The following is a 72,089-nucleotide window of genomic DNA, read 5'->3' as shown; positions in this document are numbered from 1 at the left end:
ATCCCACATCAAACATCAAACAGGGATCTATAAAGCACAATGCATCTCAAGCAAAGAGATAAATAAGTAAATGATCACACTGCATATACCTCACATCAAGGATTTATCTGAAGAAGAGGATGATAAACTGCTAGATCTGGCTGCATCATCAATCTCGTGACGTCAAATCTCATGGAAATGATTGCTCACACATTGAATGCTAACCCCTGCACTCCACTTTTAAAAGTGGCCGAAAATTGGAATGATCAAATGGAAAATCTGATTGCACCATCAGATTTGTGGCATCGAATAGTGTAAAATCGACTGCCAAATTTCTGATTTCTGACAAAGTGAAAATCTGGGGCTATAGGAATCTTTTAGATTCCCCCTAGATTCCTCAAAGATTCCCTCCTCCAGGTCATCTGAAGATTTGTTGCTCAGATCAAAATTATGTCTGTGCCATCAGGTTTGTCTCACTGAGAGGTGTAGGATAGACATAAAGTTTGTCCAATTTGGACATTGCAAAATTTTTCCCCCCTGGAAATTTGGCTCAATCATGGTTCCCCCTGCGCTTTTCCAGGATCATGATTCCCCCTGCAAAAATTAATTAAAAAGTCACCTCGAACTTTGTGTCACGTTCTGCCTTCTAGAACTACGTCATGGTTTCGTTCTTCGTTCCACACCTCCGTTTTCAAATCTGCCTTTGTTCTATCCCTCGTCGTGTTATTTAAGAGGGTTTATATATTTTGTTTTCAGCGGATAAAACAAAGACTAAGCCCGTGGCTCATTGGTGGCAGAGATTACTTAGCCAACGGAGATCTGGGTTCGAATCCATGAAATGGATCACAGACGCATCATGTTGTTTTTAAATAGAGCACATTATTATTTTGGGCGCATTTGGTTTAACCCGTTTCATAAGTTGGGAACCTTACATTTATTGTGTTGTATTTATATTGATGTGTTTGGCATATTAAGTGGGATGGTTGGGCCGCCCATGGAGCAGGCGGGCCATGTGGCCGGGCAGTTTCAATTCTCGTCGGCCCAAATATATATATGGTCGTTGTATGTTGTAGGCAGAGGTTGGGTGGCGGGTCTGGGGGGCGACACACCCTGTTTACTTTTTAATACATGTGGTCATTGGTATTTAATACATGTGGTCATTAGGAGGGTGGTTGTCAGGGGGGTCGTGACTTGTCAGTCCATAAAAATATAAAAATTCGGTTTTATTTGATATGGTTTTTGGTAGGAAGGGTGGTGGGGGTCATGGCCCGCCACCCATTTATAATTTTTTTTCTATTTTTTTATAACAATAAGATTTTTTTGATTTTGTCTAATCTAGGGGATATTAGACAAATTAACGACCCAACAAATTCACCTGCTTTTGGGACGTAGGTTTCATGCCCCGGGGTCGATCAAATTGTAGGATACTTAAACCTGGCCCACAACCCAACTTTGACCAAAACTTTGACTGGCTCTTTCTCTCTCATACGAGCTTGGATTTGAGTGCCATTCACACCGTTGGAATCAGGGTGACGAGCACTTCGATCTAGTGTTGGTTTGGGAACAATCCGACCACTTTGAATTTTGACCCTTTCTGAGTCCTCTAGGATTTCTGCCTATGTTTGGAGCCACCTGGATCAATCCTCCCCACTGAGGAGATTTTGGTCCTCCAAAAGCATGAAAAATAATCTGAAACTTCTTTGTACCCTGTCCGAACTTACAAGTATCTGATATGTCACCCTTCCTTCTCCTTCACCTTTGTCCTTTGGAGCCATAAGCGATGAGCCGACACCTGCCACCTCTACAAACCTGTAGTACATTGTTTTGAAAATTATATGCTTGAATTACATGACCAACTAATGAACCAAGCATCCCATACCTGCCACGAGTTTATAACACATACTCGGCGGTCAAGTTTACATCAAAATGGAAACAATACCCCAGCTACGAAAACAAGGCCAACATATCATTGCTACTTCAACAAGTGATGGAAAACACATCATCACTGCAACACATGATTTACAAAGATAAGGCAAAACACTATTTTTTATTTGACAAGTGATGGAAACACAACATCACTTTCAAAGTGTAAAATGCAACACAAAAATAAAACCAGACATCATTGTTGCTTAACAAGTGATGGAAAACACATCATCACTTTTACATCTTAAAATGCAACAAATGATTTACAAAAGCACGACCATAACAAGCTAACATATCTAGAAACCATTTTTCACTTATCAATGTGAATGGGTCATCTCTCTGTGGTGGTTTTTCTTGTCGAATAACTGTTTCACCTGGTTCATGCACCAACAATTTGTTTGTAAGGCGTTGCTCTAGATGGAGCCTCCAACGAGTGGCTCTTTGATGGCCACCTCTATTGCAATGACTGCAATACATCTTCTTCCTCCAGATCTTCTTAACATGTTTCTTTACATGTTGTTGAGAGGGTCTTTCATGCCTCCTCCTTTTGTGTGCTACTATTGTTTTCCAGCACTCAACAAATGTATGGTTATGTAATCCACAAAAGGTACATGTTTTTTTATTCCATGATTTAAGTTTATCTTTAACAACATGATTATAATCAAAATGAACATTCACATATCGAGACTAGTTATACCTTTCCTTGTTGTCTCTAGTGTCATTATGGTGATGAGATATTGCCTCAGCTCTTTACCTGCAATTGGAACTGCCATGGGATGATGGTGATGTGTTCCCATCATTCTCTTTCCTCAACAATTTCGATGATGTCTCAGACGAATCTGACACCTTTGAGCATTCTCCTTTAGTGTATCCCAAGCTTGCAAATCGAGTTTTATGCACAACCTCCAATGGTTGAGTTATGCCTTGGTTATTAACACCAAGCTCTTTTTCCTCCTTGTGCTTCATCCTGGTAAGGAGCCTCATGTTTGTCCCTGTAATTAGGATCTCCAAATCTCGAACAGAAATCATACTATGTGAAGGTGAAACTGAAAGGAAATCAACATCTCTTACCTCCACTGTCGAGTTGGAAAGAACTGATGAGGGCTTCTCATCATCTGTTGTTGGTAGTTCACTTGTTGTCGTGGCGCACTCCCCAACTTCCTTTCTGACATACCCAAGTCCTACCTGACAGGGTAATTCCTCTACTTTGATGGGGTTGACAAATGCCTTGGCCATTAATGCCCAAGACTTTTCCTTCATACCCCATTTTCTTCAAAAGTTTGGAGCCAATTCCTATGGTATGATTTTCAAAAATATTGAAATCATCATCAAGAAACATACATGAATTTGGAGAATTACTTTTTACCTCACATGGGTCACGTTGCAGCTTTTCCAAGGCCTCGCCCTTAGCTTGCATCTGTTGTAGCAAAATTTAGTTTTCCTCTTTCTCTTCATGTAGAAGCATATTCAATTCAACGTTCTCTGTTTGAAGATTCTGGTTGTTATGCTTCAGTCCTTCTAGGGCCTCTTCTATGGCTCGTAACTGAAGCTGCAATTGCTCCTTTTCCTCTGTCACTTTTTGTAGAGCTTCATACATTATTTCCACCTTTTGGGAAATTCTGAGCATGGTCTCGTACATCGCTTTGTCATCCTCCATCGTTTCACATTCCATTGTTCACACTTGTAATTCACATCCACGCAATGACTGCTCTGATACCAAACTTGATCCGAGTTGACTCAACTCCTAGATTTAACTAAGATCTTTTGCTTTCGTGATGTGATTAGAATTTCATTTAAAATAGCATAGAGGAACATATATGTATGTTGTAAAGAAGAAGGAACATGACAGGAATCAACAACATATAACACAAGACGTTGATAACGGAGTTCGTCTAGGAGGGACTACATCTCCGGGTCCCGGTGTCAAGATGGTGTAGGCCGTTGCATTAAGTGTTGGAAAGAGTGATGATGTACCTACATGTGTTTTCTCTATCATACAAGGAATATTCCCTCACGCGGGAGTGGATCCAAGAGATGTTCCGCTGCAGGAACTCTCATTTAAAAAAAGGACTCTTATCAGCATGACATAATTTCACGTATGTTAATAATGAGCATCCTGCCAACATGGCATCAAAGGGATCTCAATTCAAACATACATGGCGACACATGAGTATCCCGTCAACATGACGACAAAGGGATCTCAATCAAAACATGACAATAAGTACATCTCACATCAAGAACAAAACAAGATCCCACATCAAACATCAAACAGGGATCTATACAACACAATGCATCTCAAGCAAAGAGATAAAGAAGTACATGATCACACTGCATATACCTCACATCAAGGAGTTATCTGAAGAAGAGGATGATAAACTGTTGGATCTGGCTGCACCATCAATCTCGTGGCGTCGAATCTCATGGAAATGACTACTCACACATTGAATGCTAACACCTGCACTCCACTTTGAAAAGTGGCCGAAAAATGGAATGATCAAATGGAAAATCTGATTACACCATCAGATTTGTGGTGTCGAATAGTGTAAAATCAACTATCAAATTTCTAAATTCTGACAAAGTGAAAATCTGGGGCTACAGGAATCTTTTAGATTCCCCCTAGATTCCTCAAAGATTCCCTCCTCCAGGTCATCTGAAGATCTGCTACTCAAATCAAAATTATGTCTGCACCATCAGGTTCGTGTAGCTGAGAGGTGTAGGACAGACATAAAGTTTCTCCAATTTGGACACTGGCAAAATTTTTCCCTCTTGGAAATTTGGCTCAGTCATGGTTATGCCTGCTCTTTTCCAGGATCATGGTTCCACCTGCAAAAATTAATTAAAAAGTTGCCTCGAACTCCATGCCGCATTCTGCCTTCTGGAACTACGTCATGTTTCATTCTCCATTCCACACCTCCGTTTTCAAATCCGCCTTCGTTCTCTCCCCCATTGCACTATGTAAGAGGGTTTATATATTTTGTTTTCGACGGATAAAACAAAAACTGAGCCCATGGCTCATTGATGGCGGAGATTACTTAGCTGGCGGAGATTTGGTTCGAATCCCTGAAATGGAATAAAGGCACATAACATTGTTTTTAAATAGAGCATGCTATTGTTTTTGGCGCATTTGGTTTAACTCGTTTCATAAGTTGGGCACGTTACATTTATTGCGTTGTATTTATATTGATGTGGCTGGCTTATTAAGTGGGATGGTTGGGCCGCCCGTGGAGTGGGCCGACCACATGACTGGGTGGGTTCAATTCCCTCTGGCCCAAATATATATATATATATATATATATATATATATATATGGTCGTTGTATGTTGCAGGCAGAGGTTGGGTAGCGGGTTCGCCGGGGGTGGCCCGCACCCCATTTACTATTTAATACATGTGGTCGTTGGGAGGGGGTCCAGTGGGGGTCATGGCCCATCGGTCCATAACAATATAAAAATTTGGTTTTATTTGATATGGTTTTTGGGAGGAGTGGCGGGGGTCATGGCCCGCCACCCATATATATATGTGTGTGTATAACAATAAGATTTTTTCGATTTTGTCTAATATAGGGGATATTAGACAAATTAACAACCCAACAAATTCACCCTCTTTCGAGAGCTAGGTTTCATGCCTCGGGGTCGGTCAAATTGTAGGATACTTAAACTTGGCTCACAACCCAACTTTGACCAAAACCTTGACTAGCTCTTTCTCCCTCATACGAGCACGGATTTGAGTGTCGTTCACACCGTTGGAATCAGGAAGATGAGCACTTCGATCTGGTGCTAGTTTGGGAACAATTTGACCACTTTGAATTTTGACCCTTTCTGAGTCCTCTGCGACTTCTGCCTGTGTTTGGAGCCACCTGGATCAGAGATACACCTTTATGATAGTTACAAGTCAACTTGATGGAACTCTACCTGGTCCAATAACTATTTTTTCAATTGCTAACCAACATAATTTTTCTTTCTTTATTATGTTTTAATTTCAATATCGTATGGATTAAGACTCAGTGTTAAGATATAAAATTTACACTTGCCATTTAATCACATTATGTTATGTTTACTTTCCCATTTTTAAAGCAGTTTCTATTTATAAGTGCACATAAATTTTCTTTATCACAATGATATAAAAAAATAAACTACATTGCAATAAATGTACTAGTTATTCACTTATAATATCATATCATATAATTATGAATATCTTCCCTTTATCTTAGTTATATCATTAAACCATATCTAATATTTCCTCTTCTTCTCCTTTTATATATCTAATATTTCATCTTCTTCTCCTTTCATATGATAATTGTCTTACACTTAAAAATCTACCACTTGATATTTTATGCACTTATTTACCCAAATATACTAAAAAAATAAGTAAAAATAAGTACCATAGATAAGAAACATTTAACCCTTACTTTCACAATCCAAGTCATACACCCAAAATATCCCTCTACTTCTAAAATTAAGGATTTCTATAGTAACCCTTTACACCTACTCAACATTGTTGCTACTAACCACTATACCAATATGTCATTAAAATAAATATAATATCTAATTTTAAAACTATTGTATTAATATGCCATTAAAATATAATTTTCAAAGTTCATGGATAATGAATACAACGCTAATTTTGTGAAAGCAATTTCTAAACAATAATTTAAATAATTGACATTATAAAATAAATTTCATTATAAGAAAATTTCCCTTTGGGAATATATGGTCCATATATTTCTAAATTGGACTATATGAGACACTAAAAAGGGGATTACTTCATGGGGAAGAATGTAGATAAGAAGTTCCATTCAACCTTTTTTGTGATGGACTTTTACTAAATATTTCATTGAATGTAATAGCTTTTTCGTGTAATTGCATTTTTAATGATATTAGTATAGGATTAAATTCTAGTGTCTAAATATATATGGTAATTATTTATGGTTTAAATTGTGATTTTAAATGTTATATAGAGCCTATAATTTAAATTTGCAAGTCTAAAAGAATGTTGGATTTTATTTAAAATTGATATATATATAAATAATATGATCAAAATGTAAAACATGATTTAACTGTAAAAATTTATTTTTTCCAATAAATTTTTTAAACAATATATAATATATAGTTTACATTAAAATAGTTTATATAGTGCACCATATTTTACATAATATGTGCATTGAGACATTTTATCTATGGACTACATTATCTACATCAAAATAGTTTTTCATTATTAATATATTTAAAGTATTAAAATATTTTATTGATGACGCACATTTGTTTTTTAATTATTATGAATATTTTTTAATTTCACATATTTATTTTATATTAAGAATTGAATGAATTACATATCTCTCTTATTAGTCCTTGGTAAGGCAAGACTCTAGAAATTTGTAATGACCACTATTAGTTTAGGATTGATTGTTTTGACCAATATTAGTTTAGGATTGATTGTTGCAATTTATAATGTTTAACTTTGAAAAAAACATTTGTTTTTTAATATTAAAAAAAAATCCAAACATTTGATTGGACTATAACATGAAGGTCTTATTATAGACTTTACAAAATACAATGCCATGTGGATAATGCTTTAGATTTTTTTCTACCATATTTTTTTGATATAGTTGCAATATTCATGTTATGTTTTTAGATATTAGTATAGTGATTTTTTATTGTGAAGTTTTATAGGAAAACCACCCAAAATTAAAATCTTTGGAATAGCTATATTAATATCAATTATTTCCCACCATAATTTAAGAAAATATTTGCATACAAAATTGAATAAAACATAAATAAATATACTTACCACGAGTTACTGCCCACAATTTTTTATGTGTTCTTTAACAATTTAATAAGTCGGAGTACAAATGTAAATGTGCAGAGTAATTTATGCAAGTCCTTGTCTCTTAGTAGGGAAATAACTGGCAATTACACCCAATGTTGCAAAGGAAATGTCGTAAAGCAATAACATATAGCACTAATTGATACTTCTTTGACCAATGTAGAAAACAAAAGAAAATGACCATGCTACAATAAAATATTACTACAATACTACTTCGTAGAGCCTTACAAATCATGAGGCTTGTGTTCAAGTAAAGACCTTGTCTGATTATGCCAACATGAATGCCTCATAAATAAAGAAATAAATCATTTCTTTTAGTACAATTTCTCTATATTTCTTCTTGATCACTTCATCCTTCTATAGAGAACCTTAATGAGTACAAAGCAAATTTTTTTATAGTTTGAAACATGTGTCTACAACAGACTATAACAATTTTGTAAATAAATTTTGAATTTCCATGTGAATTAAGATCCACCCTTATAGAACTACACATATCTCCTATTTGGAAATTGAACCCAAGAATAGCATCAACTACACCTCTTCTTGAGAAAATTGCATGTGTTTCTTATCTGACTGTTGACTTACCTCTATATTATTTCCTTCATGATCCTTAAAACTATTCAAATGATCACATTTCTCTTTACCACTAATCTCCTTGTTGTATGTCATGTTCTTGTTTTAATCCAATAAATTATGCTCAAGAAAATATAACTCATGTCATGTACTTGAAAATAATGTAGAGATAGCTCAACAACATTTAAACTATTTTATCGTGAAAATCAAGCAAGTGAGATCCATAAGCACCATACTGAAAATACTACTTCGTCTTTACATCAAAAGACCACAGCTCACCTTCGTTTTAAAATAATGGCCCCAAAATTTATATCACCTACTCGTCTATTTGACTCTTAAAAGCATGAAAAAGTTATTATATGTGTTCCAAATAGATTGAAAAGTGATCTAGTAAATCGTAGGTGACAAAAAAAAATGTTAAACCATGAAATTGGTTCCGCTTTCTTAATCTATATTTACCATCTAAGGACAAAAGAAATGAAAGAGGAAAGTTGAGAATGAAAAAAAAAAAAAATACTAAGGTGTTAAATTCAAAACAATAGTAGATGAAAGGTAAATTAGCCCACATGAATTTTTTCTCAAATGAATTGGTGCATTCCTTTATAATATCAATTATATTAATAGTACAACTACAAAGTTTAGAAAAATTAGAGACATGAAAACAAAATAGATACTCAACATTTTATATATCTAGCATAAAACAGATAGGGCCCCTAATATGGGCCATTCAAGAGAGCATGCTTCATCCAATCTACAAAGCCATCATAATTTAATTACTCGAAGGCATTTTGTTGTGTTTCTTTGTTCCAACCAATCTGCGATAATTACTCCTTAGGGTGAGTATAGGTGTTGAAAATGTTGGAAATGAAGTTGTTGTGCAACAGGTCGTTGACATCATCCTTGTTCATGAACTACTAGGAAATCAGTTTAGGAGTTATAGGCCTCTTGTATCCCAAATCTTCGAGCAAATGATCAAAGCTAGAGTAACCACTTAGGTCATCATACAATTCATCGAGCAGATTTTCGATGTAGAGTAATTATTTAGGCACTTGCCAATGTTAGTGCTATTGCCCGCAACACCATAATATTAAAAAAAAATCCGAGATATTGGTTGTTTCATTTGAACATAAATCGAAAATGTACCAAAGATCTAAGTTGCCATATGGTAAAGCACAAAAACCTTCACAGAAACATAAGAACCAGCGAAAATTATATAATGAAATCTACCGCCATCACCTGGTCCCTTTATCATTCTCACACATGCACACTTTTCCTCAACTTATAATCACCCATCGTAGCTTTTGAAAATATCTCAACTCAGACTTTGAATACAGTTGCAGAGGACAACAATTGCCCCATTTAAGAGATTCAAACCAAAATCCAAAGATTCTATAATGGTGGCACAATGAATGGCTTGGAAACAACGTAATGGAAAGGAATAATGTTCTACATTCCATGCTCCATACATACATTATATAAGTTCAAAAAATATTATAATAATGAAATTAACATAGTTCAAATGCATAAGATATTTACAAATGTGATAAAACCTGTAAAAGAATATTTTCCAAAGAGTTATTAGTTGTCCAAAGCCGCATGTGCGATATGAACATAAATCTAAAATGTACCATAGATCTAAGTTTCCATATGGTAAAACCAAAAAACCTTCAGGGCAACATAAGAACCAGCAAAAATGATATAATGAAATCCAGCGCCAATGCATCGACTCTATATCATTCTCCCACATGTACAATTTTCCTCAACTTATAATCACCCATCATAGTTTTTTATAATAGCTCAACTTAGACTTTGAATAGAGTTGGAGAGGACAACAATTGCCCCATTTGAGAGACTCAAAGCAAATCCAATGATTCTATAATGGTGGCACAACGAGTGACTTCGCAACAACATAATGGAAAAGAAATCAATTTACAATTGTGTTGTGGGATCCAACGACCGAAGAGTTTTCAGTTGTCTAACATTTGATCTGATGTTATAGACCAATGTACAGTGGCAATTGGGGGAGTTGTTATCCAAGAGGTACTCCTTAAGGTGTAATTATTGTATAGGAGTATAACCAATTACCTATTTTTTAACAAAATCCTAAATTTTAATTTCACGCTTTCTCAAAAGCGGGTAATTTTTTTTTATTGAAATTGAGTTAGCTAACTAGAAAGTTAAATCAACATCAAATATTTCCAAAAGTGAAAAATGTGAGAAGCCTTGATACAAAATGAATAAATAATAAATACAAATCCCATTAAACTTGGATAATTATGTCAAGTTTAAATGTTGGTCATTAATATGGCAACATACCATTTGAACCCCATATCAAAGTACAAAAAACCTTGACTTAAAATGTTAAATAAAACTCACATTCTCCTATCTCACAAACTTATTATTGAATTTAATATATATTATTGTATATACTTCCTCACTTCAAACTACTCTCTATTTTATTTTAAGCTAAATATTGATATGCTTCCATAGTTTTAAACCTTATATTTATGCTTCCTTTATTTTACATGTCTTCTTAATGATTTTTATTAAATATTATTTAATAAACATTTTAGATTAACACAAATAAATTACCAATATTTATAAAATAAATATTATAATGAATAAAAGCATCTAGCGATTGTTCAAAAAAGAAACCATAATACAAGAAAAATATGAGAAACTTGCACTTACCCCATCAAATTACAAGACCAATGTGATCAATAGAATTATCCTACGGTCAAATAGATGAAAGCCTCGTCAATAAAAAGTGTAACCAAACTTCACTAACCAATCATCTACAATTTATTACAACTTATTAACCTATTGACAACCTTTTAGCCATCAATCAACTAAATGAACTTAATAATCATTTCAATACTATGGATTCTCAAAACCATGGGTCATTTTTATTTTTATTATTAATTTATTTTATAGCCTGTTATTTTATTTTATTATTTTTATTTTATTTTGACCTACATTACATTATATTAATATTTTTTATTTTAAATATGTAATTTGAGTTAGTTAAAATGTTAAATATTATATTACAACTTCTCTACCATATTGGGCCACAGAGCACCTCTGGGCACAATAAATTTTATTATATACATAGCTTGTATATTTTAGAGCTAAATCTAGTATTCACTTTTTGGTTAGGTATTGTGATTCTTGATATGACTAGCAAGCCTAACCTCTAGTTGTATTTGCCACAATCAAGAGGTATCTAACCCGCCATCAAAATTACCTGGGGATCACACCTAACCCGAGCCACACCATCCCTTAGCATGGCTAGATTTTGCCTATAAAGTTTGAAATCAATGACCTTTTCACCATGGAGTGTCTCAATAGAATACCCTCTCATCGTCTATTCTACACCTAATCTAATCTATAATAATATTCTCTTGAAATAATGATAAAAAAATGAAAAGGAAAACTTTAATTATTTGTCTTATAGTATAAAATACTTATTAAAATAAGCTTAGCATTTCCTAACTCCTTGCAACTTTATAGTTAGTTAAGTTATTTTTTAAATAAATAGAATATGAAGAGCAACATTTTTCAGTATTTAAACAAATATATTTAAAATTGGTTCATATATCTTCTCATTGAATTTGATACAACTATGATAATATTTTTAATTAAATTTATAAATTATGAAAAATTATAGAAACGCAAGATATATGGCCCAGGATTGATCCACAACCTCCACCTTGTTGAATCGAGGGGGAGGAGTCACCATCCAACCCTAAGTTTGATTAATATTTCTTTGTCATGATTATCCAGATAATGATAGTTCTCATGTGGCATTCATTACAAAAACATGTCAAACATAGAACTTCTTGAAGGATCCATAGTAATGTCTGAGGCAAGCTATGTTTTTTCCATCCATAAAGTGTTCAATTTAATCCCCCCTCTACCATAGTGATGTCTGAGGCAAGCTATGTTGTTTACATCCATAAAGTGTTGAGTTTAATCCCCTCTCTCTATGCTTCCTACATCCAAGTAGCTATTATCGTTTCCATTTTCCATAAGGGGCAAGGCCAGGTATTACTGCCCTGGCTTCCCCTAATAAGCCTATCCTTTGGTACTCTATGATTTCACTGGATGAAGACCAAGAATGCTTTTGTGGGATGGAACTGAATAAATATGGGTGATTTCATTATGGGTGGTGGATCACACCTATAGTGAGCTCCTACAGTGTCAACTTGGACAGAGCAAAAGTGTGGATTCAATGCTCCTCTTTTGATGGTATTTCTCCAAGTACCCTCATACGGAGACTAAGGAAAATTCCTCCCATTGTAACATTTTTTCTTAGTCCTATGGTTGGCTTGGTTCACACATCCCTACCCATCTTCATAGTTTCAAAGAACGCAAATATTTTTAACTGCCCTATGGCAACAAATTAATTCCATTCCTGGAACTTACATTCATTGTATGCAATCTATATGTATCACGAGACAATAGCTAATTCATATGTCAAAATTGTTTCTAATGTACTTCCCTCACATAATCGTTAAAGCATTAAACTACAATGATGTTATTATTTTAATTGAATGCACTCATATCTCCAAGAGGCAGACATTTAATAATTATTTGAGATTCAATTAGATCCATCTAGACATTGAGAGTCCAAAGTTCCAAACCATTGATCATACCTAACCTTCCTACGACAGTGGCGGCCCGCCATGTTCCCTCTCCTAACTCACCAACCCTATCCTTACCTACTCCATGTCTTCTAAATTTCCCAACCAATCACAAATATTAATAACAATATAAATATGACGAAGACTTAAATACAACTATATTTCTCCAGCCTCTAGAGTTTTGGTGTTTGGAATCGATTTATAGGTAGTCCCACCCGTGTTGTTCTAATGGAACCAAAATGGCAATGGAGTAATATATATTTCTTACATGATCTTATAATTTGATGGTTGTAGTCATTCGATATCTCAAGTGTGATGGATTGTTTTCATGATGTGTTGTGGATGTGGCCATGGAAACAAGAGGAACCCTTATTTCTCTTAGACTCTATAGCATAGAAATAATAAAATCAATCAAATTTATAGGGTTGTTGACCACCACTAGTATATTTTCCATTTCATCAGAAGAAGCGGTACCAGTACTACCTCCAATATTTAATAATTCAAATATCACCAAGCTATCATCGCCCTCACTACCTATGGAGCCCTGTTGTTAGAGGCTTGTGCTAGTGGTTGCACCCTCTTGAGATTCGTGCAGGGTTGTGTTGGTGGTTTTACCCTCCTGAGATTGAGCACGTGGGAGCTTATTCAATTCCGATTCCAACTATTTATTCCTCTCTTCAAGTTCTTCCACCCGTGATTTGAGACTAGTTAAATAGTCTCTTGTATACCCCAATATGGAAGCATTGTCTTTCTAAAAATATATTAATAATAACAAATAATTTTTTTGTAACTACTTCTAACTTAAATATAAGAGAAGAATGATTGGCTATTATATATATTTTCAATAGCTATAGAGATTAAATCCAAAGGTCAATGGATGGCCATAAAACTTCATTTCATTACAACAACAACAACAACAACAAAAATCATGGAACATACCCTTGTGCCATGAGGGATGAATGGACACAATGCATCAAATCTCTACTTCAATTTCTCCCTCCTATGCTCAGAAATCAGATGATGAAACTGACCGCTAGAAACCATTCCCCCTGGTGGTCTTTTGCTCCCAGACATTGAGATTTTTCCCAATCTTTCTACAAGAATATTCCTCAAGAATTCTAGGATTCTCTTTAATATGTACTGATCCTCAGCCACGAGTTGGCTCGACGTTTTTCTTGGCAGTCTCCATATGTCAAATGTGTTGTCCTTGATGGAAACCTACTTTATGAGTTGTCCTTGATGACAAACTACTTGATGATTTGTCCTTTGATGGATACCTACTTCATGAAGATGTAAACAAGATGTGTCTATAGATGTGACAAAGGCATAATAGTTCAGAGGTAGAGGAATGATAAAGTTAAACTTGCAAGAAGTATACACAGGTTTTGTTAATCAAAGACGTGTACACACGTGAGTATGAAGAAGCAAAAGTGCTACAGTTTTCGTACCATGGTATTCTAAATAACAAGGGTACTTACCATGGTATTTCCCTATGGTATTGACCCAGTAGTAGATGTTTTGATCCCGTCTAAGAAAACCATCAGCTGGAGTATGATTTTGAAATGTGCTATTGGATAAGGGCTAAGCTATATATGGAGATGAAGATCAAAGTGACAATCGTTGTGCAAGTGATGAATATCTTATGAATAGTTAGATATGAAGAAAATATGCATGTAAGGGGTTGTTAATGTTTTGCAAGATATAAAATAAAGTATGCACTCAAGAATTTGATGATGGATAAGATCCAATAGATTTGAGATGAAAATCATGTTCATGATTTGATTTGATTAGTGTCGATAGTGTCTTGACGCATGATTTTTTTTGTGTATGTTGAGATCTAGGTATATCTGAAGTTTTGTGTTGCATCGAAGGTCTCAATAAAAAATCACAGATCTATATGCAGGTTTTGTAGCCTGCAAGGCGCATACACACGTGAGTGTGATACTGGTAAATTGGGTACATGCGGGTTTGTCTCCTGAAAATCATGTATACACGTGGATATGCTTTAAGGAAAGTGCGTACATAAATTAGGGATTTGATGAAAAGAATGTCTGATCAATTTAATCAGTCTTGTTGTCTTTCTCTTGTCCATTAATGAAGTTTTCTTGATAACTTGGGCTTAAATAGTGATGTTTTGATTATGAATTAACTGATTGAAGAATGATGATGATACTTGTTGTTTTTGAATGGAGATCAGTGAAGGTTCTGTGGTTGTTTCAAAGTGATGCAGTGAATCTATATATGATTTAGTATTTATTTCAAAGTGACAGTGGTTCAGATTTCATGATTCATTGGTTCAAGATATGTACATGGGTATGCTTCATGAAAAGCGCGTAAACACGCGGGTTTTCTATTATAAATTAGCTAGCGTATATATTTTGACATATTGCTGATCAGGGTTTATAGTAACAAAATCTGGTTTATGTGATGTGCAGTATGTTGAATTGTATTCTGGTTACAGTGATCCGACTGTTCAAGTCGTTTAAGTTGATTGATTTTGGTTTCAATTGATTATGTTGATTCATCGATTAATTGGTTCTGTTGGTTCAGTGATTGGTTGGTTCAATGGTTGAGTTATAGTGATAAGGTTCAGTTTTGATATTTGGTTTTGAGCTTAAATATTGGTAGTGGGTCTAGTATGAAAATTTGATGAAACGTGGCCTACAAGTTTTGATGTGTTGAAGTAGGTGGATCCAGTATGCAAATTTCTGAAACGTGGTCCCCAAAGGTGTTGAAGGTTGGAACCTTCAATGAGGGAGTTTAAGCTTCCTTCTAGTGGTAGCTGGTAAACGAGATCAAGGGGTTGGAGCTCCCTTCCAGTAGGAGATGGAAAATGAGCGAAGGTTGTAGCCCTCTTTAGGTGGGTGCATGTGTACTGGTATGAGTTTATGCCAGTACAAGATTCAGGTGGTTGGAGCTCCCTTCCAGTACGAGCTGGAGAATGAGCAAAGGTTGTAGGATTCTATAGGTGGGGTCTACGTACTCGTTCGAGTCTACATCCGTACAATAGTGTAAAATATTTTATTTATATTAAAAAGAATATAGAGACGACAACAACAGGTGGTTGTTTTCCCACATTGAGTTTCCACCTTAAATCTTGGTGTTCATGTGTGTGTATTATGTGTGATAGTTTATTTTGTTCTTAGTGCACATGGTTACTGTCTATTTAATGTTCAATGAAGTATTGAAGCATTGGCTCAAGATAAACATAATATGAATTAACTGAAAAGTAATTTTACTGGATATACGCTAGTTGTATTAATAACAATCGTCTACACATTCAGGTTCCCTTTAGTAAAGTCGCGTACAGAAATCAAGATATGGATTTTAAAGTTTTAATGATTTGAAAATATTGATTCAACCCCCCTCTCAGTATTTATTCCAGCAATTGGTATGAGAGCAGGTCCTTTGGTAGAAGCTTGATCGCTTGAAGGAGATCTGTCAAGATGAGTAGTCACGAAGGAGTATTTTCTATCAGACCTCTTATATTTAATGGAACTAACTTTGGCTTTTGGAAAGTTAGGATGATAGCATACTTGTAGGCACTAGGAGCTTATGTATGGGAAATCATTGAAAGTGGATATCAGTATCCAACCTCTATTCCTTCAAATAATGCAGGAAGGAAACATATGAAACTAATGCAAAAGTTCTAAATGCCATCTTGGGAAGTCTGGTCAAGTCAGATTTTGTGAAGGTAATGCAGCTGAACATAGCAAAAGGAATGTAGGATAAGATTATCGAAAGTTATGAGGGCGACACCAAGGTAAAAAGTGCTAAACTTCAAACATTCAGAATACAGTATGAGACATTGAAAATGCATTATGATGAAAGCATTGCAAATTTTTTTCTTAGAGTAGATGAAATTGTTAATTTCATGAGAATTTTTGGTGAAGAAATAAAATATGCTACTATTATTGAAAATATTTTGAGATCTCTAACTCTGAAGTTCGACTCCAAAGTCTCTGCTATTGAAGAAATTTAGGATCTAAAAAGTCTCGCATTTGATCCACTCCATGGAATACTAACAACATTTGTGATGAGGAAAGGTGGTCCTTCAAACATGAGAGAAGTAGCCTTCAAATCTACTGCAAAAGGAAAATAAAAGGAGGGATCAAGTTATGTATCCGAAGAAGAAGAGGCAAACTTCGTAAAGAAACTCCAAGTGGGTATAGGAAGATTCAGAGATAAGATTCCTTTCAAATGTTTTACTTGTGGTAGATTTGGTCATTATGCTGCTAAGTGTCCCTATAAATAAAATCAGGAGAAAGGAAAAGAAGATGCAAAAATAAATAGGAAGAGGTTTGAAAACAAGAGAAGTTTTTATACACATGAAGACAGTGATGGTCTTTCAAATGGTGAAGAAGGTGAGTCCGATCAAGATTGTCACTTAATTATGGCATTTGAAGATAAAAGTAATAATGAGTATGATGGCCTAGAAGAAAAGGGTACTTTTATTGAAAAAATTGACAAGAATATACTAGATGCAGTAACATTATAAGATGTCAACAAATATTCAAGTTTGGGAGAAACACACTTTCTATTGGTTAAGAATGAAGAAGAGGAAGAATCATCAAGTAGCGGTTTTTGTTCAAAAAGTGATCCATTTTATTGTCTATGCAACAATGATAGCGATGATGATAGTGAAACCACCGAGCTTGCACTTATGGGTAAAAGTGAAAGTAAACACTCTAAAGAGAAAATAGATTTAAAAATGATGCCTTTTGAAGCAGCAAATCAAGACAAGTGAGAATCAATAGACAATACAGATGTGCCTATGCTAAGCAAAGATAATTATCAACAAAGGAAAGGAAGGATGAATTATAATCTAATGAATCTCGATGTCTGGCATCTAGTGTGGAAAGGTTACACAAAGTTTCCTCCATCTAACAAGGAAGTACAAAGGAACAATAAGGCTTTGAGTAACATCTTTTGTAGCATATCTGATTCAATATTGAATAAGGTTATGCATTATACCTATAAGCAAGTGTGGGATAACCTATAAGAAACACATGAAGAAGTCCCAAAGGAAGATTTTTCAGGTAATCTTATATCTAACAATGTGTCCAAAATGATAGATGGAGTTTCTAATTCAAAGGAAAATAGATTAGAAGAATTTTTTTTATCTTAGAACAAAACTTGATCTTGCTTTGAAAAAGATTGTCAATCTTAACGATAAGTTGCATACTTATGATAACAAGGATCATGCTGATATGGTATCTAACCAATATTGTGAAGGTCTTCAAGCTGAGGTCATCTCTCTAAGAGCATATCTTGAAAAATCAGATAAGCATAATGAAGAACAACTTCAAGCATTTGATGAACAAGAAAATGGGTTGAAGGAAGAGATTCTCAAATTAAAATAGCAAATGGAGGAAGGAAGAAAGGTTGAAGAAATTTTGAAGAAGCAGTATCTAGAAAAGGAAAAGCAATATCAGGTTGAGGTAAAATCTCAAAAGGTAAATTAGAAGAAAAGGATAAACATTTGCGATTTCAAGATAGTACTAAGATTTTGGATAATATTCTTAGTATTCAAATGTCTCCTACCATCAAATCTGGTCTTGGTTTTCATGAAACTATTGAAGGAGAATCTAGTTCACAAGCTGAGGCAAGGAATTCTAATGCAAAATTTGAAATTATCAACAAAGAGATAAGAAGTCAAGCTCATCAAAAACCAAGGAAATAAAACCTTCAAAGAAAATCATTTACTCATAACTATAGAAGTGTTAATCGACTTTCTCCTCTGATCAATAGTGTTGAATGTTCTATATGTCATAATTATGGTCACGTTGTAGCAAACTGTAGAAGTAGAATGTTTCAAGTTAACAATGGCCTCACAGAAATATCATCAGCTTCCATGTAATTTAAGGGATATTTTTTTACTTGCAATATATTTGGTCACAAAGCCATTGATTTCAATAGAAGGAATATGAAACATATAAGATGCTATGCTTGTAACAAGTTTGGGCTTATAGCAAAATAATGCAGGAACAAGTCTATGGATCACTGCAGACAACATGGTAATCAACCAGATAAGAACCTTAATGTCAGAAGATCCGAAAAATATGGATCCACCAACTTTTCTGATAATAAGAAAGACAAGGAAGAACATATAAGGTGTGGTCTTTCTCTCTGCTTATTTGAAGATGAAGATGAATGGTACATAGATAGTGAATGTTCTCATCACATGACTGGAGATAAGAGTAAAATAGAGTATCTCAGGAAGAACCATCATGGTAATCTTATTCTTGGAACTAATGTTTCAACAAAAGTATTAGGACAAGGTAAAGCTAGAATTAATAAAACTAGAGCAGCAGTTGATGCTTTATTAGTTCAAGGACTAAAGCAAAATATTGTAAGTGTAGGTCAAATGGTAGATAAGGGAAATATAATTGTGTTTACATTAACCAAATGTAAGGTTATGAATGAAGTAACTAGAAAAGTCATAGAAATAGGATATAGAAATCGAGAAAAATTATATGTGTTTGAAGAACAAAATTCTCATAGATATGAGAAAGATTCAGACTTAGAGGAAAAGAAGATGGTGCCTATTGCAGTCCGTTATTATTAAATGAATACTTCTAATAGTTACTGCGGAAGTGGTGAGAGGTACTTGATCGAAGATGATTATCAAGTCCTCAAAATGAGTGATGTGTAATCTCAGGGAGAATAATACATGTTTTGTCTTGATGATGATTCCCATGGGTTTTATTTATTTATTTTATTTATTTATTATTATTATTTTTTAATTAATTAATTAATTGTTGTTGTTGTTTTTTTTTTCTTCGCTTATACTACTGACAGTGCCTCTAGTGTAGTAGAAGTGCATAGGTGCAGATAGAACAGACTCAGGGGGTGATGAAGCTGTGAAATTTCAGTATTTCACTTACTGTACACGGATCTTATGAAGACAAGTCATGTGTATACGTGAGTTCTAAACTGGACAGTTGCGTATATCTTGGTATGATGAAGAAATAGTGGGACAGACTCAGGAAAAGGGTCTGACATGCTTCAGTCAATTATTGTTTGGCTTTTCTGTTTTGATGGTTGATGATTACAGTCTGTTGATGCTATTTAGAAGTTCTTTTGGCCTTTATAAGTTGATTGATACCCTGATGTATGACTGGTTGATTAAGATACTTTAATGATTCTTACTGATATATGAAATGATATTATAAGATCTAATAGTGAATAGTTGGCACAGGTTCAAGAGGATAATTTGTTATGCTTCAAATAATGCATTGTTGGCATTATGTTTTCTTGATACATAATGATGTTTATTAACAGGTTGATGATATTGAAGCTACATTGTCTTATCTTGCAAATTGATGATGGAAATATACATGTTGTTGTTCTTAGTGCTGCTGACAGATGCTCATGATGCAGACCATATGTGGTGTATGATAGTTGTTGATGACTATCATGGTCTTGTTTATCTTGGTTATAAATGTCATATCTATCATTTTATATAAAGGTCATGTAAATACCTATGATGTACTCATTGTAAAATTCAGTCATGTATGGACTATTTTGGTAAAGTCCTTTTGGACATATGATGTAATTTATAACCCCTCTGTGTTTGGGAAGTTGATGTAATAATGATGTCAAATATGTAAACCCACCGTGTTTGGGTGATTAATGTAAGTTTGAGTCCTTGGTGATAGGGAAAGTCATATGACTCATAGAGCCATGTACTTCATTGTACATCGTTCAAAAAATTCAACATGTGCTTAGGGGGAGCATGGTCAGTATTCAGTGTTTAGATCTGCAGTGCTCAAATGAGAAGTCTTCTTTCAATATTGGTCAACCCTTTCCCCTTGATGTCAAAGGGGAAGCGTAACTTGGTGTTTCCAAAGCTTGGTTCTTGGCTTGATGTGTTTTACAGGTATCTACAGGTTGTGGTGACAAAACACCAAAGTGGTTGCCATCAAGTCCAAAGGGGGAGATTATTGGCATTATGAATTATGTGTTGTCCTTGATGGAAACCTAATTGATGAGTTGTCCTTGATGAAAACCTACTTGATGAGTTGTCCTTTGATGAAAACCAACTTGATGAAGAAGTAAATTGGATGTGTCCAAGAAACCATAGACAACAAGGTGAGGAAGGTTCCTCACCTCCACTATGCTTCACTATGAAATTTTGCCACCCTAAATGTGCTCTATGAAAGTATTTAAAACAATAGTACATAAATTGATGAACCCATACCCAATTACCATTTTATACCATACCATGTCTACAAAAACATACAAATAAGAGTCCATAATACTGTTCTTATTAATGACTATAGAAGATTACACTCCATTGGGAATTGAATAAAAAATAAAAATTACAAAGATTTTCAAAAAAATATCATCATGTGCTTTCTTTTAAAAAATTGAGAACATCTCCACAAAAATTTGCATTTCACTTATCCGAATAAAATAATAAAATAAAAACATTTTCTAAAAATCTGATCCTCTCTCTTAAAAAATAAAAACAAAGAACACTTTTCAAAAATGTTCTTTTCATTTCTTTTATGTATGGAAGGTTAAAATGATTCCGTTGTATCTCAAATATATATTGAAAGGGCAACCAACGTCTGCTCGCTACGTGTTCAAACTTTTCACACTGCGATTCGCCGGAGCGATTGGACGTCAAGTTGAACCAGTCCTGCAAGGCGAAGGACGCACGCAACAATACAAAATGTTATATTAAAACAATTTTTATATTCAGATTCTGAAATGCCGGGAGCCAGTTATCACCAGTTACAGTATTTCAGCATGCTCACTAATTCTATACATTGCGTTCTGTTACCACTTCTGGATCGCCCGCAGTCTAATTCTCGCTCTGTACTCAGTTCTGGATCGCCTGATAGATTCCTCAGCCATATCTGTGGATTGCACTGAATAGTGAACAAGTCGGGTTTTGCAGAAAAGATGGAGATCGTGAACGTTTCCGAATATGAAGCTTTGGCCAAGGAAAAGTTGCCCAAAATGGTATTCGACTATTATTCTTCCGGTGCTGAAGATCAATGGACTCTCCAGGAAAATCGCAGGGCTTTTGAAAGAATAAGGTATTTCCTGATCACTTGTTTGTTCGGTTCTCATGGATTTCCATTATTCCCCTTCTTGCACATGCTACTTCATTGTAGTTGCTGTCCCCGTTAAAAAGAAACCTCGGTTTCTCACCTAGAGATTTGATCTTACTGAATTCGTGGAATCCCGTATCTCCAAGGGTATTGGTAAAGACGTCTTTGGGTAATTGATTACTCCAAGGGTATTGGTAAAGACGTCTTTGGGTAATTGATTACTCCAAGGGTATTGGTAAATACGTCTTTGGGTAATTGATTACACTAGTTCTAAACTGTGTTCACTGCTATCTGATCAGATTCTTTCTAGCCTTGATCACTGCTATTTGAGCAACTTCTTCCTAGATCTACCTCTTTGGCAGAAGATCGATTCTAATTTCTCCGTTAATATGTTATGCAAAACTGGACTCTCATTTGGACATGCTTATGCAGAATAGTTCATGGTGGGTTGATATTCCCATCTTTTATTTCCTTGGTAAAATTTTTGGGCATGGACTGTCATTTGGACATGCTTATACAAAATAGTTCATGGTGGGTTAATATTCCCATTTATTTTTCCTCGGGGACCGCCCAGGCAAAAAAAATCAGCCTCCCTCTGAGCCCTAAGGCAAGAGAGAGGTTGTTGGTACTTAGCCAACCTACAATATAGACTCGGCCTTAGAGAATAGAGAGGTTGCTGGTACTTGGCCAGCTCACAATATACACTCGGCCTCTCTCTGAGCCCAAAGGCAAGAGAGAGGTTGCTGGTACCTGGACAACCTACAATATAGACTCTGCCTCCCTCTAAGCCTGAAGGCAAGAGAGAGATTCCTGGTACTTGCCCAGCCCGTAATAGAAACTCGGCCTCAAAGAAGAGAGAGGTTGCTGGTACTTGGCCAACCCACAATATAGGCTTGGCCTCTTTTGAGCCTGAAGGAAAAAGAGAGGTTGCTGGTACCTGGCCAGCCCACAATATAGACTTGGCCTCCCTTTGAGCCCGGAGGCAAGGGAGAGGTTGCTAATACCTGGCCAACCCCAACATAGACTCACTTAAAAGTGCAACAGAGAGAGGTTGTTGGTACCTAGCCAGCCCACAATATAGACTTGGCCTCCCTTTGAGCTCAAAGGTGAGAGAGAGATTGCTGGTACTTGGCCAGTCCACAATACAGACTTGGCCTCAGAGAAGAGAGAGGTTGTTGGTACTTGGTCAGCCCACAATATTGATTCGGCCTCCTTTTGAGCTTGAAGGAAAGAGAGAGGTTGTTGGTACATGGCGAGCCCACAATATAGGCTCAGCCTTCTCGGAGCCCCAAAGGCAAGAGAGAGGTTGCTAATACGTGGCCAGCCCACAATATAGACTCAATTAAAAGAGCAACATAGTTACTTTATTTCAGAGCTACAACATGTCAAACAATTTGAGCCTCCATGGAAAGGATCACAAGAATTCTGCCCAATCACCCAAGCTAAACTCAATTGACAGTTGGTATTCCCATTTTACTGTATAACTCACACCTCTAGATGGATTGTTAAGGATCTAATGGCAATCCACCCCTCAGGATGGATTGGTGAGGTTGATTGGTTGTGACGAAGAAACCCTAGCCAAAGAGGGTGATGTTGGAAATGGCAATCCACAACTTGCTATCGAACATTTAGGACCCAATTTGACAACAATCGATATACACTGTCTGCCTTCCCTTGAGCAACGGGGCACTAAACTCCATTTACTCATCTGACTTTATTCTGTAATCCCAAGACGAGCTTTCCACAGCTCGCCATAGATTCTTATTGCAACATGTAGGAGTTTTAAATGCCCGAGCAGAGATCTTATGCTACAGAATTTGAATAGTAATGGGATGTCTATGCATAATACGCACATAAGTATTCACAAAAAAATTCTGTCAATTATACTTTCATTCCCCAATAACTCATACTTACGTTCGGAAAATACTCTATTTGATATTCTCATTTCAGAATGCAAAAACAGAAATCATATAAATATTAATAAATCTCAATAACGATGAACAGCGATAGCAACATTCCCACATCCTTATTAAATTATTAATTAAATATTTAATGAATGGCATTCAGTTTATCTCTATATATACATAATCAGAGTAAAAAGACAACGAAATAGCAGAGTGGATCGAACAGAGTATGGACAATGAAATAGCAGAGTGGATCGAACAGAGTATGGACAACGAAATAGCAGATTTAAACCGAGACATAAGAATATCTCAGTTAAAGCTGTCCATTTAAAATAGTCAGACGTTGGTGTCTAGTACAAACATCAATTTACCACTCAGCCATAGGCAATTAGTACAGAAACTACCCCCTCCTTAAGCTATGAGGCAACAAAGAAAGAACTGCCTATAAACCCACTCGGCCATGAGAAGCTACTTACAACCAGTGCCTGTTTTGAAGACTCGCTCAGATTCTTCAACCAGCTCTTTATCAGCCCCTAAAGCCTTTCTTTAGCCGCCATTCCCTAACTCAGTTACCAGTAATTCCCCTCTGTTACTACTCCGACAATAAGTGTCCAGGCTACTTTCTTTTCTTGGGAGATCCGATTTAGTACTGCACAGCCTATCAAACTCCCCTGCCATGGCATCGCGTGGCAAGATGCAAGTTTAGGCAATAGCTTTGGCTTCCAGAGTCATGATCAGTACGGGCTTATGACAGAACAGACTTCCTTTCCCTCAAAACTGAATACAACCATTCGATTTCATATCGCCATTGTCCAGGAGATTGGTTCCAACGTTACCAAGAGAGAAAAAAAGTCCTTTTATCCGAGCCTCAAAAAGGGTGATGAACAACCCCTCCATTTCGTGTTAGAATTCCAACAGTCATTGTGATGTCCAAGAGATTGATCCCAAAGATGATGAATGGCCAAGATTGAATAACACAAAGTAAAATAATCTCAAAGGTTTTCCCAAAACGGATCAAATAACCTGGTAGACAAGTGGGTATCATTTACCACCAATATTGAACCGCAACTTCCACTTTCCATATAGCTATCATTTATTTTTTATTTTTTTATCCTTTTTTTTAAACCATGGTGAATTCGTAACTTGTTGGAGTAATCTGGGCAAGGCCAGGATCAAACCTTCTAGCTTCCACTCTAACACCAAGAGTATATCCAGCTGCCTGCAAGCCGAATATCTCAAAAGTATATGACTTTAAGTATTAGGGTTTACGCAGTGCATTGTATTAGATATCATTTTGGGATTCAACTGCGTTAAGTAAGCCATTCACGTATGACCATTTCCATGAGAGGTAATTGTAACTGACTAATTTCTCATGATTTTTGAATAGTTCACTTAGCACTCATTGCATTGGGTGATGCTCACAAAGGTGAAGAAATGGGATTGAAACTAGTAAAATGAATCACATAGCGTCAATCATCACTTCCGGGGCTTGCACCCGGTAACTAGGACTTCCCGGGAGGTCACCCATCCCAAATCGCCTTTGGCTCAAGCGCGCTTAACTGTGGAGTTGTCCGCACAATCAAGCCCACTTAGCTTGCTACCCCATTTGCAAAACCTTAGCAAGTATTGTGCCTCATGAACCATTCAAGTAGAGATCCCTTCACTCTTTTTGAATTGAAGTATTAGGGTTTATGCAGTGCATTATATTAGATATCATTTTGTGATTCAACTGCGTTAAGTAAGTCATTCACGTATGACCATTTCCATGAGAGGTAGTTGTAACTGACTAATTTCTCATGATTTTTGAATAGTTCACTTAGTACTCATTGCATCGGGTGATGTTCACAGGGGTGAAGAAGTGGGATTGAAACTAGTGAAATGAATCACATAGCGTCAATCATCACTTCCGGGGCTTGCACCCAGTAACCAGGACTTCTCGGGAGGTCACCCATCCTTGATCGCCTCTGGCTCAAGTGCGCTTAACTGTGGAGTTGTCCCCACAATCAAGCCCACTTAGCTTGCTACCCCATTTGTAAAACCTTAGCAAGTATTGTGCCTCATGAACAATTCAAGTAGAGATCCCTTCACTCTTTTTGAATTTAAGTATTAGGGTTTACATATTAGATACCATTTTGGGATTCAACTGCGTTAAGTAAGTCATTAACGTATGACCATTTCCATGAGAGGTAGTCGTAACTGACTAATTTCTCATGATTTTTGAATAGTTCACTTAGCACTCATTGCATCGGGTGATGCTCACAAGGGTGAAGAAGTGGGATTGAAACTAGTGAAATGAATCACATAGCATCAATCATCACTTCCGGGGCTTGGGCCCAGGTGCATCATCCCATAAAAGTCATCAATGTAGTGTACGGTGCTAGAATGTTGTGGGTGTTGGAGTTGCACACAAATATGTATAATGCTTTGCTGTTGCTTGGAGTCCAATGGCTCTCAATGCTCGACGTGTGGGTGCCAATATGCTCCTCTAAAAGAATTGGGCCCCAGTTAAGTTACCCAAGCCATGGCTGTGGAACCACCTGACAATTACATACAATATCCAATGCTAGGAACTACATCATTAGGTGCATTTAATCATTTTTGCATCTAACTGAACCAAGCTTGAAAGTAATGGGAAATTTGACATTTCAAATAAGGCTTCCCTTCAAAATAAGGGTTTTGAACTCACAATGGTGTTACCTTCCTAGGTAGAAGTGGCTAATAAACCATCCTATTAAGTGTTTCCAACCCCCAAGGGGAAGTGACATGTCCTTGGTCCACCCATCAATTGATATGTGTCATGTGAATAATGATTGAACGGAGGGGAGAAGACTTCATGGCCAAGTGCCATGGTCAAATGGACCAGCTATGATGGGCACCTCATCCTGAGTGTATAGATGGGGGGAGGGAGCAATTGTGGATGCATGAGTTACCAACTTAGCCTTTGATTTTCCACACATTTTGTGCGCCTTTTACTTTTTTTTTTTCTTTGTATTATTGCTCGTAGCTCAAGGGTTATAGCTTGTTTTGTATGATGTATAACAATTATTACCCCGTTAATGGTGAAGCACGTCATTTCCCACCAAGGGTTGGGACATGCAAGGGTTCCTTCTTATAACATGAAGGGCAATGTGTGCTCAAGAATCGGGTGATGGCCATAATGGGTGAGGTAGAGCTCATGCTAGGCTTTTGCCCACATGCTAATGTGAATGTCCCGACCATCTTTTGTATTTTGATCTTCTTTTGTCGTTGCTTGTGGCCATCTATGTTTTTTCTTGTTCTTTTAGTTACATCAACCTCCCAAGGCCAATTTCTGGGCCCTACCCAAGTATGAAGATGTATGGTGCCAAATCCTAGAGAACCACGGGTCAATTGAACCTGAAGAAGGGGGTGGAATATGGGAGATGGAAAGTGGTAAGTATGGAATAGGGAGAGATGGGATTATGCTATCTCAATCGAGGTTTCCCAAGTAGTGCCCCTCCTATACCCATTGGACCATTAGGGGAGGTCCCACTGGACTAAGATGAAAAAATTAACCCCCCATTTAAGGTGAGGGAACAAGATTGTTGACACCTAATCCTCTGCGATTGGGATATTTTGGAATGTGAACAGTCATCAGAAGATGAACTGAGAAGTCACATTCTTTGTATATAACAATAGCTACCTAATGAAATAAATCGTATCAGTTTTCTGTCAAACTGGAGTTACTCTTGGTCTGACATGGCATCAGAGCACAGGTCCCAAAATTAGTTTTCTGTAGTGTAACTCCTGTCAGATTTCTCTGCCATATTCTGTCTGTCTATTCTACATCTTTTGTTGGCTAAAATCTCTGTCGAAACCCTGCAAATCTCGTTCATTCTTGAATACATTCGTTGAAGCGCGTCACTGCATGTTGTATTCAACAATAATATTACTGTTGAAGGGGTCGTATTGCTGTGTTGAGACATTCGTTTTGGAAAGTTTAAAACGATTGAAGAATTAGTGTGAGAGCCTGGTCAAAACTTGGAGGTGTTGCGGTGTTTGGTAAGTGATTTCAATAATCAGAATTCATTATCAAGCTCATAAATTGCAGAAGATTGATGGTCAATGGCATATTAATATATGGTGAATGCATGAAGTTTTTAGTCAGTTGAATGGCACTGTACGTTGTAGTGATTGTATCCACTGCTCTACCGTTTCCATACGCTATACACTAGAGTAACTGTTTATGCGGTCCCCTCAGCTCCCACAAGTGTATTCATTGTGCGCCCTCTCCTTCGGTCGCACTGTATTAAACCACCTCCGTGCACTCTTGCGGTGAACCATTTGATTCATCACTCCATAACACTGTCATAACATACCTCCCTCTCGCTCCAGTTTCTCATATCCCACTGTCATAACATACCTCCCTCACCGCTTCGATTTCTCATATCTCGCACAACGGTTACTTAAATACGTTGTTCCATATTACCTAAATACATTGTTCTATACATATATAATGTTGATATACATTAGTTCGTTGGTGCTTTTGGCTCCGGCATTTGGCTCCCACGTTGTATATGAATGTTATTAACGTTGTACGATTGGAATGTTATTATTGTTGTCGTATTGGAATGTTATTAACGCTCTTGCGTTTGGCTCCCACGCAGTCCCCCATATACCACAACAAAATAATACCCTTGTTTTTAATATATTTGAGTACAATTTCACTGTACATCAGCAGAAGTATTTTTATAGAATGCATTCAATCATCTCTATGGTAGGAATAGTTCTCACTGGCAAGGAGAACTATCCTGAATGGTCCCGGATGATAAAACACACCCTCATCTTCAATGAGTTGTGGAAAGGAGTGTGTGTTGGAGAAGCAGACAATGATCCAGTGCAGCCTACATCAGACAAAGAGCTAGTCATTTGGGAAAACAAGAACAACAAAGCCTATGCATTAATCGCAGCATTTGTAAATGAAGAAGTAAGTCGCCATATTTCATCATATTCAACTGCCTTTGAAGCTTTACAAAAGCTGAAAGAACTCTATGACTCACATTCTGCACTTGAAGTTGTTCAGCTCATGATTAAACTCTTCACTCTTGAACTGAAAAATAATGATCCTCTTGCTCTTGCATCTGAAGTAAAATCTATAATGCATGATATCAAATCCACTAAGGTTGAGCTGGATATCCCTCTTATTGCTTTTCTCAAGGCACTCTATCCTACTTACCCCAATTATCTTGAGTCTTTACAAGCAAATGGAAATCTTAAAGATATAACCTTTGACTTTCTTGTGAAAAAGTTTGCTGAAAGAGAGAAAGCCTTTGGAAAGAAGACAACCCCTGAATCTTCTGAAGACACTGTGTGCCTTGCTCATAAAGAAAAGCATCCTGCTCAAGATTCTACAAGAGGAAGAGGTGGACGAAGAGGAAGAGGAAGATACTTCAGAGGCAGGGGGGGCAGACATTCTCAAGGAGAAAAGGCAGACTTACATTGCATTCGCTGCAAAAGAAATGGATCACATGATGCCTCTACATGCAAGCTACCATGGGACAAAATTGAGCATAAAAGAAACCAACAAAAAGGTAAAACTGATGATACAGACAAAGGTAAAGCACCTGAATCCGCTCACTATATTGAGGCACGATGTAACATTGGAGTAAATGAAGATTTGTTTAATGCTTCACTTGCTTCTTCGAAAAATGATTGGTTGCTTGATTCAGGAGCAACCTATCATATGACTCATAGAAAAGATTTTTTTGAAGATTTCACTGACAATGTTGATGGAGCAGTATATTATGCAGATCAGTCAAAAATCAAGCCATCAGGGCTTGGCACAATCAGGCTTAAACTGCCTGGTCTTCCAGACTTTCTTCTGGATCATGTTCTATATCTCCCACAACTCAAGAGAAACTTGTTGTCCTTGGTCCACATCTGATAGCAAGGTCACTCCATTCATATGTTGATGGCAAGCTTGAGGTAAGAAAAGCTTCTGACCACTCACTTGTCATGAGGGGAATAGAAGAAGAAAGGCTTCTCAAACTGCAAGGAACCTCTGCTCATGCACAACATTTCTCATATATTTCTCATCATGAAGAAGGTACACTTCCATCAAGTTTATTATGGCATGCTAGATTTGGACATTTAAACTATGACAGTCTCCGCTTATTGAAGAAAAATGGTGTTGTTGGTTTGCCTACAATTCCTAGGAAACATAAGCAATGTGATGCTTGCATTCTAGGAAAGCATTAGCAAACAATCTTTTCATGATTCACATTCAAGACCAGACCAGACATTTAGGAAGTCTCATCTACCTCACTACTACCAGACCAGACATTTCATTTGCTGTTGGAATCCTCTCCAGGTTTATGCAAAAGCCTTGTGAGGGACATTGGTCTGCTGCAAAAAGAGTTCTAAGGTACTTGAAGGGAACTCAAGACCTTGGAATCAAGTATACACAGGTGGACGACTTCAGCTTGATTGGATACTCTGATTCAGACTTCGATGGAGACAAAGAAATTGGGGTATCTACTTCAGGATATGCTATAAGTCTTGGATCAGGAGCTGTGTCTTGGAGATCACGCAAACAATCAGTTCCAGCAGATTCCACAACAGAAGCAGAATACGTGGCAGCAGCTGAAGCAACGAAAGAAATTGTGTGGCTCAGAAAAATTCTTGAAGATTTGCAGGTAAAACAAGTACAATCAACTCCACTCATGATTGACAACACCTCTGCAATAAAGTTGGCCAAGAACCCAAAGTTCCATGATCGTACAAAGCACATCAATACTAAATATCATCTGATCGTACATCATGTTGAGGCCAAAACAATCCATCTCCGTCATTGTTCCACAAATGAGCAAATTGCAGACATCTTCACCAAAGCGCTTGGAAGAGAAAAGCTTGAAAGATTCAGTACGATGCTTGGACTCACCAACATCCCTTCAGATGAAGGGGGGGAATGTTGACACCTAATCCTCTGCGATTGGGAGAATTTGGAATGTGAACAGTCATCAGAAGATGAACTGAGTAGTCACATTCTTTGTATATAACAATAGCTACCTAATGAAATAAATCGTATCAGTTTTCTGTCAAACTGGAGTTACTCCTGGTCTGACAAAGATCATGGTCAAAACCCCTATTCCTTCTAGGTTATTCCATAATCCATGTCAAATGCCCAAAATACAAATAAACATAAACAGCCGATTGCAAAATGAATAAAATACCTTTTGATCAAAAGTCCACCTTCCAACATGTGCTCTTGCCAAATGGGCGAGGAAACATATGAATGATTTAGGTGGTAGAGATATGAATGGCACATTGTCATCGGCTACTAGGGGTTGCTGGCTGCTGGGTGGAAGAGGCGATGGGAGAAAAAAATCTCCTATGGGGCCACCCACTTTTGGTGAGTAACAGTTCCCACACAGGGTCCAAATATCTCAACATTTTTAGTTTTCAATGTAATGATTAAATATAGGGCACAAAAAAAATTGGAAAAAATTAAATCAACACTCATAGAATCAAAATATTAAAAGTTTGCAAGAAAATACAAATCTGAAATTTACGTAAATGGTAGATCTCCTACTGTCCAATAAAAATTTAAGGAAAAAGAGGGAAAATCGATAGGCATGCAAAGCCTATCAAAATTTTGTTTAGAAAAATGAAGAAGTAGACATATTTAAGGAAAAAGAGGGAAAATCGATAGGCATGCAAAACCTATCAAAATTTTGTTTAGAAAAATGAAGAAGAAGTAGACATACTTGCAAATACATCACCACTTGTGGGACTTTGGGAAACCCTCCCCACTCCACAATAAAGTGATGGAAAACAAAACACTGTCTCCCTAGTGAGGTTAAGGAAAGCTAATAGGTAAAGGAAACCCAATGGAAAAACTTAACAAAAAAATGGTGGAAATTGATGCCCATGCCTACAAATGCATCCACAATTGAGGGAGATCAATCCCCATTCCAAAAAAAAATATGGCGATGGCAAAGGAAAATGGTGCCCTTCTCTTGGTTCAAGCAAAACCAGTCTCCTCCTCCTTTGCTCTCTAGACCCTTTTTTCTGTTTGCAAAATGAGTGAAAAAACTCAAAAAGGACCACTTAAAGCAACCTTGTCCATGCCATGGCAATCTTTTGGGTTGCGTCATAATTTCTATGATAATATTGCAATTTCTTTGGCAGGCAAAAAACCATGGATTTTTACCCACAGTAAAATCGGTGAATGGTAAATTGCAGCTTTGTGATTTTATCACAATGTTAATAACACTGGTTTTATCTCGGGATCTACCCATTTCATATTTTCTACAAGCAGAGTAGCTAACACCATACGTTGCATGGGGAATCCTAAATCTAATCTACATTTTGCTTGTTTAAAGACCAATAATGGAATTTCATTCAATCCTTTTTAAATTGCTCGAGCTTTTTCAGAATTGGCAAGTGTAAAGATGTGCATAATACTATATAGTATAGCTTTTTATGCTTACAAGCTTGAAGCAACTATAAATGTTTATAGTGAATCTTAAATTTTTAATAAATTTTAAATATATTTTTATTATTGTAATATATAGTTGTCTCCCCACGAAAAATTTGGGGATGCACTCTAGCCATTCCTGGATGGGGCCGTTCCGCCATACTGAAAACTAGTGCAACATAGCTAAGACCTTGTACATTGAACAAACACCATGAGATGAGTGCAGTTGGTAAGTTTTAAATGGCTGGATACCTGATGAATCTCATTTTTGTTACAAGAAAGTTTAGAAGAGAACATAGTTGAACAGTTGAATTAAGACAGCCATACTACTAGTTCTGCACTTTTCCCATAAAAGTAAATGGAAACAAGAGGGTTGGGTGAGTGTACTTACAAATTGTTGAAAACCAATTCCCTTGCTATCACACTACTGAATTCTTAAATATGGCACTGAACAATCTATATTGAATAGAATCACTGCCCTTCACATATTGTTTATTTCTAATTTACCAGGTTCCGACCTCGTGTTCTAGTGGATGTATCAGAAATAGATATGAGTACTACTGTGCTGGGATTTAAGATATCAATGCCTATTATGATTGCTCCAACAGCCATGCAAAAGATGGCTCATCCAGATGGTATGCATTCTCTATCTATCTTGATTATTGACATCTTATTTTATTACAGAAATTTTCGCAATATTGATTTGGTCTGAAACTTGATTTACAGGAGAGTTGGCTACTGCAAGAGCTGCTTCAGCTGCTGGAACAATAATGGTTTGAACTTCATTCTTTTGTTTGTAATAATGTGCTTTAAGATCAGTGAGATCCCATGTTGTCAAAGTATGGATTCTTGTCACATTACCAGCTTTTCTTGTTTCTTATCAAATTGTTATAGACTTGGTTCACAGATAAATGGATAAGACACGGGCTAGAATAAAATTAGTGGCCTTTGCTGTTTCTTACTGTCCTTTTTTAAATGTTCATCAAATCCATTGAAGGACACATTCGGGATTCCATGCCTTAATTAGTACCAAACACTTGGAGTCTATGTAGTCATGAGCCTACAGCACCACAGGTGACAGAACTACTTCTCAAAGAGAACTGACATATCATGTGCCTACAATTATCTGAGAAAATTATTGAATCTGTTGTAATATGCATTCATGCGGCCGAGCTATTTATCCTCTGTTTTTTATGCATGTGCGATGTCGAGATAGATCTCTATGAATACGTGTTGCTGAACTGATTTACCCATTTTTTCATGTCTGAGGAATGGCTAGGAAAATTGGTTTGCTGAGCTAATTTAACAAGATGGGAAAATGACTAAACTTTTTCATTGTTAGAAAGTGTTGTTCCGGTGTATTTCCTTCTGATTTTCTTTAATCGTATTATAGACGCTTTCATCATGGGCTACATCAAGTGTTGAAGATGTTTCCTCAACTGGACAAGGCATCCGCTTTTTCCAGCTTTATGTAGGTATTTTATGTCCATGCCTGCTAAAGTTTCCTGTGTGCATGAAAACAGCAAGGCTGTCATATACTGCATTCTGTTATTAGGCAACTAGGGCATATAATCTGATAATCCACGTAGTTTGAATTTAGTTTTATGTTTGGTGATGGCAGGTACACAAGGATAGATATGTCGTTGCACAACTTGTTAGAAGGGCAGAGAATGCTGGCTTTAAGGCAATTGTACTTACTGTAGATACACCTCGACTGGGGCGGAGGGAGGCTGATATTAGAAACAGGTATTGGCTGCACTTGAAACTTATTCAAATTAATAAGGTGGACAAGTTTTTGTTCCTTAAAAATATTCCTGTAGGGTTACTTTGTGGACATTTGTATAACAATGCTTCGAAGTGTCCTTTAGGATCTGAAAAACATGTTGCACAAATGGGGGAGCAAATTTTATTTATGGCTTCCACCTGATTATAAATCCCAGACTTCACCATTTGTCGCTCATTTTATGTTATGCTTCATGTTTTGCTTAACATTTTGTTCTTTTTTGAACTAATGTAAAATCAACTATGTAGATTCTCACTGCCCCCGCCTCTGACTCTGAAGAATCTTGAGGGCTTGGATCTTGGTACATTAGAGAAGGTATTTTCTTGACCGCAAAGTACTTCGAAAATGATTGCCAATAGTTGGAACGACTCTTATTCTAGTTTTACATTAATCAGTGGTTTAATTTTACTCAATGCCATAATGTGAATTTCTTGCAGACGGGAGGCTCTGGACTAGCCTCATATGCTGCCAATCAAATTGACAGATCACTGAGTTGGAAGGTCTGTCTTCCTAGTGGGTAATGGGTCATGTAATTTTCTTTTCATGCCAAATGCCCTAATACATCCTTTGTAACAGCATAGAACTACAGTGGTTTAAAACTTTAAACTCCTGGTTGATGTATGTGCATATTGAACTTTAGAAGTCACGGAAAAAGAACTTATAGTTTTAAACAAGGCTTTGCTTTCTAAAGAATCCTTCCCTGTATCGTGATTCAGCAAACATGTAAAAGTTATGTTGGAAGTTGTTTCTTTATTTCTTTTAATATGTTAAAGGGCATGTTATTGGAACAGGATGTTAAATGGCTGCAGACAATCACCAACTTACCAATCCTTGTGAAGGGAGTAATGACGGCTGAGGACAGTAAGTGTTTTGAGCTTCACATATAATATACTTGTGATTTCATCAGTATTTAGCTAATTTTGTTTGCAAGGTCTCAAACTTCCAAAATAATGGTTGTTTTTTCTCAAATACTTTGAAGTTTGCTGTTATGTTCCGTACAGCCAGGCTAGCAGTACAAGCAGGTGCTGCAGGGATAATCGTGTCCAACCATGGGGCTAGGCAACTTGATTATGTTCCAGCAACAATAAGCTGCCTGGAAGAGGTGTAGGTTCAATGGCGAAATGATTGTTTTCACAGTAGGCTTATTTTAGAACTTCAGAAGTTTCCACCACAGCAAGTTTGTCAATAGTTGAGCTGATCATTTGTTAGGAGTGTGTGTAGGTTGTAAAAGCTGCAAGAGGTCAAATTCCTGTGTTTCTTGATGGTGGAGTTCGCCGTGGCACAGATGTTTTCAAGGCACTGGCCCTTGGAGCCTCTGGTATTTTTGTAAGTATATTTGCTTCATTGTAGGTGTTTCAGTGCCTGTGGAGAAATTTGAACTTTAAATGCATAGATTAGGTATTGAATTTTTTGAAAAACAACCTTTCTTGATGTCATGTTGCAATTGTAATTAGATGGGTTATGCATTTGACAATCGGTGATGTATCCAGAATTTTATGTGGGTATTTGGCATTCCTGGCTGCAGATTGGAAGGCCTGTTGTCTATTCTTTGGCTGTAGAAGGAGAAGCGGGTGTAAGGAAAGTTTTACAAATGCTGCGGGATGAGCTTGAACTCACCATGTCTTTGGCTGGATGTTGTTCAGTAAAGGACATAAATCGCAGTTACATTCAAACGGAAGCTGACATGTTTAGGGCTCTTTCAAGGCTCTGATCGGGTCTAATCCAATGGTTGTCTATGACAAAATGCATACTAACATCCTAAGATAATCTGGATAAGATGTTTTTATTATTTGTTCTGCTAGTCAAAACCTGAAGCTTTGATCCCGAAAATTCACCCAAATTTTTCTGTCTCATGTGGCAATCAATGCTTGAAACTATTGCAGATGACATTTGTTTCTCTGGACCTAAGATGTTAGTTTCCCTCAAGTAGATATCTCGTGGCAATTGGTATTGTGATATTATGTTCATACAAATATTAAAGATTAGAAAAACTGTTGTGATGAACTTGATTCAGAATCATAATTATGAGGTATAAGAGATACAACAGATGGAAATTTGGAATATGCCCAGAAAACAATATTAGTGAAAACATACAAGAAAAAGCTTGAAATTCATTGAAGGGAGAATGACCACAAACATTTGAAAGGTATTTCTCAAAGCTACTGAAGCTAATTATTCTGAAGCCTCAGCAAAATCATCTTCCATAGCTTTTCGTTTTCTATAGCAAGATCAACTTTCCTTATTTTCCTTATTTGGATTGTTTTGCAGAGTTGTTTTCCCAATTAGTTTTTTACCAAAAGATTGAATTATTCTTCAACAATTGCTTGGAAAATGCCATCAAGTTCTTCATTAAATTCACACGGGTAATGAACCTTGTAAATTTAACCCCCTATGATAAAATCAACTAGACGTCTTGTATTAGATATAGATGACAAGTAAAAGTTTGTAGAAGTGGCAAAATGAGGGTAGTGGAAGTGAAGGTTCCTACGTGCAGATGGGCAATCAGGAGATTAAATTAACAAAGAACTATTGTTTATGGGTAGCAGAGAAGGAATTTGAAACAACAAATGATGTTGTGGATAGGAAAGCATACCGTATATCTTATAAAGAGGCATGAGGGATACATAGAGAAGATTTTCAAAGATTGGCCCGCCTTTTAGGTCATAAGCGCAGAGATTCTATCGTTGTCGGAGTTATGAAGAGGCTTTGCAGCCTGAGGGTGTATCAGAGTATTGAAAGACATGCTATAAACTTCCACTGCCTTTGTGTGAAGAAGACGTTGTAGAAAAGGTAGGGACTAGAGGTTCATATGCATAGGATGAAGATGCCGATACTGTATGCAGTCAGTAAGGAAAATGCAGACATCGTTTTAAGGTTTTGCCAAAAGAAGTGATGTTGCAATTTAAATATTTTAACCTGAGACAAGTTCTAGGCTATGGAAATATTCAATATCACTCTAGGTTTGGCCTTGAAGTATTGTGTAATGACCACTAGTGGTATACTCAGTGGAAATATTAAAATATTTTGTAGACAAATAGATCCATTGTAGGACAATAAATGTAAATTGTATATTATATAAAGAATTGATGTAGGATGATACAAATGAGAATGAGGGTCCTGTATATATAGTCATGCAAGTACTCTTTCACTAACGGTTATGTCTTTAGGGACATAGCTTTTCATTAATTGCTAACTAATTAATCATTAATTTTATTTGTTGTCTTTTACATTATTTGTGTTTATTTTTATATAAATTTAGTTTGTTACATTGCCTCTCCCTTCAAAAAGATTTGTCCCCAAAGCTCACTGAAGAAAGATCGGTTTTCTTCTGTTGATCGCCATATCTTCTTATCCCTGACCTTTCATCTTTGTTGATACAAGACGATATGATGTTCTGAGCAATAGACAGAATTGTCGTATTGAAAATGGATCAGACCATCATAGATTAATCTTCTGACCCTTGGAACTGTGTGGTGAATAGTTATCGTGTGACTGGATTGAGTTCATTCAGTATTCTTCGAAACATAAGTTTGTTGTTTATGTTCTGCGTGATATAGACTTGTAGATTGATTAAGGTGTCTATTCTTGTGATTTAGATGTAGATAAGGAATTTTTCTTGTTTGAACTTCCTTTAATGTTTTTATGGCAGTTTTCTGATTTCCATCAGGCGTTGTTGTTGTTGATTTAACTATTGAATCCTTGTTTGGGGTGTCCTCTATTTGAACGACAACCTTTGAGTACATTTTTTCTTCAATAGGGTTTGGATTTGCTTGAACTACGAGATTAGTGGTATTGATGCTTGTTTTTTCAGTTTGGATTGTTATATCTGGAGATTTTGATGCTTCCTTTGCGACAAGTTCTTTGAACTTATTTATTAATGAATTCTTTTCGTCTTTAAGTTTCTTTAATTTGTATGAGTAGATTTTGATTATGATTTTTGAGACGTAAGCATTCCTCATGCTCTGAGTCAAATTTAATTTGGTCTTCACGCTTCTCGTCTTTTAAACACTTGATTTGTTCTACTAATGTCTCGTTAAGACTCTTTAAACGTAAATCTTTTTCTTGTTTTAATAAACGCTCATTGAGTTCCTTCTTTGATGCTTTAGCTTTTTTGACTTGCTCAAGTAGTTTTTTTTGGGGATCGTTGAGGCGCAAAATTTCTTTGTCTTTGCTGTAGATGACTTCAAGCTCTTTTTGCTTCTTTGATATAGTTTTTTCGTTATTGACTGAGATATCCTTAAGGTCTTTTAATGAAGATTTGATTGATTTTGATTTTACTTGTTATGTCTCGAAACATGACCATCTTCCCTTTATAAGAAAACGTCAAAACTTGTTTTTCTATGTTTAATATGAATGTACCCAAATCCTTAAACTAGGGTTAACCAAGTATGATGTCAGCTTTTTTATCTGTCCTTACAACATGAAATTGAGATATGTACTCATAATAACCTATTGTCACTTGTAGATCACTAATTTTATACTCTTTGGTCAAAAATATTTTTTTTTACACCTTTGCTTAGCCCTAGAATTAATAGCTAATTTGCCAAGTTGATGTCGATATAATTTTTATCATTGCTTGCGCTGATGACGACATTAACTTATCTTCATTGGATACTTCTTTTTAATGTAATTACTCCACGATCTGTAACTAAAAGACCATTATAAGAAAACCTTTCTTTCTTCGTCATTTTAGAATTGAGCTCCATCATTTTTTCAATGATTGATCGCATTTGTTTTGTCGATATGACTTAAGGGATTATGTAATTGTTTTTTCTTCAGTAAAATTGTGCAATCACACAATCCTTTAATTGTGAATGTACGATTGTAGGCATTCACAATTTTGTACAGTTTACAAATTCTGAAATGGCCACTAAAACAATGTTGAAAGTGGTGGTTGTGATAGTGGTTCGTACAAACTTCTGTACGGACATTAATATGCCTTTGTATGGTGGCTGGCACAATGATTTTTAATATAATATTGTACAATAATGCAGAGTTCAACTATGTATTGCACACATTGAATGGTTGTACGAATGATCCAATTGGCAATACAAGTATTAATTACAGGTACGCTTAAGATCTTGTGTTGGTTTTAGGATTTTTTATTTTTATTTCTTAATATTTTTATGTTTGACCCTTTTATATATATATATATATATAACCACTTTGTTTTTTTTCTTTTGTCTTGTTTTTTTTTTTGGTTTAAATCCGATTTTTTCTTTTTTGGTTTTTTAATTAATTAATTTTTTTTTTCACACACACACACATATGTTTTATTGTATTATATATATACGTTTTCTTGTTTTTTTTTTTAAATGGCTAAAGGCCAACTGGCGAATTGGAGAACCTCCCACTTCTTAGCGAAACGCTTGAGTCTTGATGGCAACAATGTTGACGGAGTTTGATGGCTAAACGCTGGGATCAGATGTGGCTCTGATACCAATGTAACGACCACTAGTCTTATACACAACATAAATATTAAAATACTTTGTAGACAAATACATCCATTGTAGGACAGTAAATGTAAATTGTATATTATATAAAAAATTGATGTAGGATGATACAAATGAGAATGAGGGTCTTGTATATATAGCCAGGTAAGTACCCTTTCACTAACGGTTATGTCCTTAGGGACATACCTTTTCATTAATTGCTAATTAATTAATCATTAATCTTATTTGTTGTCTTTTATATTATTTGTGTTTATTTTTATATAAATTTAGTTTGTTACATATTTTCAGTGATAAATTCACTGGATGAGATTTGTAGTCAACTATATAATGATGCAACTCTAAATACATGCTAAAACAATTAAGCATTTATGAATTATGTAACTTATACAAGATATCATTTGGAAGGTTTATTGTAATATCATAATTCATTCCTTCAAAATTGAGAGAGAATACCAAAGTTTAGAAACAACTACGAAATCATTTATGAAAAGAATGATTCACCACCTACCGCCTAAATACATATATCTTTTAATTGGAATAGTCTCTGAAATCATTTACTAGAGAAACGACTAACCACCTCACGTAATTGTAGACATTCCTCTTTGAGTGCCACCCACAATGATATGAAAAGTATGCAACAAGCATATGAGCAGCTCTCATATTTTCTCTATTCATTAACAAATGAAAAATATTGATAAACTCCTCGTCATCTCATGAAAAAATGGCATATTGTAATAGAGCAAACCTTTACTAACCAACCTTCGAAGTATGATGAGAGGTAACAAAACACTAGGCTTCAACATTGAAACCATCATTATTATGGCTATCAAATACCTTGCTAGATTACTCACTAGAACAAAGCTTCCTTGCTAGCCACCTCACTAAAACAAGGGAAACTTTGATAATACTACAATAATAAACTTCATGTATTCATCTCCCATTGTTGTCCCCTCAAGGCAGGGAAACTTTGATGCACTACATCAACAGGATCCATGTGCATGTTTCCCATTACCATCTTCTCAAAAGATAAATAACTACAATAGAATGCTAGAGATAAATGATATCATAAAGTTGGAGTTATCCATGAGTATAGGGAAACAAAGCTATAGATAATATGCAAGCTAATAACCCTTTTGCATATGAGTCTCTAACACCTTCCAATTTCAAAATGTTTTCTCTCTCCTTTACAAAAAAGAAAATAGGTAAAAGTTGGTGAGCAATTTAATGTTCTTGCACATTTTCTTTTGAGGTTGCATTTGCTTCCATGGACTACTTTTTGTAGACTTGCACTTGAATGCCACACAAAATTGAGGTAGATCATTGTATGCTATTTATCATATCATATGTTAGTGAGTACACATATCCTTTGTTTACACCATACTTCATTAGTTTATATCCTAATTACGGAGAATGCAAGCTACGCTGTACATCATTGAGTTTATTTCCCATTTAAGAAAAGAAGAGTGCAAAATATTTCAACATTAGTGTGATCTTTTATAAGGTTGTAATAAGGGTTGAAGGGTCCATTAGAGTAATAACTATGTTGTATTAATTTTGGGATTAGAGATCAATGGGTGTTGATTTGTGAAAACTAGTGTCTAAGTAAACAGATTAGATCTAAATTTGCACTATTGGAATTATTTAACCAAATAAAACAGTGGAAAAACTTAGAAACACAAGAAAAGATAGGAAAATAAAAACAAATTTTGTGCATGCACAATTTTTTCTACACTTCAACATCAATTCATCATTCAAATAAATTTTAAACTTACAAGAGCCCCCATACTAGGAAAATGTCTTTAAGAAAAAATACAAACTGCATTTCCAACTCTTAGAAATATGCCCCAAATCACCTCTATGTTGGACTGTATGGTTTATACAACCTACAAACCAATGGCTTCCCTCGCCTCCTCTTTTGTTGCAATTCTTCTCCTTTCCTAGAAAATAAAAAAGTCATTTCGATTTTCTATCTTTTTTCTCAAAATCCTTATGGAGAAAATAATTGATTGTGTCCTATCTTTCACTTGGCTTCCTTTTATAATTTTGAGTTGGGCCAAATCTCTGATCTCAATGGTCAATATTAAATCTAATCTTGATTTCAAGATAAATGGTCCAAATTCATCCTAAATCACTAGGACCCAAACTTAGACACTTTATTAAATTAAGTTTGCTTTATAAAAAGACGTTCACTTTGTTAATTAATTAAGAAAGTGAACTCCTAAGTCTAAGAGTAATTTAATGACGAATCCCACAGCTTTGACACTTTGCTTTTGTGGAAATACCTGTTAGAGCTACAACCATCAACACTTCCTCTCACTGGGAAAGGTATTCTCTACCACTCCAAGCTTATCTTGAAAGAAGACAAACTTTCCTTTCACCAAAGGTTTGGTGAGTATGTCTGCAACTTGCTCATTTGTTGGAATATACTAGAGCTTGACTGCTCCCTTCAAGTCCCAGTCTCTAATGAAATGGTACCTAATCTCAATGTGTTTCGACCTATCATGAAATATTGGATTCTCTTAGAGTTTCATGCAACTCTAATTGTCACAATGAATCATTGTAGGTTCCAACTCTTGATCAAACAATTCTATAAGCAACTTGTGAAGCCAAACTACTTCACAACTACCCAAACTAGCTACCATATACGAAAATTTTGTCGAATTGAGTGCTATTGAATTTCACCTCATGGTAAACTAGGAAATCATTTCAAAACCCAAATTGAAAAAACACCTAGAGGTGCTCTTCTGATCTGTATCATTCCTTGCCTAGTGTAAACCTGGATATCCTTGTAACTTCACCCCATCTCCATCAAGGTAACTGAAGGCATACTCCACCGTGCCTTGCAAGTATCTGAGAACATGCTTTGCCGTGATCCAAATAACCTGTCTTAGCTCCACCATGTACTGACTCAAGGTGTTCACTACATAAGAAATGTTTGGTCAAGTGTTGGCCATATACATTCATGAGCCAATCAACTTGTACTTTTTTCAATCTGCCAACATTGACTTTGAAGGATCCACCTTCTCTAGGTTGGTCACCATTAGAGTAGCCATATATCTACTATCCTTCATCTTGAATCTATTTAGGATCTCCATTGTATACTTGTCCAAGGAATATCTCTCTCCATCTCTGCCAAACCTCAAGCCCTAGAAAGTAATTCATCAGCCCAATATCTTTGATCTCAAATTATGTTGCCAAGTCTGATATGCACTCAGTAATTAGCTTCTTTGCCTCGGTATGAATCAAATCATCCATGTAGAGCACCAAGTTGATGGGCTCATATCCAATCTGTATGAAGTATAGGTTGGAATCTGTCTCACTCTTGGTGAAGCCCATGCTCTACAAATTGTTGTCTATCATGGAGTACCATGCCCTCTGTGCCTATTTGAGTCCATACAAGGGTTTCTTAAACTTGCATAGATTTGACTCTTTTTCATGTACCCCAAGCCCCTATGGATGCTCTACATTATTGAAATCTGGTAGTTTGGAAGGCATTTTCGATTGGAAAATATCTTGAAGATTTCTAGTTTGGTTAATGGGATTTGCACCCAAGTTTGGGGTTTTTGACCTAAAGTGAGTGGGCTTTGAACCCAAGGGAATGCTAATCTTAATCTAATGTTAAGGTTGTGTTGGAGGTTTCTTAAAGGACAAAAGGGGTTCCTAAGAGACCTGAGGAAAATTATAAATAGGGCCAAAGGAGAGGCTAGTTGACAAGAAGGCAAAGCGACATTCTTCTTGTGGAGTGGCTAAAAAGACTTAGCTTAGGAAGCAAAGTAGCTACAAACAACAAAAAATAAAAGTAGGGCCAAATTGGTTAGAGATCTGTGGTAACGTTGGTAAAGCAGAACAAGCCACAGGGCCTACCATAGACTTGGAAGGAGAACATGTTGAGACTATGGACTGCAACAACATATTGAGTTAGGGCCAAACATTTGTTAGGTTTGGCTACAACACGGTCAATAGGGCCGAGGCTTGGTTAGGTGTTGGTTGAGAGTGAGGGAGAGGAAGGTTTTGCCCTAGAAGGAGGGTAATCACTGTATAAGCTAACCACATGCTAAGGAAAGTTACCAGGAGGAAGGATGAAGATAGGAGGGTCGAAGGGATGATTAGAGCAGGTTGAGGACTGGAAAGTTACTTAGGAAGTTGGCTAAAAGTTGGACATGATGTTTTAGGGAAAAAAACAATGTTTTGGAGGTTGGATGAGGGCTACTAGAAGGGAAGACCCAAGTTTGTATTTATTAAATAATATTAGGATAGTAAGGTTTCTAGGGTGGATTATATTGTGATCAAGGCATGCTAGAAGAGCTACCACATCGCTTGAGAGCAATCCTAAGTTGCTTGAAGTTTTTTAAAGGAGAAACAACCAAAGCATGTGTAAACTGTTAGCCTAAAGGAGCTGGCTGGGTAGTTTGAGGAGGGTAAGAAGTGCCCTGTAAGCTACAATAGGTAGCTGAACAGTTGGTGGTAAAGGATAGCCACTTGCCAAGGAATATGAGAGCTAGAAGGACTTGGCCTCAACCTAGGTACATTACATAATTATTTTATATTATATTTTGGAATTATATGGATTGTGAAGGGCCATGATCTGTGGTATGAGACCCCTGAGGTTTTCTTATTAACGGAATTGTGAGAAAAAAGTTTAGGCCATAAAATCTTGTGTACTATCATTGATCTAATTGCTAATATATTCTGTTGCGTAAATGTTTTTTAAAGTAAGGCCTCTTCAATGCGTTTATGTTTCATAGCTAAGGCATAGACAAAACCTAGGGCACGTGGAATTCTATCATGGTAGCAGAGCTACTTTGAAGAGAAATTAGGTCATATTTGTGCATAAGTGTTAGCTTAGGGAGGAGCTATAATATTGATGTAGGATGCAATAATATTTCCATGAGAGATGGCTAGGTATCTTGTGTGAGACATGGATCATATTGTTCCAACAAGGAGTTGTGGATTATTGTAGCGTAGGGTGGCAGAATGGGAGTTTTGCTAGACTGGAGAAGAATTTGATGAACAATAGTATCTTGAGTGGCGGATTGTTGATACCATTGATGAACTTCCATTGACTTTTCAAAGTAAGTTGTGACCACTTATGTGCCTTGGAAAGGAGTGCTTTGACGTGGACAAGGTAGCTTCATATGGATTGTGCTTTAATGAGTTTCATGAGATAGTATCTTTGTTGGGTTGCAGAGTTGCACACCTAACAATGGAGCCATGTTCTTATGAGGTGTTGGACCTATGAGGATGAGGATACTTTCAAATTTGAGTTGCAGTGGCCTAGGGTGTATTAGGTCAAGTGTTCAACCACAACTCGAGACCTTGAAAGGACACACATTTAGTTGTAGCATGTGTGTAGGTTTTCATGAGGTTAATTTCTGAAAGGGAAAGGGGGGGTTTTGTAGGCTTTGAGGCATTATGGCTTCAAAGGGAGACTCAGAGGGAGAGTTAGCAGCCCAATGGAAATCTAACCTTCAGGCTCAAGAAAGAGAGTGGAGTCTTCTAGGCCATGCAAGGAAAGTAAAAAACCATGCAAGTAAATTTGTGGTGTGTGTAAGGAAAATTGTAGACCATGTAAGGAAGTCATAGTGCATAAGGAAAAGTCATGGTATATGCAAGGAAGTATAGACCATGTGAGGAAAGTCATGATCATGCAAGAAAATTCATGGAACATGCAAGGAAATCATGACCACGCAAGGAAAAGTCTTAGCACATGTAAGGAAGTCATGGCAATGCAAGGAAAAGTCATGGAGTTGGAGATTTCTGGGAACAAGGGAAGTCATGGTTTGGATGGCCATTTAGGATGCACTAAAGTGAGAGGCTTCTAGGAGCATGGTGTCTTCAAAGGTCCAGATCTTCCATAAGGATGTGGTTGTGGATTGGATTCAGAGGCAGGTAGAAATACCTTCCTTACGTGTTAAAATTTGGTAGTTCGGAAGGTATTTTCTGTTGGAAAATCCATTGGGGATTGCTAGTTTGGTTAATGGGATTTGCACCCAACTTTAGGGTTTTGGACCCAAAGTGAGTGGGCTTTGAAGCCAAGGAAATACTAATTTAACATTAAGGTTGTGTTGCAATTTTCTTGAAGGACATAAGGGCTTCCGAATAGACCTAAGTACAAGTATAAATAATGCCAAAGGAGAGGCTAGTTGACAAGAAGGAAAAGTGACAATCTTCTTGTGGAGTGGCTAAAAGGACTTAACCTAGGCAACAAGAAAGAAAAATATGGTTGGATTGGTTAGAGATTTATGACAACACTAGTAAAGGAGAACATGCCACAGTCAGGCTGCAGGGCTGCAGTGCCCACCGCAGATTTAGAAGGAGAATAGGTCTAGAATAAGGACTACAACAACATATTGAGTAAGGGCCAAGGCTTGGTTAGGTGCTTTCCAAGGGCCAGGGAGAGGAAGGTTGTGCCCTAGAAGGAGGGCTCAACACTGTGTAAACTGATTGCAGGCTAAGGAAAGGTGGCAAGAGGAACTTTGAAGGGTTGGTTGAATAACTAGAGTAGATTGAAGGTAAAGACAAAAGGGCCAAAGTGTTAGGTTGTTTTGAGTAGGCCGAGGTTTGGACAATTGCTTAGGAAGTTGGTTGAATGTTGGATAGGGTGTCATTAGGGAAAAAAACCAATGATGTGGAGGCTGGATGAGGGCTTCGAGGAGGGCATACCCGATTCTGGACTTGTGAAGGAATATAAGGACAACAATGTTGCCAGGTGGACTATTGTGTGAGTAGGGCATGCCAGTAGGGCTACCATGTCACTAGAGAGAAATCCTAAGATGCTTGAAGGCTACTAAAGGAGAAGCAACCAGAGCAGGTGTAAAATGTTAGCCTAAAGGAGTTGGTTGATTAGTTTGGGAAGGGCAAGAAGTGCCTCGTAAGCTACAATTGGTGATGAAGTTGTTGGAAACTAGGAAAATATTGAGAAGGGGGAGGTGAATCTGTATTTTATAACAAATTTGATAAATTATAATACACACTCAAATATTTAGAAAATAGAATACATAAATCACATAGGAACACCATAACCATCATACTCATATGAGACACTGATTTTTACGTGGAAGCCCATAAAGGGAGAAAACCACCCATATTCTTTTTAAATTTTATGAAAAAATAAGCACCAACTTATTTTTACATCATATTGTGCAAGCATCAACCTACATAAGGCTCCAACCTCTTTTTCTTTGCAAGCACCCATTTGCTGGAAGCACCAACTCCATCTATTTACATACACCTACATGAAGGAGACTTCAATCCCTTGATAAATGATGTTAATATTTGTTTTGTCTAGCTTATTTAATCTTCTCTTTGTAGTACCCTCTCTATTTCTGATCCTTTGCAATTTCTTTATACACAACAACTTCTATTTTCACCCAATCTTCACATACATCCTTTGTTTTGTCCTTTTGTTCCATATATGTTTCAGATTTTTGACATTTGAAAACTTTCCCATTAGCTTTTCATGTCCATTATTTATGTCTTTATTTCATGTTGTTAATTTCATCACAACATGAGAAAAAATTATCGATTACAAAATGAATCATTAGTTTGTACCAATCTCAACTATGTCTTTTTACATTCACAATTATGAAGAGTTAAATCACTTCATATTCATTCCTTTTCAAATTCACTGGTCACTTGATTATCAATATGCAATGCCAAATATCGAGAACACCAAAATACCAATTTTTGTTTAAATAGATTGAAGCATCATTTTTTTTGTACACACATACGTTCAACTCACTAGAATGCCAAACAATAGAGTCATTACAATTCCATCAGGCCCACGTTTTGTCATTCAATGCACAATTTTGCTAGGAGGTCCAGACTCCTAATATCCCTGAATTATTAGTTGTAAACCTTGTGATCCGAATATCTGTCTTTGTGTTGAATGGAGATTTGGCTTCTTACAATCTGTAATGGGGATCACACAAATATATGGAACCTTTTCCACTTATGGAACCTTTCTACATTTCATCAGGTATCTAGGTGTTTTTAAATTTGGTATTTTTCCTTTGATGTTCGATTATGGATACTCTGGATGGATCTCATTAAGGGAATTTTGAGGTAAAAAATGGGCATCAAAACAAAAATTGTACTAAAAAAATTAACTTTAAAAGAACCAATAGGATTAATGATGATGATGTCATCCCCAAGGGAAAATATTTTTTAAGGAAAAAGAAGAAAACTATTTTTTTTTTCGACTTATCTCTTTATAGTTTCACTCAAATGTCAAGTGTAAACACCTATTTAACACACTTGTTCTATGAAGTTTCAATTTTTTCCCGATGTGGGTCTACTCAAAAGTATGCAAAGTGGTAGTGTTGGATGGGGAATTGAATCCTGTATCCAACATGTATCTACACTTGAAATTTCAGTGAACTTGTAAGGAGATAAGCTGAAAATACAATAAAAAAATAGTTTTCTTTCTTTTTCTTGAAAAAATTAAAAATCTTATTTTATTATTTTAACTATTATTTTAAAAAATAGTTTCCTTCCACATGGATGCCTCTGAGTGGTGCCATGTGTCACATGGATTTGGCCCACTTGCATCCAAAAGATCCAAAATCACCTTCCATGTGTCATGTGTATGAAGTATGCCACAACATCATGTTGATGTCATTTCCACCTGTATGCCAACACAATTTCCAACTCATCCTCATCATCCAATAGAGTTTTGCCATCTATCATACTATCACTTATACTGAGTATGGAACTAAATCCAGGGTCCAAGGTGTTTTTCCCTATTTAATTTTGTAAAAAATTAAAGGGGCGGATGCCAAATTCTATGTATGGATCCAAATAATGCTAGAATTGTGACCCACGGGAAAATATATATGGATCTAGGATTTTTCCCTGTTTGTGTGCAAATACTTTGGATTCCTAGATACTCCTTCCTCTACTTGGATCCCTTCCTCCAAACAGAACCTTAACATAATTCTTACTAAAACATATTTGAATCTGGGTCTTTAGCTAATTTGCGAGGAGTTCAACTCTCAGATGTCCCAGATATCTAGATGACTCCATATTTGTCCAATAGGCGAATGGTCTCAAATTTCTCCAAAGATTTAGATGGACTCGAATGTCCATGCATCCTTGGATGAGTCTAGATTCCTAGATAAGTCTCGATGAATCCATTATTTGGCTTGTTTGTGCATATTTTAAATGGCCCGAATATTTCTTGAAGTCCAAAATTTTTCCATAGTTAAACCTCCCTTTACTTCAAACCTTCGTTTCTCATCAACCCTTAAAAGTTTTGCTGAGTGTTATATACCATTGGAAAGGTCTATGAGAGGAATACACAATGAAAAGATTAGTTTTATAATTTGAGCTGAAGAATTAAGGAAAAAAATATTCAAAGCTATAACCTCCAAACTCCCCCTGAACTTGACACCAATAGATAACAATGACTCAAATTTGACATCAATGAAAACAATGACAACTTTGAAAATCAATGGTAACACTTTGCTCAACAACCTCCCCCTTTGGCATCGATGGAAACACAATCAAACATTATTGGTTATTGATGGCAATACTACCTAGCAACATTTTTCTTCTTCTTCAATATCTTTGTACCCATAAACACATTGCATTATTTTGATGCCAATGTTTTCTCATGCTCCACCTTTGAAATCAATGGAAAAGGGCCTCGATGTTCATTCTCCCCCTTTGACATCGATGGCAAAGGGCCTCGATGCTCATTATCCCCCTGAGGGAATATAATATGTTGTTGATGAGTGATGTTTGTAAGTACATGCTCACCTTTAACTTTTGAGAGGCAAATTCATATTTGTTGTTTCAATGTTTATTTAGTATCCCCTTTAACATTTCATTGGTGTGTGGACTTTAAGAGCCAATTTCAGAGGACTCTCCCCCTTTGACCATCCTCCCTCTATTTCGAATTGTTGTTGAATTGAATGTCGTGTCTATCTTCTTCTCTCCATGTACTCTAATGTTTGGACTCTTCTCCTTTAATCATGCTCCTTTTAAAAAATTTCTCAACATACATGGGCTTCTCACTCTTTTCAACTATAGATGACTACTTTATTCAATAATTACTCATGTTCTACACCACCTGTGAATGTTTCTGTTAATGTTTTTTGTAACCATAATCCACTAATGTTGTTTGCTCACTCTTCTGCTTTGATTTTGAGAAGCCCAAGCTAATTACTCTCCAATTTTTGCCCCTTTTAAACTTACACTACTTCTGCTAGTCTTGAGACTCTCCTTGGGTTTGCTTTCCTTGCTTATCTTTGGCATTTTAATTACACAACTATCCTTGACTAACTTAGGTAGCTTTCCTTCTTTCAAAAGAAATTAGTGAAGAGATGAGGGAGACATTAACCCCAACTTTTGTCTCAAGTACTCAAAGGGTTTTTGGCAAGGGGATTGGTGAATATATCGACTATTTGTTCATTTGTTGATATATATTTTAACTTTACAATTTGATCAACTACCTATTCTATGAGAAGTGATACTTGATGGGTATATGTTTGGTTTTTGAGTGAAGAACAAGATCCTTGGATATACTTATTGCACTGGTATTATCACATTTGATGGAAATATGTTCATAAAAAAATACATTCATGCCTTGAAATGTCTGCTTCATCCAGAATATTCGAGTGCACATGCTGCAACTATTATATACTTGGTGTTACACGTCATTTTGTCACACTAGGCAAATGAACATCGGTTTGGATCTTTCGCTATCCTAAAATGTGTCCCAAAGCATTCCACTGCAAAGCTAGAATCCAAATTATCCCAAAGAAAGTGGAATTCCTAGATCCCATGGTACAAAACCTTGTTTTTGGCTACCTGCAGAGTTCCCTAGTCAATTATTGCGCATACATAGAGAAGAGCATTAGAAGCTGCGCATAAGTACACGTTGTCTTACACTGTGACTTGTGAACATGACTTAACACATGTAAAAATAAAAAGTAGTTTAGAAGAATTTTTAGTAGCATCTATCCGAACCAACAAGCTTCGAATGGTTTCCTATTTAGTCGTGATCCCTCCCACCGTGGAGAAACTGCCTCTCTTTTGGAATCCCTATCCCACCATTAGTGGATCTCATCCCTTGGAAAATGGATCCCAAACTTCCCACTCTTGGCCTATAAAGCTAACCCAGACCTGAGGATTGAGGAGGACTGTTGGAATCACCCTTATGCTGTAGGAATAAGGTTGGAAGGCTATTCATTCGAGGAGAGGGTTGGAGATTGTGGGAAGGGACTTGCAACATCAAGGCTACATGGTTGTAAAGCCATTCTCCTTTTTATTAATATAAAGGCAATTTTTCTTTCTCAATTACATATTTGTTGATATAATTTGTAGGATTCCTTGATCACCTACATAGATTTTGATTGCATATTTATCCGTTTATGATACATGATTGGTTAATTAGGCTCTTATGGTTATATACTGGACACTTTGATCTCTTGTTTATTTTTGTCTATATAGATCTCCTTCATGACATTATGGAGAAGCTGTGGGAAGCAACGAGAGGATCGCTAAAGCATTGAGGAGGGAATGGTTGAAAGATTTGAAGGGGACTTCATCAATCATTTCGTTTAAATGACAAGTGGCCTATATCATAATATCTGTTTTAGTCAATCATAGCCTAGAGAAAGGTAAAAATTCCTGATTGTTTGTTACTAGCTTTCTTTGAAGTCTAGGGAGATCACTCTTGTTTGCAAGAGGGATAAGTCCACATAACAAATTAGCGACTCCACAGGGGACTCATCTCACTCTCCATTTGTTTTATTGTTTGACCTTTTGAACCTTCTGTACAAGCCTTCCTTGATTTCTTGGAAATCTTAAAATTTTTGATTTTGGGTTGGATTTGACTTGTTTTTTATTTTTTCCAAAATTCCCTGCTATGCGCACTTAGTTTTTAGGCACAATGCGCATATTTGCGCATCTGTCTTTTAGCAACTACGCGTATACGCACTGGTTTCTTCTAGAACTTGTGCACATACTTGGAATTTTTAAAAATTTCAGTTTTATCCTCATCTAGTCCAATTTTTTTAGATTTTCTTATTAATTTGTGCTTGTTTGTACCTTCTCTGTGTGCTTGTCAGTATGGCTAGGTTTTATGGAAAAATTTGCTTGTGATTGTCTTGTTTTTGCTAGTTAGGGTAAAGTCTCATATGATGAATGGTCGATCTATCAAAAGAGAGATCTGTTCGGTGTCTGCTGGTCCTGTCTTGTTGGTTGGATAAATTTATTTTTTCGATTAGGTCCAGTGTTCAATCCAACTTTCTCTTTTGCGAAAGTTTGATTTGTGTGTCAAAATCAATGATTTACAAGATTAGGTATTATTTGTGAAAAATACTTCTTATGCTTGTTTTGAAATGAAAAGTCATTTTTCTTTTTGTTGCTGAAGTGTTCATGAACTGTACTTTTGCTGCAAGTGAATTCATAGCATTCAATTAGGAAAATTTATTTTTAGTGATTATTGGTTTCTTGTTGCATTTTACAATTTCCTGAGTGATTGTATGAAAAAAGGGACTTCTTGATTTTTTGTGTTATTGGGAAAAGTGAAAGTTTGAGATTATTTTCAATATTTGGATGATTCAAAATTGGATATTTACATTTTAGGAAAAGGGATATAGTGGGGTTTAGAGTTTTTTTTACATTTCAGTTGAAAAAATTAAAGATTCTTTCCTTACTTCAAATAGATTTTCATTGAAATGAAAAGATTACATTTTCATTTTCGATTGCATTAGGATATGCATCAAGTCATAATTTCATCAGTTTCACATCCATTACTTTTGAGTAAATAATAACTCTTAAAATCAATGCTAATCAAATTAATCTAGAAAGTTTATTTTTTAGGGCTCTTTTCCACCTACAGTAGATCAGATTGTAGGGCTTTGGAATAGGAAAGTGAGTTAACTTTGCAAAGCTGTAAACAAACATTGGCATGTCGTGATAGGGAGAAAAATCCATTTACTGCAATTTTTCTCTTGGAAGATCCCTTTACAAAGGAGTCAAGCATGAGATCATATCGGACCCAATAAAGTGATCGAACCCACTTCATTGGCTACGGTAGAGTGATTTACAAGTATGAAAAATGGCGTCGAAAGGTACTTGGCAGTCACTTGGAAGTAAATCTCATATTAACCATCTTGAGGAACTTTCAAGGGGATTGCGCTTTGTTACTATGCCGTTGCGTGCACATCCAATTTGCGACTGTCCCCCCAGGTTGAATTTTTTTACGTGGTAACCTTAGTGACCATATTCTTAGGGATTTTACCCGAGGTGACAATGAAGGGGAAGTCTCTTCTGTACCTGGAACATACGTTAGTTAAACTCACTTGGAAATTTCTACAGGGTATTCTTCATTCGAGATGGCATAAATGAAGTTTACTTGTAGCATATCATGTACATTAAGTAGGTTTTCAACATAACTGGTTCCACTTGCTCTATCTATAGCCACTTTTCACTTCGAATTCTACGATGTTGGATTTCATCACCAACTAGTGATCTCACTGTGAAAAGATTTTTTGCATGGTTTGAATCCTTAGATTTTTTAGCGTGTGTTAATTGTTTACTTTTACTTTTTAGATACCTTAGGATTGGATTGTGAATATTGTTTGATTTTGTGATAAATTTACATCCTAACTGAATTACCAAGGCAATCACGTTGAATTCAAGGTAAACCTCCTGAATACGCACCTAGTCAATTGGAAAAGATAAAAATTGAAAGGTCAAAGTCAACATGATCTAAATCCTCAAAAGAACCCGAAACATCGACAATTTTCAATATGAGAGAGTAGAAACCAAAGTGAATCCAACGTAAGAAATAGAATCAGGTTTAGTTCACTCTGGCCTAGAGATTACCGAAGTAGTTCAAACTAAATCTGATATTGGTGAAGTTTCAAACATTGGACTAATCGAACCAGACATAGAAGAACCTGAGTCTGAAGTTTCTCAACTTGAATCACCTTTGACTATTATAGTTCTTACTCCTGAGCCACCTTCACCTCGATGGAAGTTGATAATTACAACTGGATTACCTCTTGGGTTAATTAGAATTGAAGATATTACTGGAAACGAAGAGACAAAAACACCTCATTCACCATTTACTGGTAGTGAATCTTTTGACCCAAGAGTTCCTTTCTCTCCTTTCCGACATGACCCTTGGTATTGTACCACTTTGAGCCTTTTAGGTAAGAATTTGTCACTGCCACACATTCCCTTTTATTCACTAGAAAGAACTATTTCAAAAATTCCTATTGGGAGCCAACCCATTGATTCATCTATGTTTACCAGCTCCCCAAAATCACTATTGTATGGTGGTCCATCAGTTCCTCCTAGGTACCAGTCACTTACTAGGTATTTTTTATGAGTTGTTTCTTCTCCTCAACCTTCTACTTAGTCATATGGTTTGTCTACATCTACTGTTTAGAGCATGACATCTAGGCCTGAAGCGCCTAAGACATCAGACCAAAAAATTCACATGGTATATGGTAACTCAAGTAACCCTCAAGTAACCCCAACTGGTGTTTATTACCCACCTAGGGGGAAACCACCTTATCTTCCACCTAGAGGACAACCTGTTGTCAGATCTTATCCTATAGTTGGGGGTCAATATTTCACTAGAACATATGGTTAGATACGTCATTCCGGTCCAGGTCAACTTGCTATAACTCAAACTTTGCTTGGTACTCATTGCCTTGGGATGAACACCATTTGAAATCCTGCTTTTACTCAACAATTTAGTCCAGTTGCTCCACAAGTTCCACTTTATCAACCTGTTCATCCTACTTGACAACCTATTCCTCAAATACCTATTCCAAGTATTGTCATACCTGTCCAGTAGCCTATTCAGGGGATTCCTCAAAAAGTTGTCCAATAACCTGTCCTGGGAATTCCTCAAACACTTGTTCAACAACTGATTCTATGACCTTCTCAGAGTGCACCTCAGACAACTGTTCAAACACCTGTTTCGCAGCTAGTTCCAAGTTCCCCTCAGAAATCTATCCCAGGAGTATGTAAAATGACCATTCCAGTTACCCTTCAAATATCTCTTCCTCAAACTACTCAGGCAATCCCTCAGGTTTCTTCTTATCAAACTGTTCCTATGGTCTAGCCTATACCACATATTCCTATCGGGCAACCCACTATAGGGACAATGCAAACACCTTTTCAAGGTCAAGCTTTCCAAAGCACACATTTCCAAGGTCAAACTTTGCAAATCCTACCTTTTCAAAGGTCAAGCTTATCTGGTTCCACCTTTTCAAGGAATTTTTTGTCAAATTCCACCTTTCCAAGGTCAAACTTTCAAAAACCAACCTTTTCAAGGTCAATTTATTCAAATTCAACCTGTTCAAAGTCAATTTGTTTAAGGTTAACCTTTGCAAGCTCAACCTGTACAAGGGAAATATTACTTAGTTCAAATGGGTCAAGCTCAACCTTTCTAGAGTCAATCATACCCTATTCATACTTATCAAGTCCTTATTCAACCTCAACTTGGTATGATTCATCCTGGATACCTTAGTGGAATTCCAGTTCCACTTGCACAGTCTATTCCAGGATATCCTGGGTATCCTCCTCTAGGGGTTGGTTTTAACTCGCAAGGTTATCAAAATTTACTGCAAGACCATAACCAATAGATACCGTTTGTTGGAACCATAGATTTACCTAATTTATCCTTGTTAACAAATGATCCCATTTATTATTATCCTTATTGGCTGATGATTCCTACCAGGTTACCAAGTGACATACCCAAATTTGAAGGTAAATTGGGAGAAGACCCATCCAATCATGTGGTGACATATCATCTTTGGTGTGCATTGAATTCTTTAATCGATGGTTCCATCCATATTTTCCTTTTCCAATGAACTTTAACTGGTTCAACAACCAAATGGTACATTGAGCTACCTCGTACCTCTTTCCATAACTTTAACTCTCTAGAAACATCATTTTAAAACAATTTCCAGTTGCCGATTCGATATGATACTGGTACCAAACTATTGACTTTTTTAAAACAATCAAATTCGACTCATATTTCTGGTCATATACATGAATGTAGATGTAGACGTTGGTTAGTCAAAGTTTTTTATTCCAAATCAGATTTTAGTTGAATGGTTTACCAAGTCATTTCTTATTATTATCGATGATGTTGCTAAGGGAGGTGTCGTCACAGAAGAGCAGATAATTTCTAGTGCCCAATATTTAGACTTAGTCTACACCCAATCCAACACCTTGTATGAGAAAATACAAAATTTACCGCGTCCTTCAGGTGATCCAATAATTTCGTCTCCTATAGGATCTAATTTCGCTGATGGTATAATAGGTTTTGTTAGCCAATAGTCTAAGGGGAAAAAGTAAAATTCTAAAATTACTCAGACTTTGGCCATACATGATTCACCGTTTGAAAACCTTTCTCTAGAAGCTATTTCCGAAATTAATTCCATAGAATCATCTACTAGAAAGAGTCAGTCAGCCAAAAAGAAGGGGAAAGGAATAAAAAAAAATACGTCTTCAAAAGAGAAACCCACTATATTTGAACCTATTGACGAGAAACAAAAACCTTGCTATCCTTGCCTTATTTGTGATAGGATCATTATACCAAGGAATGCCCACATCAAGTAGAGGTTTCCAAATTCATTAAAAGTTCTCCAACTCTTGTTGTTTTGAAGGATCCATTTCCTTCTCAAGATAGCAAAATGGTTTCTCATAACACATCTTCCTCTTCCACATCGCAAGATATCATGATGATGTCTTTGAAGCAAGTTATGGTAGCTACGAGATGAAAAAATTATGGATATAAGCATCCTGTTGAAAATGGAAACGAGGCTAGTTCATCTGGTCAACCTTCAAATTCGATTCCTGCTCCTCCTTTTGAACCATTAGAGACTGAGAGACCAAATCCTGACATGATGATCCAACCACCTCATAAAGGCATGCTTCATAAATCATCTTTCAACTCGCATGCTAGAGCTGCAAATAATTACAACATTGTTGAATACCCTGCTATGTCTCCTTATACAAAGTTAGCTCTGGAAGTGCTGCAAACATGCCCGACACAACAAAAGACTTTATTGTAAAAAATAGGAGTTATTGATCTGTAAGATTCTAACCTAATTATCTTTGATCTTGAGAGTCATATCCCAAGACTCCCTCATCAACTAGCATTGCAGATTCCAGTTTTTGTTAAAACCATATGAGTATTTCATATAGTTGTTGACAAAGGAGCTTCTATGTGTATTATGTTGATTGCTGTTGGATAGATTTAGGTTCTCCAACCATCAATCAATCACCTACCACTCTGAAAGCATTTGATGGAAGAGGTTTTCGTCCGTATGGAATATTGAACGATTTTCCCATAGAGCTAGAGGGTAAAAATATCACAATAAATGTTGAAGTTGTAGATGATCAAATTGATTACAACTCTTTTCTTGGTTAAAGTTGGACCTACGCTATGTCAGCAGTGGTCTCATTGCTTTCTCATATGATACAATTTCCTCAAAAAGGGAAAATTGTCAAAGTAGACCAGTTGTCTTACTACACTTCAGACCCTAACTCTATGGTAGCATACATTTTGTCAGGAAACTGAATACTCTTTATGAGGATATTGGTGTTGGTTTACTCAAAGACTCATCACTGATGGGAACCTTTGCGCTCCCTCGACCGAATTTTCCTTCTAATCTTACTGAGGTTAACATGATTACATCAAGCACTAGGGAATCTTCTGATCCATGGATAGTGCCTTTAGAGTCTGAATTAGCCTCCTATGGTAATGAGATGCCTTTGCGCACATTTGAATTGGCTTATCAGGCATTTCAATCATTTTCCCACCCATCATATATTGATCGAGTGAATGTGATCAATGATGATTATTCTCCTTTACCTTAGTTAGAACCAATTTCACTCCTTGATCCTTTCGATTATATGTTTCTAACTGATGAAAGTATTATGGAGGTCATGAATTCAGATGAAATTCCATGGAACGATTACCATCATCGTTCATAACCTTGATAAAATCGAGAATGATTTTTCAACTATGTTTTCACTTGAGATAGTAGATAGTCTAGAATCACGCATTTTCGTTTTTCAAGATGAATCCAAAACGAATTTAGGAAACATATATACAACGATTACCATTAACATATCAGTCAAAAAAATAATTATTGAAAATATTCACATAGGTGTCGCATGCTCATTTTTCGAACATATAAGGCCCTATTTCAAGAATTCCGTGACATTTTTGACTGATCCTACGATGAAATGCCAGGAATTGACCCAAGCATTATTGTGCATGAGATTACGACTTACCCGGATGTAAAAATGGTTACGTCTTGTGCATCTGCAAAAAACTGCTGCGATTAAAGCTGAGGTTGAGAAACTACTCAAAACAAGTTTCATTTACCCAGTTCCCTTAACTGATTGGATGTCCAATATTGTAACTATTAACAAGGAACATGGAACCATTAGAGTATGTGTCAATTATAGGGATATCAATAAGGCTTGTCTAAAGGACAATTATCCTACTCCCTATATTGATCAAATCATTGAGAAATGTGCTGGAAATGAAATGTTTTCATTTATGAATGGATTTTCTCGCTACAATCCAATCAACATACTTCTAGATGATCAACACAAAACTGCATTCATCTACCCATGGGGGACTTTTTCCTATCAAAAACTTCCATTCGGTTTGAAGAATGTCAGTGCAACGTTTCAATGGGCTATGTGTTATGCATTTCACGATATTAAGCATATTGTGCAACCTTATTTGGATGACTTTCCAACTCATTCACTGAGACGGGAAGACCATCCAATGCATTTGAGAGGGATCTTTATCAAATGTCGTCATTACAATATTCGCTTGAATCCACAAAAATGTGTTTTCTGTGTGCAATCCGGTCAATTGCTAGGGTTTTTGATTTCAAAGGAAGGCATTCGTGTCAATATACTGAAGGTTGAGGCTATTATGAATTTGTGTCGTCCTTCCAATCTCCGCCAACTTTTACAAGGGAAAGAAAACTTTCTATGTTGATTCATTCAAAACTACATCGATTTGACTAAAGGTTTTACTAGACTGTTGAAAAAGGGCATGTCATTAAATTGGGATGAAGTGGCTCAAAAGGCCTTTGATGCACTTAAACATGTGCTGGCCCATACACCATTGTTGCATCCTCCTTATTATCATTGAGACTACTTTTCATACTTATCTACATTCGATGTCACTATCGACATGGTTTTAGTTCAGGAAGACAAACCAAATGAAGAACATGTGATGTATTACTTAAGCAGAAATTTGACCAAAACTAAAGCAAGATATGCACATGTGGAGAAATTGGCCTTGGCATCCATTCAAGCCGTCCAACGTTTTCACCACTACATTCTATTGTGAAAAACTACTGTGATTTTTGATTGCAACCCCATGGTTTACATTCTTACCAGAAAATTACTAGGGGGAAAATATTCCAAATGGATAGTCATCCTACAAAAAATTGATTTGGAATTCATTAAAGCCAAATCTAAGAAATCATTGGTATTTGTTGAATTATTATGTGACTTTCCTCATGCTGAGACATAAAACGTGGTAGAGGATTCTCTTCCAGATGAATCTCTCTTATTGATCAATACTTTAGATCCATGGTATGGATATATCTTCATTTATCTTCATACCCAGACATTTTGGCCATAATTGAGTTGAACTGATCGTTGCCATATCTAGTATCAATCCCAGCAATACAATATTTTTGGCAATACAATTTATTGTCATGGTGCTGATTCTATCTTCAGACGATGTTTAAATCACAAGGAAGCCGAAAAGGCAGTAAATGAATACCATTCTGGAGCTTGTGGTGGTCATATGTCAGGGTTTTCCACTAGTCAAAATATCCTGCGCGTAGGGTATTTCTGGCTTTCTATATTCAAAGAATGTATAACTATGGTCCAAAAACAACTCCTCTTCACCCAATAATTGTTGTCAGTCCTTTCACTAAATGGGGCATCAATTTCCTTACATTTAATCCTCACTCAGTCGGGGGCATGGGGTACATTATCCTTGCGGTAGATTAGTTTACGAAATGGGCCAAGGCGATGCCTACATATAAGGATGATGGTGAAACATCATCTATTTTCGTGTTCAATCATGTAATTGCTCGATTTGGAGTTCCACAATACATCGTCACGGACCATGGTAGACATTTTCAAAACTTTATGATGACATATATTACCACGAGGGGCCCGCGTCATGATAGTTCTACTCCATATTACCCAATGGAAAATGGCTAAGTAGAAGTTGTTAAAAGGGTTTTAAACACCATGATTAAATGGATTATCAGGACTAATAAACGAGATTGGCATCTAATTCTTTATCCAACCTTGTGGGAATACCATTACCACAATAAAAATTTCGATTGGTTTACTCCTTTCCCACTCATCTATGGCATGGAAGCAATTCTACCGATTGAATGTGAAATATTGTTTTTGAAAATGGCAATTGAATTATTACCAACCACTTCTACTGGGGAAGAACATTTCCTATACTTAGGACGCCTTGATGAGACTCACCGTGATGCTGCATCAGCTGGCAAGGCCCAAAAGAAACATGTTAAAGCCTAATATGATCAAAATGTCAAACCTCGTTTGTATGCAGAACATGATTTAGTTTTGGTCTATGATTAAGAGCACAATAAGTTAGCCGCTGGTAAATTTGAACCCATGTGGCATGACCCTTATTTGGTAAAACATGCACTAGCCAAAAGGGCCTATGAACTATTTGATTATGACAAAATTCCTTTGGGAAAGCCTAGAAATGGTCTTTACCTAAAGAGATATTATGCTTAGATTATTCGGTGAAAAATTTGTATATTGTTGTACCATAGTTTATGTGTGGAAATTTTTAGCAGCTTTTTACGATTTTCTTCTACTTCTCCTACTTATCTTGTGTTACACTTGATTTGCAGATGTCAACGCTCCCTCAAGCTTATATTGGCTTCGTTGATGGCGCTATTTGTAGTACTCAAAATTTATCTTCTACAACCTAGGTCATTTATTCACCCACAAATGAGTTAGTTTCTATTCATGGGATATGCCTTGGTCGAACAACAAATAATATTGTAGAGTATAGCGTAGTGATTGAGCTATTATCTGATGCCATTTCATTTGGAATTCATTGATTTATTGTTAGGTTAGATTGACAACTCATAATATTACATTTGAATGGTGTTTATTCAGTTAAAATTGCTTCCATGTTAAGGATGTTTTTGCAGGTTCGTCTCTTGGAAAGATAATATGATTATATTGAGTATCAACATATTCTGAGAAATTTAAACACGCTAACTAATGCATTGGATAATTATCTGTTAAATTGGCACTTATAAAACATTTGTAAATAAATCAATGCAATATTCATCCATATATTCTACAACATAGAAAAAAATAGAATTAGTATCTTTCATTATATAAGTGTCTGTATAAAATGTGGCTTTTACAAAAATGCCAGCCAAAGACATGAGGCCCCATGGCCTTTATTTTCCGAACATGCCAGTACATCATCAAAAAACAAAAATATAGTCCTTAGAATAGTGACTACACATGATGGTGATCATGGTAGCATACAACAACGCATGCTACTTGTCATAGCAAAGAGATAATAGGTCTGGGAACCCCCACAACATGCCTCTGATAGCAGAGAGGTAGGTCATCTATCCCTACATTGGGGATGTTCAAGGTCAACCTCTCAAGGTTGTGCTCTATCTTTGTTAATGCCTTCGCCGCATCTGGGTTCGTCTCTATGGGAGTTACTAGTTTTTCACCATGCCTATGATATTTGCGTAATCTAGCTGGTCTTACTGGGGCCACATTTGCATGATCATTTTGGAAAATTAGTTTTGGATGCAAAAAAATAACAAAAAAATTGAAAAATTTCAAAAATCCACCAAAGTGTGAATTTTTACCTATGTTGCCCCACTGCATCCCAGGTTGTAGTGGCATGTCCAGATCACTTGCGAATTCCATCCCTACATATGGGAAATAATCAATCATAATGATTTAGTTTTCTAACCAATCGAAGAATTCAGGAGTATATTTGATCATTGGTCCTTGGCCACCTTCGTGGTGTGCCATAAGTGTGACCCATTTTAGCATGCGAAGGTCCCAAGGTCCTCCTGTCTATATAGCTAAATATGGAGTGAGAAGAGGGATCCAATCTAGAGAAAATAAGATAACAAAGGAACGATAGCCAAAGCTTTTGAGTCTAATTGTTCTGACTCTAGTTAGTTTCCATTTTAGATTGGAAACTGCAACCTTGCTCCAATTGAATATAGTAGGTTACAAACACTCTACGATGGTTTTCAACTGAGCCTTTGTGAGTAAATGTAGGGCTGCACTACCACATAGCCTGCAAAAATGAACCCAATAGATTTCAAAGGAAGTCGTGAGATGGTCTTAATGTCAATTCTCCCATCTTTGAGAGCAATTCCGTCAGTGCAATGTTGTATCAAATAGGTGGCATTGGTTTCGCCACCTCACCTATGCCCAAACAGATTAATTTCCAACCCATGACATGGAAGTCCCATCAAGAAGTAAATGTCATAATCATCAATGACAAGTCTATGATCTCCAATTATGAAACATCCTTCTTGAATGTTCCACTTGCTCACTATCCATTCTATAAAGTCTAATTGGGATTTCATGCCTAGAATGGTGAAAAATTTGTACAGGCCACAATTTGTCAATGCCTGTATGGTTTTTGGATGGTTTAGAGAAACTATCTCTTCTTTTTCATGTTTACGCTCTCTCCACTCCATATTTGCGACTCAAAACCCTGCAAACAAGCATAAGAGATCATTAGAAGCAATCATGGAAAAATTTAGCAAGAAATTTTTGTGTTCTTCATATTAATTTTTGTGCCCTCAGTGCTGTGCGCAACTGAATTTGCTAGGCAGCACGAATGTGCATGGTTATCTTATTAGAAACCGCGCATGTCACAATTTATTTTGTTAAAAAATCGGCCGATGTGCGCAAGCTTGATAAGGGCGACCTATGCACATTGACGACATATTTCATTTTGAAAATACTCCCCAAAAAATACAAAAACTACAGTTAAATGCTAAATAAAAAACAAGAAAATGAAGATCTTAGAGAGATAATTTACCTGAAAAAGATGGTTCACAATTACGCTCCATAGTTTGCGTGGAATCCACCTCTGAAGTTTCTGGTGAAAATGACATCAATCACTCTCAAAAGGTTAATACACTAATGGTAATTTTTTTTTTTTTTTTTTTTTACTTTTTTGGTTTAATACATTTTTTAGGCCTATTGAAATATTATTTTTTGCATATTAACCTTTAAAATCCAAATTTATAGTGTTCTTCACTTTATTTTTGAGCAGGGATAATTATTTCGATTTTAAGTTTGTAGGTTACAGGTTATTTATGGGAACTGAATCATTTTGGTGTTGAGTATAATTTTACCACATTTTCAAACTTGTTAAAACTTACAAAAAAGTGAAACCCTAGAGTTCTCTATAGGCCCTTTTCAGACTCCTTAAAATGAAAAGATTGACGAGTACTTGATTGTTTGACCTCGTAAAAGTAAATGAAAAACCGTCTATTTAGTATAAGTTTACTTCTTTTATGGACTGAACCAAACTATTTATGAAAAAGGTATATGTTGAATAATCATGGTTAATAGTGTTCTCTCCTGCATTATTTTACCCTTTTCCAGGCTTGACAGACTAAATTTACAAAAAAGGACACTATGGAGTTTACTTATGTTTTTCTCCTAACTCCCTAAGACTGAAAAACATCGAGCTACACTTTCTCTAGGCTAGTTAAAATTTATGTTGAAAGAACTAAACGATTTTTGTTTTCATGTCTTTTCAAACTCTTTAATATAAAACCAACATTGAGTTTCCCCTTCACTGGACTCGTAAAATCTAAACAGTGCAGGACTCGTTAAGCATGATGATGCTGAACCACTCCTTTTTAGGGTTCATTTAAAATACTTCAAGGGACTCATACGAAGGCTGAGCTTATAGGAAAAACATATGTTATCCTCCTCAAGCTTGTAAAAATTAACGAGGTACTTGCCAGTAATGGTGGGGGAAAAGTGAGAAAGAATCTTTGTTTTGTATTTGTTAAAGGCTGTATGTCGCTCTTGAACATGACACTCCATCACTTTTGTGTTTGGGTTGGGAAATCCATTTGTCTCCTAATTGACCACACCTAATTGAAAGTCTTCAGTTAGTTTGGGTTTTATTTTTTGGGTCAAATGTTGCCAAGTCATCATGTCGTGTCTTTGATATGTTCAAGAGAAGTTCAACCTTAGTCAAGTTACTTTTCCAATCATAGCCTTCAGTTGCATCGACCATCCCTGAATCAGTCCTGGATTACTCCAAAATGTTGTTCTTCCAAAACTTGACATGAGTTTCATTTCGTAGGCCCTCCTGCAACATATCACTTCCTATCGACTTCAACTCATTATCTTGGAATTTGATCTAGAAACCTACAGTACCTTGAGGCATGCATGCCTTAGTGACAGGTTTCTCTCCTTCGATGATAGGTTCCCATCATTTACCTTCGATCGAATGATTATATAGGTTTTCGACATCATCACATCTATTCACACTTCATAGATTGTACTGAGAGTACCTTGAGAGCCATTTTCATTATTGATGGTTTCTCTCACACTTGTAAACAGTTCACATCATTGACTGGTAATCAAGTGGTTTCTACCATGTCTGATTACGAGACATTCACTCACATGAACAGATACATACTACGGATCGATAGATGGAGATCAAGACCCTGGATCTAGTTTCATCCATCTAGGCTGCGTGGAGTTATTAAATATTCATGATTGTAAATTTAGATCCATTGATGGCCACATCCATACTATGTCATCTATTGACATGGATCTTTAGATGTATTTTCATACTGTTCTTTGAGACATTTATGTTATGAGTATGGGAATTCCTACCTCAACAATGATATTATATATTGCATTGTAACATTTGATTGATTGTTTAAGGTCTCATACTACAAATCTCTAACCCAAACCTTGGCATGGTAAAGCGCTTCAGTCATTAACTATCTCTTTTGACTTTGCACTTTAGGGGGCAATTTGTTACATATCATTTTGTCACACTAGGAAAATGACCATCGTTTGGATCTTTCTCTATCCCAAATGTGTCCCAAAGAATTCCCCTACAAATTTAGAATCAAAATTATCCCAAAGAAAGTGGAATTCCTAGATCCCATGGTACAAAACCTTGTTTTGGGCCACCTGCATAGTTCCCTAGTCAATTTCTATGCATATGCAAAGAATACCATTATAAGCTACACATAAGTACACATTGTCTAACACTGTTACCTACGAACATGACTTAACACATGTAAAAATAAAAAGTAAAGTCTAGAAACATTGTTGTTAGCATATGTCCCAACCAAAAAGCTTCAAATGGTTGCCTATTCAGTCCTGATCCCTCCCACCATGGAGAAACTCCCTCTCTTTGTGGAATCCCTATCCCACCATTAGTGGATCTCATCCCTTGGAAAATGGATCCCAAATTTCCCACTCTTGGCCTATAAATCTAACCCAGGCATGAGGATTGAGGAGGATTGTTGGAAGTAGGCTTATGGTGTACGAATAAGGTTGGAAGTCCATTCATTCAAGGAGATGGTAGGAGATTGTGGGAAGGGACTTGAAACACAAAGGCTACATGGTTGTAAGGCTATTCTCCATTCTATTAATATAAAGACAATTATTATTATCAATTACATCTTTGTTGATATAATTTCTAGGATTCCTTGATCACCTACATAGATTGTGATTGCATATTGATCAATTTATGATACCTGATTGGTTAATTAGTCCATTTATCTCTTATGATTATATACTGGATGATTTAATCTCTTGTTTATTTTTGTCTATATAGATCTCCTTCATGACATTATGGAGAAGCTGTGGGAAGTGGCAGGAGGATCTCTAAATCATCGAGGAGCGAATGGTCGAAATCTTTGAATGGGACTTCATCAATCATTTCATTTAAATAGTAAGTGGCCTCTATCATAATATCTGTTTCCGTTAATCATAGTTTAGAGAAAGGTAGCAGTTCCTGATTGCTTGTTACTAGGTTTCTTTGATGTCTAGGGAGATCGCTCCCGTCCGCAATAGGGATAAGTAAACATAACACTTGGCTTCAATAGTATATAGTGAGACAAATGTATTCTTTTTGCTCAAACATGCTACCAATGAGTTTCCTAAAAAGAAGGCACCACCACTTGTTCTCTTTCCATAATCTATATAGCTAGCCCAATTTGCATCTGTGTATGTTGTCAGTAAAAATTTCTTACCCTTTGGATACCACAATCCATAGTCCATTGTGCCTTTTAAATATTTGATTTTTTTTTTTGCTGCTAACAAGTGACTTTTCTTGGGAGATTATTGGTATCTTTCTACCAAACCAACAACTTGCATCATGCCTGGTTGGGAGGTTGTTAGATACAAAAAACTATTAATCATTGATCTAAGCAATTTTTGATTAACTATGGTGACTCATCATCTTTGTTAGTTTACACCTAGTGACCATAGGAGTGTTAACAAGTGAATTCTCTTCCATTTCAATTTTCTTCAATATTTCTTTTAGATAGTTTCCTTGGGAAATTAACACTCCTTTTGAAGTTTGTGTAAATTGTAAACTAAGAAAAATTGATATTTCTCCAAGCATAGGCATTCCAAATTCATATTTCTTTTCAACTACAAACTCTTGGCTTATTGAATCTGTATTACTGCCAAAAATTATATCGTCAACATAAATAACAAAAACCATACGATCTTCGTTATCATATTATATATATATATATATATATATATATATATATATATATATATATATATATATATATATATATATATATATATATATATATATATATATATATATATATATATATATATATATATATATTATTGTCAATAATCACTCTTTTGAAGCCTTTCTTTTGTAGATATTTGTCTAATCGGGAGTACCATGCTCTTAGTGCTTGCTTGAGTCCATCATCAGGATTATTTGATAGATAAAAACCTTCAAGTTGTTACATATACAACTCTTCTTCAAGTTCTCCATTCGAGAACGTTGATTTTAGATCCATCTGATATACTTGGAAGTTTTTATGACACAAAAATGCAAGAAACATTCTAATTACTTCTAATATTGCTATAGGAGCAAAGTTTTCTTCAAAGTATATTACTTCAACCTATGCATAACCTTTGCACACTAATTGTCTTTGCATCAAATAACTTGTCCATTCTCATTTAACTTGTTCTTGATGACCTATTTTGTACCTATGGAATTCTTATTTATTAGCCTTGGAGTCAATTCCCAAGTTTGGTTCTTTTCGATTTGACCTAATTCTTAATTCATGGAACCTATCCAACACTTATCTTCACTTACTTGAGAGAGGTTTTTAAGTTCAGTCATGGACACCATGGCAATCTGTGCTTGATTAGAAGTTCCCACTAGTTTTCTTCTAGTTTGAACTCCTATTTTCCTATTACCAAAAAATTGACTTTCAGGGTGGTTCTTTTGTACATACGTTGAAGTAGGTTTTGGATGAGTGTATTCTGACTCTTTTTCTTCCTCATTTTCTAATTATTCAAGATGATCTCCTTCCTTTTCACCAATGGTATGATTAGGTGGATTAACGATTCTTGTCTTCTTGACTTTGAAAGGTAATTCCTCTTGAAATTTTACACCAATACTATCTACTATTTTGTGTAACTTTTTATTGTAGCATTTGTAGCCCTTGCTCTAGCTTCAAACTTACTCAATTTTTCTTCATTATTTTTGATGTAACATTTCTTTCCAAAACTTTGAATTGTTGTAATGATGTTGGTTTCCATTCCACAATTTGTAAGGTGTCTTGTTATTGTTTGGGTTGAGATGTGCTTTTTAAAAATATGAATTGTTGTATGAATAACTTCGGCCCAAAATGTTTGTGGCAAATTTCTTCCATCCATCATTTTCCTTTCCATTTGTTCTACTGAACTATTCAAAATTTTAGCTACTCCATTTTGTTGAGGAGTGTTTACAATTGTAACTTGTGTTTTTATGCCATTTTATTCACAAAATTCATCAAACTCATTTGAAGTAAACTCCCCACCTCTGTTTGATATGAAACAGTTTAATTTGCACCTAGTTTGATTCTTAGCTAGGGCTTTGAAATTTTTTAACTTCTCAAATTCTCATGATTTCTCCCTTAAAAATGAAACCAGAGCTTTTGTACCTTCTTACAAAATTTCAATCTGATGCTCAAAGAGAAATTTATGACGATTTTCCCCAGGTCACTTGTTTGGAATGTAATTAGGAGTCTGCAAAAAGACCAACTTCCTCAGATAATATCTCCGCAAATATAGCACTAAAAGCTTTGAAATTTAGATCCGAGGTTCAATGTGATTTCATCTCAAATGGGTTTTTTTTTTTTTTGCTTCTGAAACATCGCAGAAAAAAGTTATAGCGAAAATTCCATGATGACCTTTTTGGAGCAGCGAAACCCTAGAATCCAAAGCTCCGATACCAAATGTTATGAAACCAACTCACAAAAAGATAGAAAAGAGAGATCAATGCCTTAGAATTCAGCCTCTTCCAGGGGGAAACATCCTTTACATTACCAAAATGAACAATTCTTGGATGATTCAAATGACAAAACCTCCTTTCTATATATAGGAGTCTATGGAGTCACAATATATCCCAACCAACCTAACAATAATAACATAAAGCCACAAAAATAACAATAGAGGGATTCTATGGGGCACAGTAAAAAATATGGGGACAATAGGGGCTCAACAATATTAATAAGGGATACAACTACAATAGTAATGGGGTAATCACTAGTATTATAGGGACCTAACAACCTATGTAGATGATTAGGGTTACGACATTCAGGTATGAATTGACTTATTGTGTTGCATTGTGTGGTACCAATATAGACTGATCGTAAATATGTGATTATTTGCATAAATGATAATTGTTCATGAGTTAGGATGTGAACATGTTAGCTAGTGATTTTTATGGATAAAATGATATTATTTATTTTTAAGGTGATGTGTTGAGAAGTTATATCATGCTAGCTAGCTTGATTGTGCAGAAAAAATATCCTTCCCTAAGATACAGTAAGATACAAATTTTCTTATGTTGTATATTTGGTGCTTGGTTGTTTGATTATGTCATATAGTTATTTTATTTAACATGGTATGCCACAATTTGGTTTAATGTTTGATGAATTTCATAATATGAGTATGTGTTCAAATGATTTTGTTTTAACGTGATTGTACTAACATATATGTGTTGAGATAGTTGATATGTACTTGAATGTAGTTGACATTTGTAGCATTATGTCTAATGACTATGAGTTGACTATGGATTATGACATGGTTGTTAGTTTTGATAAAGTTTGATTTCAATTGATAGATATGATTGTCTTGATATTTGGAGTGTGAGACTGACATGTGTGAGTAACTTACAGGGAAACATGCTTGTTACTGGCACGACAAGGTAACAATTGGTGTGCTTATATAACTAACAATTGGGTAATGTGGTAATGCATAGTAAGCCTCAACTGCAACAATGTAAAAAGGTAAAAGAAATGAATTGAGCAAGAATTCCTTTGTCTATATTTAAAAACCCTAATTCCAAACGAATGAGTGCTTTTCACACAGTAAGTATTATTAACCTTGATGTTGTTTGAAATTATGTGGATATGTGTTGTAGTTATTAACATGTACTTTATAGGTATATTAGCTAGTCTCTAGCTACAGGTGGATTTGTTAAGGGAATTGGAGTCCCTTGAGAAATGGTGTGGATGTGTTTAGTTGCAAGAAACATTCTTGGCACAACAAGGTAAGGTAGCTGGTGTATTTTTATGTTTAGTTATGACTAACCTTATGTGTTTATGGGAGTATGATGTAGGGGGTTGGATGGAAAGAGAGATTTCCATGAATCTTAAAGAAGGCTCAGGTTGAGCTTTCCTTGGGAACCATAGGGATTGAGTCATGGTGTCTATGGTTAGGCTTGTGATTTTGGGTCTTTTGCAATTGTTACGCTTGAGTTGCGATTTTGCATGTGTCTGGTGCATAAATATGCCACTTAATTGCGGTGTTGTTTTGTCATTGGTTTTCATGGTTTTTGTTTTGTTTGTTTCTTGGCTTGCCTTTTATGTTTTGAGTCTTGGGAATTGTTTGGGAAAGAGGAAAGTTAATGTTGCTCGGAGAAAGTTTTTTTTTACCCAATAGGTAATGTAAGACTCAGATGAAGCTCGATACATTAGTAAGTGCAATGGAATGTAAGACTATGAAATTTGGTTGGACTCGATGGGTATGTAGTGGTAATAGATGGTGGCAGTACAAATATGTAAAAGGTAACTAGAAAAAGTAAAGTAAATGAATCTAAGTTGTCGAATGCCTTGGCTATGTTGGGATTGATTGTTTTCAGTGTTGTTCATGAATAAAGGAAGTTCTCTTAACCTGCACCTTATGTTATCTGGTAATTATGTTATGATCATGATTATGATAATGTTTATATATGTATACATATATGTATGTCTGTATGCCATTATCTAATAGGATCATGATTTTTTATGCTAAAGTTTATATATGTATGTATGTATCCATGTATCTATGTCACTGTTTGATAGGGTCGTTAGGGATCATTCTTGTTGGAGGAATTCTTACTTATGCAGGTGAATGGCATGATGTGATTCCTGGTCTTATGGGAATCAAGTGGGAAGAGTAGTCATGACAAATATTTAACGTCAGTATCATGTGGTTATGAATTGATATTATATTATTGTATTATGCCTATGTTATGTTATGATAGGTAACACTGAGATATACATCAACGAAATGAAGTAGTGTGGTTTGTGGTATGTTGGGACAAGCATGGATAAGATACTTGAAGCAAGGTTGCTTGGTAAGTATAGTTTGGGTTTGGATGTGTGGTACTATTGCTGTGCACCTATTGCATATGTGATGTTAAGTGCATGTATTTTTGTGTGGATATCACATATGCAATGTTGGGTATAGATGGTGCCATGTAGATGTTGGATATGCGATGCTATGTACATATTGTAATGTGTGCATTATGTATATGCGGTGTTGTGTGCATATGGTTCTTTGTGCATGTTGGATATGTGGTGTTGTGTACAAATGATGCTACGTACATGTTGGATATGTGATGCTATGTATAGGTGGTGTGCTTGCATGTTGTACTTGTGACACTATGTACATATGGTGTTGTGTGCATGATTGTACAAGTGGTGCTGTGTGCACATGGTGTTATGTACTGATGGTGTTATGTACATGTCATGCATGTGGTGTTGTGTACATGTGGTGTCGTGTACATGTCGTGCATGGGGTACTATGTACATGTGGTATTGTGTACATTTTGTATAATGGTGCAATGTACATGTAGCATTGTTTACACATTGTGTAGGTGGTGTCATGTACATGTCATGATACGCACACGTTGTTTAGGTGGTTGTAGTGTACAGGTGGTATTGTGTACATGTGATACATATGGTACTCATATAGATGCATGTATTACTTGGTGTTGTATATGTGTGTAGTTGTAAGTGTGTGATGAACATGTTGTGTATGTGCACATGGTTGAGGAGAAGGAATTGGGTGTTTTTCTGGTATGGAAACTGATCTAGAGTGCATACATAATATAGACAAAGGTTGAAGCTAAGGATTGATGGAAGGATAAGTATCAATATTATATTTCATTTTTATTATGCCTGTGATTTATGATTATGGTATATGATGGTTACATGTAATCTATGATTCTATTTTATGACGATTACATGTAATTTATGATTTTTACCTATGATGGTTGTGTTTTGAGCTAACCTGATCTGATATGTTTATGCATGATGATTTTTTCAAATATGCCAGCTTGACTTGCTGTGATAGGAAGCAAACATAATTGCAAGTGTACCTTATTGACAAGCTATCAATGAGGTATGATGTGAATTTATTTTGATTTATTATAAATCTAAAGGAAATTATGTGCTTGGAACAGGAATGCATGAACATTCCTGGTTGATTGGTTGAAATCAACTACAAGAATTGGTAACAACAAGAAAATAAATTAGAATGTTTAGCATTATGTTGGTAAAGCATTTAAGGAGCAAGGCCATTATGGGACACTGGTACCCAATAGTGCCCATTTATTTCCATGAGCATGCTATGACCAATATGATGGTTTTGAGGTAGGTATATGCCTTGGTTTTTGATATTTCGATGCGAGGAAGCCTTGCCAAGGGACAAATCACCTAAGATAGGGGATCCTAGGGAACTTAGAAGGTTAGTGATAACACGAAAGGGGGTGATTGGATTTCCTGAGGGATTATGTAACAAAGAAGGGAAGGTCGCAAATATATATTTTTTGTCATCAACATTGTTATATGGAATCAAATTCACGTTGGGCGTGCATCCTGGAACAATGAGACCATAACTATTCACTAAGGGGACAAGTGGAGCAGGATTG

The 72,089-nt window shown here is 36.1% G+C and overlaps 1 protein-coding gene across 2 annotated transcripts; it reads left to right on the top strand.

The window, feature by feature from the left end:
* The first annotated feature begins 21,501 nt into the window (after positions 1 to 21,501).
* LOC149226845 (glycolate oxidase 1-like) lies at positions 21,502 to 36,083 on the top strand. Of its 2 annotated transcripts, none has more exons than XM_089377621.1 (11): positions 21,502 to 21,988; positions 32,855 to 32,979; positions 33,071 to 33,117; positions 33,738 to 33,815; positions 33,966 to 34,090; positions 34,376 to 34,442; positions 34,565 to 34,627; positions 34,919 to 34,988; positions 35,129 to 35,229; positions 35,349 to 35,453; positions 35,582 to 35,720. In XM_089377621.1, the coding sequence occupies exons 1-11, from the start codon at positions 21,852 to 21,854 to the stop codon at positions 35,606 to 35,608; spliced, it is 945 nt and encodes a 314-aa protein (XP_089233747.1). In that variant the 5' UTR covers positions 21,502 to 21,851; the 3' UTR covers positions 35,609 to 35,720. The 2 variants fall into 2 exon arrangements, with proteins under 2 accessions (XP_089233747.1, XP_089233745.1); XM_089377619.1 differs by having other exon boundaries at positions 21,503 to 21,988; positions 35,653 to 36,083.
* The last annotated feature ends 36,006 nt before the right edge of the window (positions 36,084 to 72,089 follow it).

This window comes from Pinus tabuliformis, chromosome J (assembly GCF_031772625.1).
Source record: "Pinus tabuliformis cultivar Carrire ecotype Pingquan chromosome J, CPIR1, whole genome shotgun sequence".
In the NCBI taxonomy this organism is placed as follows: Eukaryota; Viridiplantae; Streptophyta; class Pinopsida; order Pinales; family Pinaceae; genus Pinus; species Pinus tabuliformis.
Note: the sequence above shows the minus strand (reverse complement) of the source record. Positions and strands in the feature narration are given on the sequence as shown.

What these genes read in the sequence shown, in the direction of transcription:
- LOC149226845 (XM_089377619.1), top strand. Translation starts at nt 21,852, where the DNA reads ATGGAGATCGTGAACGTTTCCGAATATGAAGCTTTGGCCAAGGAAAAG. An exon ending in TCCGCTTTTTCCAGCTTTAT is followed by an intron (nt 33,816 to 33,965) that starts GTAGGTATTTTA and finishes TGGTGATGGCAG; the next exon opens with GTACACAAGGATAGATATGT. An exon ending in TTGGAGCCTCTGGTATTTTT is followed by an intron (nt 35,454 to 35,652) that starts GTAAGTATATTT and finishes TCCTGGCTGCAG; the next exon opens with ATTGGAAGGCCTGTTGTCTA.